General features: G+C 36.1%; 1 protein-coding gene across 1 annotated transcript; it reads left to right on the top strand.

Moving 5' to 3' along the window:
- The first annotated feature begins 69,921 nt into the window (after positions 1-69,921).
- On the top strand, positions 69,922-70,626 carry LOC128984529 (magnetosome-associated protein MamJ-like). The gene has a single exon (XM_054403859.1). The coding sequence runs from the start codon at positions 69,922-69,924 to the stop codon at positions 70,624-70,626; it is 705 nt and encodes a 234-aa protein (XP_054259834.1).
- The last annotated feature ends 1,463 nt before the right edge of the window (positions 70,627-72,089 follow it).

The raw sequence follows: 72,089 nt of genomic DNA, 5'->3' as shown, positions 1-72,089 counted from the left end.
CATTTTTAGACAAATTAAGCCAATACGGAAGTTAATTTAAGATAAAACTAGATTACAGATCGTGAAAACTGAAGTCAAAATATAGAAATAACAATTAATTACCTTTTTGGTTTTTCTTGCCTTGAATTTCTTGTTGGTTTTTGATACCTGATGTACCAAGTCTGATACCTTGGCATACCAAGTCAAAAACTGTCCTATACCACTATACGACATAGAAGCAAGTACAAAGGCCCGACCAATAGAAAAAGACAGAGGAGTATACAAAATAACCTGCAATCCACCATGTAACAAACAATATATTGGCTACACGAATAGATCATTTTCCCAACGCTTCAAAGAACACAACACTAGTCACTACAAAAATCCAACCTCAATAGTAGCAAAACACCTCAAACAAAACCATACTCATTCAATAACATTCCCCGATTCCCTTACTATCCTGAACAGAACCCAGTCAAAAACCACAGCCAAAATACAGGAAAGCTACCAAATCTATAAACAAGTTACCGAATCTGGACCTGACAGCCTACTTAACATAAAAGAAGACTTCAATAACTCCATCATTTTTAAGACCATGTACGAAATAGAAACCAACCGATTTGGCAACCCCGCAGAAACTAGACAACGTCGCAGATACAACAATTCTGAGAATTCCACACCCCAACCCGTCCATCCACCAGGCACTCTTTCTGTCAGTCTAACAACGATCCCGGCACAAGTAAACACCCCGCGCTCGCAACACACGCCCGCCGCGCCGCGAGTGTAAACGCTACCATGTGAACCGGTACAGTGACTCTTGTGTATATAAACTGTGTATATATTAGAATGTAAGTGTATGATAGTGAACTCTGAAGATGCCACAACCTGTGGCGAAATGCGCATCAGGTATCAAAAACCAACAAGAAATTCAAGGCAAGAAAAACCAAAAAGGTAATTAATTGATTAAAACTGTTCTTGTAACTGGGTTATATTATAAATTAAAATAGAAATAACATGATTAAACTAACAGGAGCATATTTACATAGCAATTTTATATACATATTTACATTTAGTGTACATTTTGGTCCACCAATGTCAAAATATGGATAAACAAAATCCTAGACGATGCAATATAGAAACCAAGAGTAAAATTGTCACATGGATTTAAACATCAACCTAATGTAGAGCTAAAAAATACATTTTGCCTATGAAAATACGGGATCTTAAATATCTAATTTAAAATAAGTAATCACTTACTTATTCTAAAATTGCGCATCCAAAATGTTCGTCTTCGGTATTACTGTCACTGTGACTTCCTTAGTCGGTCCAACAGTGCCGAAAGAAGTTTCAAATCGTTTAACAACATCGAACGAATTCGGGATTATTTGGCACTATTGCATTCGGAGCTATAGGACCACACCCAGACAACGCTCCATCCTGCAGTCGTCGCCCAGAATAAAGGCAACGCTCAAGTGCGTACGCTTGATGTGGCCACCGCAACGACATTACCGTTCGGTTAAATGTAATTTTGGGTAGAAGTATTTTAAAGTATAAAAATATTTTCAATGTATTTGAATATTAAAGACGAAGTTATAGCGTATTTTACTACCTGATGATGTCATGGTGCTGACGAAACGCGTAGTAGTCGTCTACAATAATTGGAACGCCAGAAGGTAATATTATCACTAATTGATATTTGACGTTTCAGGAGTACGAAACGAATTCTAATTGCATTGCGAAACAAGAAAAACTATCCTACAACTTCAAAAATATTAAGATGAAGCACATGCACACAATCGAAAACATAAAGTTTAACAAAACATGTGTTAGCAGCCATACCAAGCTGCATGAAGGTTAAAATTAACGCAGACTCCAATAAATGAAAAATACCCCGCCGTAGAAAACCTGCAGACTCAACTTGTGCGAATTTCAACTTGTCTGATCTGATTACATTCTCACTAAAATATTTCCATAAATAAGTCATATTTATTCCCAATTTAAATAACATTAGATTTAACGAGTGCTTAGGTTTGCTGCTACGGGGAAGGTAAAAGGCGTTTTTTGACCATACGTCAATAGTATAGGATGAAATAAATAAATTTGCCAAATTTTATCAATATATATTCATAAACAGGTAAACTACAACAATTTTCATTTTCTCTATAAGAATAACATGGGAATTTTAAATTACACTCTTTTTGAATTTTAATTTAGCAATTTGAATTAGGCCTACCTCACTGCTCGTTCCAGGCCGATGGATGTCGTACTCGATGCGCAAAGGACTGTCATTGTTCATGTTTTCTCTTGAAAACATTGTGGCATTGCTGGAAGTTGGCTCTTCTAACTGTTTACAGCTGGTCCACCTCTTAGACACAGATATTCTGTTCAGTGAAGATCTAATTCTTCTCTTTTCTTTTACTCTTCCCATATTTATATGGCGCGAATGAAAACCACAGTACTAAAGTAAACTCAATAATATAATTCCTTTGCAAACACTTGGATACTGTATTACTAATTGTTTACTTAAACAACAAACATAACCTCAAAGCAATAATAAACAATAACTGCACAACAGCAGATGACAAGACAACAGTGCTGCAAACACAGTGGCAGTAATGTATCAGCTGATTAGCAGAACTAAAATTCCCATTACTGGATTGGTAGAGCTAAATTTCCCTCTATTACTATAGACAATGTACTTGTTTTTTACAAAATAAATGTGATTTATACCTTGCCAGTCCAAAATTATCATTATCATAACAAATAAAAGTGTAAATATCAAGATCTCTTAGTAATAGTCCAAAATTGCTGTAATTCGCTCAGCGCAATGTTTTATTCATTTTTTTTTATTGGAAGGAGTTGTCAGATTGGCAAAAAAATTTAGGAAAATGTTCACAATTAAATGTTCTTTTAGAAAATACAACTTTTGGAAAATGTCAAAAAATTCAAAAATATGGCCCGGAGATAGTGGCGTATCCCTTTAAGACAATATTCTGAATTGAAGGTATGTGAAAAATAAATTATATCGAAAAATATTTCCCTTTACATTTTAAATAAAAAAAAAAATAGCCATGGATAAGCAAACTTTATAATCAACCGTTCGCTTCATCGGTTTCTTGTTGTTTATTGGTTTATTGGTATTAAATATCAAGGTCTTATTCAGAATAAGGGCATTTCCCGTATTACTTTTTTGCAGCTCTCTATGTAACAAAATCCTTTTAAATGAGCTAGTGAACTCTCGGCATGTGGGATTGTTGTTGTGCTTACCGCGAGAGCGGATGTAACCGAAAAGGCGTTCTAGGTGGTCCTGGCTCTTTTTATATAGTGGTAAATACATAAGTGGCCCGTTTTCTTTTTTTGACAAATTCATCATACATCGCTAAAGCACTGTCTATACACGTAATAAATACAAGAAATCCTGTCTTCCGCTTTGAAAATAGTATAGGCATTCCAAGTTTATCCTTAAGCTTCGAAATGTATGTCTTTGTTTTAAGGAGTATATCTGAATGCTGGCTTATATTCCCTAATGTCGAACATTCGCAAAAACTCTATTGTAGCTGAGCAATCTTCAAAACCTGGAACATTGTTTTTTAAAAGGTAGTCAAGTAAGTCAGCGACAGATGAACTCAACACTTGTGCTGCCAGCTTTACTTTCATCTTTTGCTTGGTGTAGTTTACGTGAGCATTTGTAAGTCTGTTGCCCAGATGAAGACCTTCTTGTTTTTGGAGTTCGTGCAATTGTTCAATATTCTATACGATTGTTGGCAGAATCAAGCAATACTTTATAATCTGACAAAGTATTTCTCACAAGTTTTAGCATATGGCAGGGGTCCAAGAAAAAATAAATGCGTTCACCACTGCTGGGATGTGGAAAGCAATGCAATAAGTTTTTGGGATCCATACAACATCCCAGATTATTGGCCATGGCATGATTACACGACGTACCGTCACACGTTAGAGAGGCGACTTTGATAACAGAATCATGGAGAAGTCCTAAACACTGCTTCACCAAGCTACTAAGCTGTTCTCCATTCGTAGAAGCAACAAAGAAATGTCCTTAAGGAATTTTCCATGACGAATTAATCGAGACCAAATGGAAGACCAGTGCTTGCTTCCGTTGCCATTGGATTGGAATCATAGTTGTCAACAGTACCGGCATTGCCTACGTTTACAGTACCGTGAAAAAGTTGCCCGTCCTATTAAAGTCGTTGCCTTATGGACATGCAGTCCAACATTAATGAACAAATAATAGGCTTGTTACAATTACTGGTGTGCTGTGTCAATGCTCTGAAAACTTCTGTTGAAAACCCAGGGTCAGCACGGGGCCAACGTAAACTACGGGCCGGCAGGCTTTTTCTCGCAATAAGCAATAATTGTGACGTCACGAGCGGAGTCTGACTTGTCGCGACCTGAGCCGGAGTAGCCCGGTGCCACGAGCCAGCTGATCGCTGTTTGTACTCGCCACTCTTCAGTTCAGTGACAGTGGTGTTTGTGTTGATGTTTAATGTGTTTACAGTTTTTAAGTGCAGTACATTTACTAGCGGTAGTAGGAAACTGTTTTATGGTGAAGGTAATAAGAATAATGATTTAAAATTATACTTTTCTGTCTGTCATAAATGCCGCGGAGGTGTTGCGTCCCTTTACGCTTTCCTTTACTCAAAAATCTATCAAAACGAGTATTTTTAACCATAATTTTGGAATTAATTCTGAACATCAAAAAAAAGTGCTGCATTCTGTTGATTTAAAAATTAACTAACTCTGTTAATCAATTTCAATATGTTCCAATCAGCTGCATGTTTATTACTTTATTCTTTGGAAGCGGCGAAAGAGTTAGTTAGTTTACGTTGGCCCCGGTCAGCATCAACACTACAATACCAACGTCTCAGAGTCCGTGGGTGCGGTAACGCCGTATTAAATGTTTTTCTGATAAATAAATAGGTTTTCGGTGATAAAAAGTGCAGTGTTATTGCAAAGCACTTTAACCTTTCGTCATACAGTTTTTTTTTCAAATTAGGATTTAATGTTTTCTGCACAGCCCTTTTTATTTAACAGTCAGAATTTTGATAAATTGATGATAGGTAATTACAATCCTCTTTTTTAAAGTTAAGCCTTTTCTTTAGTGCCTCTATTATATCTGATAATTTTGCAACTTTTTTATGAAGCCTTCTTTAATTTTGTTGCAAGAATTTCACCCTTTTTTGTTCTTATGAAGTGCCGTCTTGGTTTTTGCAAGTTCACTCTTTAACCATTTTTTATTAGGCGAAGTAACAATGTTTGGAGTGCTTACCTCGGGTTCAATTTTTCTTTTTAATGTTCTGCGTTGTGGAACATGTGACTCATGCGGGAAAATAAGTGGTACTGCTCCTTCTCTAATCTGCACTCGGCCCAGTGACCGAACAATGTCGTCTTCCCTAAAGTGGGATGATCATATCCGACTGTGATTTTTCGGTTCCCAGTCCTTTCTCTTAACGGCGTTGATCCACTTCTCTCGTAATCCGGCTTGAGTTGGAAACCTAAGAAATATAGGAATCCAATTTTATCAATGAAACTAAATCAGTGTAAGAGAGCTTTGGGAGAGCGGGAGTAATACCGTGCACTCAAGCTTCATTTATTTTTATCTTTTTTGTAACTTAAGCCAATCCACCATCTCATTTAGTAGCAATTTTAATTATCTACAAAAGGCAGGCACCGTAATTTTATCATCCCACAAATTTTAATTGTGAAACCCATTTTAAAATAGTCCTACAGTACATGGTCATTTCCCCATTACGACAGTACGCTATTTTGTTAACCCTAACCTTGAAATATCCAATTTAAGGTGTAAGTGTTAAAATATGCTGGATTAAGAGCTTTTCAAAGCAGTCAGTTAAAATAACTTGTTGGGTACCGTAATAGATAAACACTGCATAAGGAAATCGTAAATAATACAAATATTAAATAAAAAATGTTTAGACAAGAGCACGCACGAATAGTTATTTTTGCCAAAAAGACCCTTTCATTCAAGGGAAATTAAGTTTCCGTAAGTTAAAACTAAGACTACTACAAAGACTACTACTACTACTAAGACTACTTGCAATTAGGCATATTAAAAAAACCCCGTAATAGGTACACTTTCATACCACATAAAATTAACAACAATTAATTTCAACAACTAGATGTAATAGTTCTTACCTGTGGTAAGAAATGCCATCAATCTTTCCGCTGTTGAAACTTCAGTATAAGCTTCAGTGTAAGCAACACACGCAGTAGGCATGCTAAAAATACTAACTTTTAAATAAAACTCATGTATTTTTTAAACCCACTCCAAGATCTAATTATACAACACACCGGTACAGCACGAGATCAACGCAGCGAGCACTACCTGTCTGAAGCTCTCAGCTGAGTGGGGAGAATTAGACCGACGGTAGCGTTGTACAGAACTGATCAATTTTTGGTTCAGGGTGCGCGCGACTACTGTGAGTCATGGTGAGGTGGGTGCTCGGCGTGTTGCCTATGAGCGCCTTCACTGGTAGTGCAAGAATGGCTTCACCTCCAGCCCCGCATGGCCTCTCTATTGGTCTTTAGTTCTCGCTGGTTTTTCCTAAGGCAACTCCTGCTAAGTTTTCTGAAAATATAGCTCTATTTGTACACGACATCGTTGACTAGGTGAAAGTCCAACCTTTTCTAAGATTTGCATACATTTCCCGGATACATTGTTGTTGAAAAGTTGAAATAGATTCTTGTCAAAATCGTGTGGTGCTTTTTTGCGTAGGTTGGTGTTAAGATCGATGTATGACTTAAGCTACGGTGACTGTTAAAATTTCACAACTCTGTGAATTTTTTTAACTTTAAGTCCATGTTTGACTAGTAGTAGACAATACAGTGTGTAAATTAAGTATGAAAACAAATCTGTATTTTTTAAACCAAAATAGATAGAAATATTGGGTTTGTGGCATTGACTGTTAACCAAGGTTCCGCAATTTTTTGCATCAGAAAAAATTTTTCACCCCCTCAGGGGGGGTAGGGGTAGGGGGTAACTTAATTTTTTTAAATAGCAACCCCTATTGAGTGACTTCTCATTTTGAAGGGTTTGTCAAAAGAAATACAATGCCGTAAACCCGAGGTCGATATCTTACCCCTAACCAGAATGGCGGCCATTTTAAATTTCGAGATGGGCAAACGAAATCCAGTGTGGATACCCATAATTTACCTTTTAAATGGGTTACATTGGGTAAGCCGAACTCCAGATACCATTATTAGATTGAAAAGTGGATGTTTTTATCGTATTCAAAATTTTGCCCCAGCCCCCAAAATAGGGGATTTTGGGGGCAGCCCCAAATTTTTAAACGCAAACCCCTATTGAGTGACCCCTCGTTTTGAAGGGTTTGTCAAGACAAAAGCAGTGGCACAAATCTTAGGTCGATATGTCATCCCTAGACGAAATGGCAGGCATTCAAAAACTTGATTGGGTAAAAAAGCGCCCATTTCACCAATTAAAAATGTTGAATGCCTGTTATAGTAGCCCCTATTGAGTGATCAGTCATTTTATAGCTTTTGTACCGCTAAACCTGTCACAAACGAATTGTTTGAAGTACAGATAAGACAGGAAATAAATAATCTAGAGCACAAATAATACACATCATAAATAATAACACATAATAAAACTAATTTAATACTGTAAAACACACACACAGACAAAAGGTATTACTATTAAAGTAATGTTTGCTGCTATTACCTGAATAATTCATAGATGTTGGAATTGATGGCCAAGAGCAACTTGACAAAGTCCTAATTGCCCGTGCTTCCGCCAGAATCCTTTCTGAAAGCTCTTGTAAGTTTTCTGGTCGATTTACATACACTTTACTCTTAAGATATCCCCATAAAAAATAATCCAAAGGGGACAAATCGGGAGATCTTGCAGGCCATTCTATGGAACCCCTTCTACCTATCCACTGATCTGGAAAAGTCTGGTCCAAATAGTCCCTTACATTTACAGCGAAGTGGGGTGGAGCGCCATCTTGCTGAAACCAAATACTTTCATCCACGGCATGCTCTTCATCCTCAGGAGGAAACTCTCTTGAAATAGCGGGTACAATAGACTCGCGCAACAGGTCCAGATAACGATCACCATTTAAATTACCTTCAATTATAAAAGGTCCAATTACCCTAAATCCAACTATTCCTGCCCAAACGTTAATCTTCTGAGGGTTTTGTGTATGGCATTCTTGAGCCCAATGTGGATTTTCATCAGACCAGTACCTCGAGTTTTGTCTATTGACGTGTCCATTGAGGCTGAATGAGGCTTCATCAGAAAATACTATTTTTGTTTTAAATAACGGATCTTGGATACACCGCTGCATCATTTCTTCACAAAATTGAATTCGACGATCAAAATCATCCTCGTTCAATTCATGAATTAGCTGTACCTTATAAGGATGAAATTTTTCGGCTTTCAGAGCTTTATGAACCGAAGTGTGACTTAAGCCTAGATTACTACCGAGCTGACGAGTAGATGTAATGGGATTTTCTTGAATACTCAAAAGCACATTCAGTGTCATGTCTTCTGTTACAACTGATTTACGTCGACCAGTTTTAGCTTTATTTGCTACATCCCCTGTTTCCAAGAACTTAGTACAGATCTTACTTACCGTAGATCGGTTTATTTGATGATCTGGGTACAGTTCATTAAATAACTCACAAGGTTTTTGATATGTACGTGACCTATCCCCATACCCAACAATGCGGAGAATGTCAATTTTTTGCTGTGTACTTAAAAGAACCATTGTTAAACAAAACTACAGAAGCACTTGAATACACCTCTCTCTACAAAATTAACTAAACCAGAATGAGTAGATGAAACGTTATCGAAAGAATATCCTTTAGAAACCCAAACAGCTACTGATAAGAAAGGGTAAATGGGAAATCCCAATTTAGAAACCGTTTTTAAACTACGTTGTGCATCTGCATTTCGAAGGAGCTGAGATAACCAAAGCTACTTAAATTATTTCTAAAATTTCAATTTACTATTTCATAATTTCCTCTCTTACTTAATTACTATAATAATTTTTATAAAATGTCTTTTTATAATTTTATTACATAATTATAAACATAATTAATTGACATTTGGTTCTTGACCACCATTTATTTTAGGATAAACGGATTTTTTATCATTCTGCACGGAGCTGGGGCAAAATTTTGAATACGATAAAAACATCCACTTTTCAATCTAATAATGGTATCTGGAGTTCGGCTTACCCAATGTAACCCATTTAAAAGGTAAATTATGGGTATCCACACTGGATTTCGTTTGCCCATCTCGAAATTTAAAATTGCCGCCATTCTGGTTAGGGGTAAGATATCGACCTCAGGTTTACGGCATTGTATTTCTTTTGACAAACCCTTCAAAATGAGAGGTCACTCAATAGGGGTTGCTATTTAAAAAAATTAAGTTACCCCCTACCCCTACCCCCCCTGAGGGGGTGAAAATTTTTTCTGATGCAAAAAATTGCGGAACCTTGGTTAAGAGGGTTCCCAACCCCCGCCTAAAAACGTTAGAAAACCGCTTCGCGCGGTATCATATAGCGATTCTAGTTTTAACATTTAAAATGTGAACCAAACACCATTTTGTACATAAAGAGTGGTTCTACTAAGTTTGCTTTTTAAAAAATGTCTATGCTTACGCAATCAAGGGCAACGACTTGTCAAAGTTAGTGAATCCGAATTTTTTACTCAGGCATTCTTTTGAGCTTGAATTTACGGCATCGTAATCTACTAGTGAAGACCTTTAATTTGATGTGCATATTGACCTATGCTTCCATTTAAGATTGTCTTCCGACTCCTTGTGGGCCGTCCCCCTGAAGAGTTATTGGATCACTGAATATGTGTTAAAATAGAGTTTTATACCCTGTAACTTTGTACCAATTATTGTAGCTCAATCTGCATTATATTTTAAAATATTGAGCCGTACCCAGACTTTTCAATCACCCTGTATATATATATAGACTCGCCTTTGGCTCGCTGGGGGCTCCGCCCCCAGGCCCCCTTTTTTGGTTGGGGGTAAATGAGCCACGGGGGACAGGGCGCAAGACCTACAATCGGGCCAAATTTCAGACATCCAGTTAATCTACAAATGGGTAAACGTGATTTAGACTTACGCACCTGTAAGAATAACATTAGGGCGGGGGAGGATATAATATTAGGGAGGGGGGGTTGGAAATACGATAGGGGGATTAAACTTTAAGTAAACCAGAGTATATACAAAATATTAATAATGTTTGCAAAAAGAATTTACTTAGATTGGGAAAAGTAGCGAAAATTGGGGGTAAAATTTTTCAGGGGGACAGGGTGCAAATTTCAGGATTTTTAGCTAATCTAGAAATTGGTAAACGTGATTTAGACCGATGAATCTGTGGTGGCTATAGGATAGATATAAGTGGGATTTCGAGAGGGGGGGGGGACTTTTTAAATGGTCCTTATTATATTCATACCTTGGTGTTAGCTCTAATACAGTAAACTTTGTATAGTTTTAATAACCTTGTGCATACAGAAAAGGTAAAGAGTCTATTATTACCTCGTGAAACTGGTGAAACCTTTTAAATTTTGATATTAAACTTAAGTTTTGGGGGTCAAGGAGTAAAGTTACGAAAAAACATGTATGATTAAAACCGAAATTAAGCCAAGGAAAATACAAAGCATTAATAACATTTGCAAAAAGTGATTATTTAAGTATGTAAAAATAGCGAAAACCGGTAAAAATTTGAAAAATACCAATTTCTGAAAGTAGGACGTTTTTTAGGGGTGAAGGGGAGAAATTTTCGGAAAACACGTGTAAGGGTTTTCTAGAAAATTAAATTCCTGAACATGAAAATCCATTCAAATCTTGGCTAGCTCCTATTGCTTTTTAGTTATAGCCGTAAAAAACGTGTTATATCGTCTTTAGATATCCGCCATTTTGGATTTTTGGGGAGTTAAAAATTTTAAAATGTGACTTTTGCAAATTTCACCCTTAACTTAGTATCCCATACTACAATACTGCCAAATTACAAGTCTCTAGCACGATTCTAAACGATTCTGATGACCATAACAAAGTCATTAAATTTCAATGTAATTCTCCATAATAATAACATTGGGCTCGTAGTTTTGGGGGTCAAGGAGTAAAGTTACGAAACAAAAATTTAATGAGTAAAATTTAAAGCAAAGTAAGAGAAAAGCAATAATAATATTTGCAAAAATAAATTATTGAAGTAAAAAAAATTGCGAAAACCGGTAAAAATTTTATAGAAATATACCAAATTTTGAAAGTAGGGCGTTTTTTGAAGCTGAAGGAGTGCGATTTTCGGGTACCGCTTAAAAGGATTTTGTAGAAAATTTAATTCCTGTTCATGAAAAATCTTTCAAATCTTTTCTAGCCCTTACAGTTTTCGAACTGTCTCTAGCACGTTTCTAAGTGGTTCAGATGGGAACACGAAAGTCGGCCATTTTTAATGTTATTCCCCATAAGAATAGCATGGGGGGGAAATTCGAAATTTCGGGGGGGTTAAAATTTGAAAATGCGACTTTTTGGAATTTTATGGGTAGTTTGGGCACTAGACCTACAACCACCGAAAATTTCAAGTCTCTAGCTCATCTAGAAGTGGTCTAGAATTTGTATCCCCAGTCAGTTACACATCGGATTGTATAGTATTTAGATACACATATAATGAGGGGACAACATCAAATTTCCTATCTCAATATTTTTCCATCCGTTAAAACCCCTACCAGTAGCAAGATATAGCGTCATATCATATCCATACCCACTTTTATTTAGGATAAATAAAATATCTTCTGTGGTAGTTACAGTTTCTTTTACAGTCTTTGTGCACTTTTTCACTTTTCTTTTGATTTCCACCTCTTCTGTAACTCTGACCCATCTTTCAAACTTACTGTTCATTACCAGTAACAAACTCTCTTATCGGCTGAATTTGTCTAGTTTTACATACAGCACATTGTCTATTATAGCAAGCCCTGGTACAATAGGTCTATTATGTCTTGGTACAATATAAACTGTTCTTGAGATCTTCTGGTGAACTTTCATTAATCAATTTCAGGTGTTTTAATTTTTTTTTATCAAGTAATTAAACATTGGTTCGAATGATACACGACATGTATCTCTTTTGTCTGCACTCGCTGGCAGTATCCAGAAAGGTCTAATCTTACAAAAAGGTCATAACTGAGTTTAATGTGTGGATGTTCACTTAAAAACTTGACATGAAGGTTCTTTAAACTGTCATTCAAATATCTCTTCTGCTTTTTCACCTTTTTCCTCGTGATACATTCTTTTTGCCAGCAGTTGCACGGCTGTTCTCATCTTTAAACAAAAAATGGTAACAGCATTAGCAATTTTGTCGATTTTTCTTGTGTTTTCTCTGTTTTATTGTACTTCTCTGACCTATGTAGCCTAACTAAAAGAAGTAATTTCAATTATATCCTTTGGTCAATTTGTATTTCTTTATTTTTTCCCCAGATGCAATTGTCCAGAATGTGTTCTTAGATTTTTTATGCTTTCGTTTTTGCAAATTGTCTTTTTAGAGGCGTGTCCTTATATTCTTCTTAAGACGCTAACATCTCATTCTGTACTTGTCTTTCTTTTAATCGCCGTTTTAGTTTTTCTTCAAGCCCAAGAATTCTTTTTTTTTCGGAGCTGTGTGGCGGCTGGTTTTGAGAATACAGGGTCGATGGTCTCCATAGTAATAACAGGAAAGGAGTTTCTGTGGCGATATGTCCTTTTAGTTATAAGCCCCTGCTAGAATTTACACCACGAGTGAACTCTACTGGGACAGAGACAATGTTGCGGTTCTTCATTACTTGATATTTTATGGTAGTACATCTACCATACTGCCTTTTGCATATCTGACAGACTGGTGGTGTTATTTCTGATGGCTTGACCATAGTAATTCTGTATCTGATTAGCAACTCCATAAGTCAGCCTTTACCTCCGAGAGGATATCCTGATGTGATATCCACCAGGATATCCTTTACCTCCGGTTTTTTTTTTCAAAGTACGTAATTGTGACCCCTTTTTTGGACGTGTCCAATGCATTCTAAATTTGAAATTGTAATAACATTAGCTTCTTTGTCTTTATATAACTCAAGTTCTTCAACAGCAGAGAACTCTTTCGAATCCCCGTCACCCAGATATTGTGTATAGCAAACACCTTTCGTTTGTGACCGCTGACAAATTTGTGTCGCTCCAGCTACCTTCATTTCTTTACTATTCCCTTGGTAATTTGCAGAGCAATTAGCAGTATGTGCATATTTGTTAGGGTATTTGCAGAATTAAGAAAATACCGTATAGCAACATCCACTACCTCGTTGGTATCCACACTAGTAGCCGATATGACTACATTCAAAGATGCATGACCCCGTTTCTGCCACGTTCCATCCACAGCTATAGCAATATCTCTTATGCCATAGTTGCAGCTTACAGCCTCTTCTAGTGCATTATCCATAGACTTGAAACATACATCTTCAACTACAGAGCCAATAACTTCAATACATCTATCAAATTTAGGAAGGTTAATTATGCCGCATAAAATGTTCGCGGATTTTGCCCTTTACCTATGGACAGAAGTTTAAAGGCTAGCCTAACATTAGCGTCATATAATGTATTTCGGCCTGTCTGTTCAAAAGGCAGTTTAGGGGAAGTAATAACTTTCACTTAGCGTCCACCAAAATTCCTTCTTTTCTTTAAAATAGACCTGCTTCTTTCGCCTTTCCGCATTTTCACTACACAAAACACAAACTCAAACTTGAAACACAAAACTGTCAACCAAAGCAATTTCTAAGTTTGTAAGGTTATAATAAACAACAGCCAGTGAATCAAACCGATATTCACATAGGCAGGCACGTTAGCCAACCCAACAAAACGAAATAGCTGTGAAATACGAAAACTATACTATATTAGAGTGATCAACGAGCGTGAGCGTTTGGCTTCTCTCAACTAAAGTTGATTTTTTATGCCGCGCATGTATATAAAGGCTTACAATTCGTCGCCTTCCAGGCATATGGTCGTATCTCATTTTCGGTGATTTTTCAGGAGAGCAGAAAAACAAAAACTACACTTACATTTAGTTTCAGAGATTCTAAACGAATGAACTTAGAAACTTTATTTTTAGGCTAGTAATGCACTATATCCTAAACTTTAAAGTGCACACCAAAAGATTTGAAAATGTATATATATATACTTTAAAAATTATATATATAAACAAGATACGACAGTTTGCCTGAAACATTATGCAAGGTTACAATAGAGATACGACTGTTTGACAAAAACCATAATGGCCCAAAAAAGACCTTTAATGTGTTAAAATTATTGATAGGATACAAAATAAGGAAATAAAAAGAATCACTAGCTTATAAAAGTAATTTATTACAAAAATTGTACATGAAATTCAAAATGAAAAACGAAAATTTTTCTTCTTTCTAACCTAAATAAACCTAAAAAATACTCAAAATACTTAAAAACCTTAACCTAAATGTTTAATTGTTTAGAAATAACAAGAAAAATACAGTAAATTACTGATTTAAGTTAATGAGTAAAAAAAATACTGTTCAGTATAACTAAAAATAATAATAATGAGTTTTATAATAAAAAATAATAAAATGGATATTTTTGTTTTTATTGAACAGAGGAAAAGTGTATTTTAATTATAAAATAAATAAAAAATATTCCATGAATGGTCACTTAAGTAAATAAAAAATGTCTTACTTTAACTTTACTAAATAAAACATAGCTATAAAATAAAAATAAATCGTCTTTTGTTTCAGTCTTAAAATAATCTAATCAGACTACCACAAATCACAGCAGCGTTTTTGAAAAAATATGGGAGTGTCTTTGTGATTTCTTGTGTCTTTTTTGTCTTTTTTTGTCACAATGTACACATTTATTTTTTAGTCTGTAGTTTTATGTGGTAATTGTGTGAAGAACATTTTGTGTTCTGCGAATCGAACCACTGGCATTGGTCCTTCACACAAAGACTTCAGGTCCATGTACTTTACTTTTAGAATACTTGGCCGGGTTTTGTTTAATGCCTCCAAAATCATGTCCTTTACGTGTTTCTTTTGTCTTTTTAACGTAATCGTTTTATATTCCTCTTCCAGATGACTTGTTTTGAAATGTATTTTTTGCAGGTTTTCTTTAGAAACTCGAAGTTCAACCATTTTTGTCCAGTCGACTACTGCCTCTGAATCGTCTTCAACTTCTCGCTCTTGGAGGATCCTCAATTCCTTTAAAGTTTAGAAAATCAGTATACTGCAAATCGTAAACTTGATAAGGGTTATCTCTTCTAGAAAGTCTGAAAATTGGATGGAGCTGGGATGGAACGAAAATATCTCCAGCTTGTTTTACAGCAAAAGAAAAAGCTGAGTGGCAAGAATCGCCTTCATTTTGTCCATGATAAGCCTCAAAAAATCTGAGGTCTATCTCTTCAATGTTTGCACTCTTCGAAATAGAATACAACATCATTGCTGGTATTATCGAGTTTTTATTTTGTCCCGGGCAGCCGTCTGAAAAAAGACTAACTTTTTTTGCACCATTTTTGTCAAAAGCTTGGAGAGCTTTAAAGACGGCCGTAGCTATTTCACTCGACCCTCTTTTACTGTGCGTTTCGTCCCATGTAAAACACATCACATCTTTGTTTCCGATATTGTAAACAGTTAGATTGTAGACAGCAAGTCGCCTTTTATAAAAAAGAGCACTCTCTTTAGTGATTGGTAAATGTATTACTTGCTGTAAGTCAAAAGAAGCTGTTACTTTTGTTTTGTCGTTTTCTGATTCTTTTTTGCATTTGTCTTTTATCTTCCGAACGGTTTCTTTTTCTTTTATGTGATTATTATATTGTTCTTCTAAGTTTGCTTTTACTGAATCATTACCTGTTCTATAAGTCATGCAGAGTGAACACTGATCCTTTTTTGGTCTATGGAATGATAGGTTTTTTTGGGAAAATACCCGTCTATAGGTGGAAATACTTGGCAAATCTTCTTTTAGTTTATCTTTATATTCATTCTTAAACATTTCATACATTTTGGGAAGAGATAAGTCTTGATGTAAGTAATCTCTGCTACTGCTGGCCCTGCAATAGTGCGACTCAACATGTGGGAATCTTTCAATATGTGCATCTATGATTTCTCGATTTTTAATTTCTTTTTCCTCAATTGTTTTGGATTGACGGCCTCCTCTTTTATCCTTCTCTATTTGACCGGTTTCTGTAACTTTTCCCAAGACTGTCCTAACTGACCTATCCGAAATCACTATAGTATTTAAAAAAAATTTTTTACAAACATTCCGCCGAACCCCTTTTGATGTGAGGTAATATTTAATAGTTTTTTTTCTGCGTGAGATTTCTTTTCCTGATTTTTTATCAATATACTCAAGATGTCGTGCCAAAAATTCTCTTTGTAATTGAATGTTTCCCAAATCATAATAATCCATCTTATTATTAATCATTATTTGAAGCCTATCTTCTTCATCGATTTTGTAACAGTCCTTGCCCCATTTTCTGCAGGTTTCATCCAACACCGATCTTGAAGCATTTTCGCAGGAACTCTTTTGTTAGTTCGGGGACTCACATATTCTTGCCCTGTATTTTTTAAGGTCTTTGCAATTTTATTTTTATTTTTACGTGGAGATTTTTTAGGTCGATGTCGATCATCTCCACCATCAATGGTAAAGTCTTCTGGACGTTGTTCATTGGCAGTTGAAGTATGCATATCACAGTTAACATTTCCATCAAAATGTTCCCAGCACAATAAAATACAACATGGATTACGATGGCAAGATGCGAAAACCTCCTTTGAACAGCCAAAAACTTCACAATGTTGATTTGGAATGTATACATCACTTTCTTGGCGATTTGGGCGATCCTTTGAAACGGCTGGCTTGATTTTATTCAATTTGTCTTTTTTACCTCGTGTTTTTATTCTTATAATCTTCTCTTTGTTAGATGATTTTTTTTTTACTGGTTTCAAACAGGCGGGGTTATGATTTTCAAAATGGAAAATGCAAAATAATTGTTCACAAACATCACACTTTTTCCAGATTTCTTCTTCGCACTTTTTGTAATCACACTGTCCAATGAAGTCCGGGTCCTTATCACTATCATCACATTCACTGTAAATTGTATCTTCAGTTTCATTTAACAATAAACTGGCTAGTGGTATATCATCTTCTGAGCTTTCATCATTCGCTTTTTTAAATTTTTTTAAAGTGGTTCATCGTCAGAATTTTCTGATGAAGCCATTTTGTTTATTTTCTACACGGACGTACCTACAACACAGAAAGTAGTAACAACATAGCTCTATTTCATGAAAAACTGACATAATAATGTTAACCTTGCTAAAAATATTTTGCACTAGAGCAAGGTTCACATCATTATCATTTTTATCATTTTTTTATCAAATTAAAATTAAGTTTTTATCAAATTAAGTTAAATTATTCGTAAAGAAAAGGGTGGGGAATATATAAAACATAAAAAGTGATTTTTTTCCTTTTTAACCTACCGAGCTCCCGAAAAATATTATTAGCTGTTTGTTTACATTTTTTACTTCATTCAGTAAAAAATAATACCAGGGATTCTATCCAATTATGATTAACAAGTTCTTGTAACATTAACTTTCTTATGTTATTTTATAAAAATAAACAAATAATTCCTTTACTTTAATAGTTTTAATACCAATTTACTTGACTTAAAATCAAAATTGTGGGTACAAAATTGTTGCAATTTTTAAGAACATTTTATAAGGCATGAAAACAGTTTTGTTATTTTCTAAATGAAAAACATACAAAGTTGTTGTTTTTTTTATTTAAACTTGTTTTTTTTTTTAGAAAGTGCGCAATCATTTTAGTTTCTTAACAATTAGTTCATTTAACATGATGTGAGCCAATCATGTATGTATTTATAGTTAATAATAAGCTATTAATATCTTAGCTATGTTTAGTACGACTATATGCCAAGAAACACTCATTAATAATTACAGATGGGACAGTTTCTGGGTGGAAGATGTTTTACTTATAACATTAAAAACATAGTAAATGCAACAAAGAGAATGTGTAATCACAGAAACTTGAGCCTTTTTTTATATTAACGGTTCATTTTAACGGTGTTGCGTGTTCTACAATTTTTTAGTAAAACAAACAAGTTTAAGAAATCTATGTATTTATCAAATATTCATCAATCTTAAAACTTCATATATTCAAAACCATATATTAATAAATTGTTGAAATCTTCTAACATCTTTTTACTTTTTTATACTTCTTCGTCTGTTACTACTTCTGCAGCTTGGTTTTTCCTGAAACTCATGCATTGATATTTAATTTTTTGCTTGGTTTATCCTAAATCTCATGTCTATTGGTTCCAGGTATAGGTGTTACTATGAGAATTTTGATGTGTCCATTAGTGCGATAACCCGAGCAAAAACAATCGGATTGTGATGAAATTTGTTACAAACGTGTAAACCTACATATATTTGAACGAGCTCACAAACCAGCATGCTTGGATTATGGGAATGGGGGTTTATGGAGGGTCTTATGGGTTGAAAATGGATTTGTCTTATTTTTGACCTTAAAAATATAACATTTCCAATTTATTTCCAAGTAGATTGAATAATTATAGTTCTTGCAACAGCAGTGTCATATTCTATCGTTACAGGAACCCTATTTATTGTTAAATTAACAACGTAACAAAATGTCTCTACATTATTAATGTTACTTATGTTTTTAACCAAGCGGTGAGTTTCAATTCCTAGTTCATCAGACATGTTAGGACATCATCCGTTATTATTATTACGGGAAAAGTCTACATTGTCACTCAAATCTCTCATACCAGTACACTTATCAATCTGTTTAATATCATGTCTTGAACGATTTTTCTCAATGACCACAATGTTGGATTTCCGACGAACTCGTTCAAAATGCCCCATTTTCCAACAAGATTTACACTGATTATTCATTGCCTTGCAATACTCACCTGTTTTATGTTTTACTAAACCGTACCTAAAACCCTGTGTCTCAGGATTTAAGCTGATTCTAGTACTGTCCCTTTTGTATAACGGTTTAGTAGTTCGTGTGGCCCCTACCTTATTTATCTGTGCGTCACATGAATATGTCCCAAGTGTTTCCATTTCTTGTTGTTGAGCTTGTGCCATTTCCATGAGGTAGGCGTCTTTAACGATGTCGATAAGTCTTGCTTTTCCTCGATGAGTTTTTATTGCATTTTAGGATAATTTAAACCCAATAAGAATTGATCTCGCAGTCTTTCATCGAGTGTATCTTTAAACTCACATTCCGTCGCATCAGCTCTCAAATTATTCACAAATTAATATGGTTATTGATTGATCGTAGTTCTACAAAAGTTTTCAAAATTTAAGTCTTTCGGCCAAATAGGACGTTTTTGGTTTATAGAGAATGCAAATCATCCATTTTTGGCCTCTAGGGACCTCAAAAGGAAAAGTAAATCGGTCCCGGGTCCAGGTCTTACCATACGACCTACGTAAATAGCTTATTCCCTATATGGGAAATTCGCTACAAGGAAATTATAGAGTTTAGCTAGCGGTACGGTCCTAGCGGTTTGAAACGGTAGAGTACAAGGGCTAGTAGTTTGAAAAGATTAACAAGATCACCATCAAATGCTGATCAAAATTCATGATCGAAACGTTGGTACTTCATCACTATGAATCTGATACTGTTACGTGTGACATTTCTCTACAATATATTCTCTGAAGAAGTTCTATATTAGAACAAAACCTCAGTGATCCTTTATTTGTGTGTCTATTTTTATAGGTAAGCTGGACTCTATGCCTTTTCAAAATAATTTTAAACCCCTTTGTTGTCCTTTATAATAATTTGTATTTTAGTTAATTGCACATTGAAAGATAAATGAGTCTGATCAATTAGTTCTTTCGTTAAATCAAGTACAATGATTATTGATTGCATTATTTAGCTTGCAAACACTATACCACTAAAAAATTTATTACGTTTAAAAGTACAATTTTCTTTAATGTGCACATTAATTTAAATAATTAAATGGGATGTGATTGAAAAATTACCTGTAGTCCATGAGCTTTTCCTCCTGGAAGAATATGGCTAAACAGTCGTTTAGATCCGGTGTGGGGTCCCTGAAGAGACTACGACCAGGACAGCCAAAACTGCATACCATACAAACACATTAGAAACAACTAATGTACATGTTAGATATCTTGAGTCGTATGAAGGTTATCCGGAATGTAACAGACGTTTTAGCCTAGCACGTTATTCAGAATGTCTCTACATTGATATTCAGGTACAACTTGGCGCTGCCACTAGCGCACTTGTGCCTTTGGCATCCACTCTGGCAAACCTTATCCAGGCCCAAATGTTTAAAATTTAGATGATTGAAAAATGATAACAGTAATTTATTTATATATTGAAATGCAAACATAATTTGTAGGTATATTTTAACGGATTTTGAAAGCAGGTACAGGAATTATGAATATCAAATCAAACTATGTATTTAGCAAATTAAATGCAAATGTAACTAGATTGTATAGATTGATAAATACTATTGCCTTTAAAGTTTAAACCAGTTGAAGAATTGTAATAGTATTAACATCATGTATATTTACAAAAAAAATTGTTACTTATTTTTATATTTATAATTTATATTACGCCTAAAATAAAATGATAACTTACCCGGTCGTATGTTTGGCCTTGAGATTGGTGGACTGTGCATGCCCAAGCCAGATCCAAAGGAATTTGCTTTCTTGTGCAAGTTTAATTTCCCTTCTTCACTGATCTTATTTTAGGAGAGAACGGAAATGTATCTCGCTGAATCCTTGGTCCAGAATAATTCGCGAATTTCACCATGACAGCTACTGGTAAATCGTTTGGGGTGGATTTTCCAGAGTCATATACAATTGCCACGACTTCGCCGATGGCGCCGTTGATGAGCCCAGAAGCCGACAAGTTGGCCTTGAGCACAACTAAAGCTCCTTCCGCGAGGTATATCACCTTCTGGAGGCCTCCAGCGTCATCGCTATTTCCCTGACTCGCTGCCAAGTTGTTGTGTTTAGCAGGGATGCGTGCTACTGGGGAATGCAGGCCTAGTAGTTGGTTAAGGTTGAAAGCTTTAGCCGTCATTCTCAGGGAAAAGATATGAATGAAAGTCTAAGTTTGGTCGTTCTTCTCCCGTCAAGTTGGTGTAAAAGCGGTTACTGAAAACTGCATATGCTGCGATCATGCAACGACCCCTGGCAACCTCGTCAAGGGCTTGTCTATAAAAAATATTTATATATTATTTAATGGTTTATTGTTTTTCTCAAAAATATGTTATTTTTTTGTTGTTGTAAAGAGTCACAGTTTACTAATTAATTATATGAAATACATATTGCAAAATTAAGCATTTTCATAGTATACATGAAATGATATACTATTGATATATAATCATCTATATAATATATAGATTATGTGAGTTTTGATCTTAATTTTAGGGTTGATTCCTACTACTACTGTTGATTACCTGTAGGAACATTTAAAATAGCCTAAAATTACCACTCTTAATTTGAAGTAGAGACTTTATTGTAATTACCGACTGAGGTAATAAAAAGGGCTTTATCTAATGACTGTATCAGGGATTGATCAAAAAATTACTCTTTGTAAAAAAAACTGTATTACAACACTTTAAAAATAAGTAGGCCTACTTTGGTAACAAAATATTACTTTGGTAACATCGTTGCAAAATATTCCTTTGGTAAAATACTTTGGTAGGCTAAAATGTTAAAACTGAAAAAACTACTCTTTGAAAGGTTATTAGTTTAGAGATTGTTCTTGAGTTCTTTTGAATCAAATTATAAGAGTAGGTTCCTCCTCTCTCATTTCACACATAATCACATCTTCAGTCTCTGTAGCTTCCATTGAGTTATCGACGATGTGAATATAAAATTGAAGTAGATGAATCATTCTCCATTGGTCGCCAAAATGTTTTTTTAAAAGATTGTCAACATCTTTTTTCTTTGCTTCATTTAGCTTATTACTCTTAAGCATTACATCTGGATTCACATTGACAAATGATCTTCCTTGCTTCATCAAACTTCTGTACTTTTGAAAATCACACCTATAGGAGACTTCTCCACGGACGATACAGCTGTTTTCTTGTTTTCTCTTGATAAAAATCCTTTTTACTTTTGAAATTTGGAAGTGCCAATTTTTTACTTCCTTCACTTGTTCAGCATTTAGCTTTTTGAAGTCCAGGACATTCACATCTTTTCCAACAGTTTTTACAGTAGCGTAATTCTTCACAATATCGTAAACTTCTTCTGGGTTTACAATCACTTCTTTTTTCCTAAGCTCCTTCTCTATGTTTCCAAATACACGGTCGGGGGGGAGAAAGCTGTGACCAGTCACTGGGAACAGAACTTCCACTTGTTTGATGTGCTCGTTACCTAGTGAAGTTAGCCAAAAGCTCACCGCAGTCACAATCGTTGAATTCTTGTTTTGTCCACTGCATCCATCGGACACTAGTCTGATGGATTTAAAATTTGACATATCAGTCGACTTCAAAAAATCATATACACAAGACGAAATAATATTGGAATCTTTCGGAAACTCATTTTCCGTCCAACAGTATGAAGTTACATTTGCTGGCGTCAATTTGGCTTTGCTATTTCCTTTGACAATGGTAAAATTATGCACGTAGAGGGCTTGCCTCAGAGGTTTTTAAGAGGTTCAATGTCAGACTTTTGGAACGACAAGTAAATATAATTTAAGCATATGATTACTTTCACCAACTGCTTAGTAGGTTTGAATAATCGCAACATTCTGCATTAGTCATGATTTGAAATAGTGCCACACTGTTTCCACAGAATGCTTCACAGAAATCTATTTTCTAATATATAAGTCCAAATATAATTTAAATATTATATATGAAATAACTGTGGAAATTGCACTTTAACACTAAGAGCAGAAGAAAGGACAGCTGTCTCAGTCTAACTAAAATGTTTCAAGTATTGTCCATAAAGTAGGGCTTTATATCCCGTTGCAAGGCATGGGGACAGCCGCTAGTATGTAATACTTAGAATTATTAAATTTAGCCATAAGCCAATACTTACACTATGAAATGCCATAATAATAATTGTCAAAAGTTTAAAAAAAATTGAAATGATGGGCTTAAGGTGATATCAGTCCGTCTCATTGACTGAGTCAGGACAACAGCATGTCGGAACTGAGACACAGCAAATCTTCCTTTTACTTCGAGTTCACTCTTCGCTGATGGGAAATAGAGGGGTTTGCTTGTTCATAAGTAATTATAAACAAGGTCAACTAGTTTGGTTAGATTTTATAATAACCAAGGTACAGCATTTTATTTGGGAATACAGTACGCAGGTATGTGACACGGATATTTATAATGGGCGGATTTAGGCCATGTGTTTACCACTATTGATTATCTCGGTAATACGAATTAATTAATTCGGTAATAATTGAAATAGAAAAGTTATTCACACCACTACTAAGTTGATTATTTCCTAAATCAAAATTGAGTGGTTAAAACTATAAAAACCTTTAACTTAAACTTTTAATTATTTTTAAGTGATATTTTTATCAATGTTGTTTTATTAAACGGTCCCTGATGTTAATATTTAATTTTAAATTTAGTATAAATTCATGAATATCTAAAACAATCTTGTGTACAATAATCTACGATATATTGAGTTAATTTAGGCCAATCCATTGAATTTTTTCATCTCACCTCTTCTTGGCAGTTCCCTCGAGAGGTCTGTAACTTGTCGTCCTGACTGGTATGCTCAAAGCAGTGTGAATCGTGTTATCGTTGATGTTTAGGCCAGTAGACCCGTTGGGTTCGAGCAGCAGATAGCTAGCACTACCCAGCCCAGGAGTTTCTTTCAGATGAGATGTCATAGTCTTAATGACTGTACTTTTGCCACACCCGGCTTTCCCTTGTATGATTACCAACTAAATGGCATCATTAGGGGATCCATGCAGCTCTGCACTTATTTGGCTATCAAGAATGGCCAAAACCTAAAAATGTTTTTTATGTGATTAATAATAAATAGAACGTTATGGTGAAAATTTTAGAAAGTTTTACAACACGTTTATAATTAATCATCTACAGTCAGTGGTTACTGGAAACCTTGGGATTTAGTCACGATGGAAACATATGAAGCAGATCGCTTCTGGCGTCTACGGGAATTTACAGCAATTTATATAATTTAGTTTACTTGATCAAAGGTAAGAATATATACCTTTTTAAGCACTTAACTATTATTATATACAAAATTTGTTATTTTAAAGTATTTGTAGAAGACACTGTACAGCATTAGGCCGACTGCACTAAACAAAAGTACAAAATTATCAGCTGTGGCAGAAGAGGGGTACAGCTTTGATTATTTGTTTTAGTCTTGATTTATATTTAGGCTATTTGAGGTGTGCAGCCAGCTTTAATGTTTATTATCATTAATTATTTCAATTTAACATAAAAAAATAATAAAATTACCAACGCAACTTCAGCTATTCCATGTTTTCTTAGTATCGGTTTTTTTGCACCACTCTCGTCTTAATATTATTTACTGTCAAAAATAATGAAGGAATTTTTCAGGGATCCATTTCTCTAAGGATCCTCTCCCAAATATCAATACCTTAAGGATTTTATCATTGATAGTATTTGACCCATGGCACTACGTACAGTATGTTCCAATATTATTAATATTACTGTAATACTAATTAATTGGAACATTTAATTTTTATTGAAAATGAGGTTTTATGAAAATTCAAAGTTGAAATTAATTGATCACTTGGCGCTGCTATGCATTCAATTCTATGGACGTTGACTGTTGTTCCGGAACTTCGATTTCAAGTCGTTTGCAGGATTCCAAATGCTTCCTGAGAAGAGCCAGATCATCAAATATTGCTGAGAAGGCCTTCCAGTTGTACTGAACATCAATGTCGCGCATCCCAGGCTCTACTTGATCAACTCCTCTGTTCGGCATTTTTTTTTTACAGCAATCCATTCGTCTGCAGGAATTGCCTCCTGAGACGCTGGAATTTCTTCGTAGTCGTCATCAGGAATTGGAGTATCCAGAGATGGATTTCCTTGAACACGGAGGATATTGTACGCTTCTTCCCATGACTGAAAAGTACCTATAGCAATGAGATAAAAATGAGATAAACAATTAGTTAGTTACATCTATCACTTTTAGTATAAACGAACTACTGATTAGTTTTTTCTATACCCAGAAATAATATTGGTAATTGAAGTTTTTTTGTAGCTACCGAAATTAAGTAGTTAAACATGCACAGTAGTTTGATATTGCGAGGTATAATCAATATACTTCAATACAAATCTATAATCTATATATTGAAATAAGACCTCTTAAATAGGATTTTTAATGTTTTTCCATTGCCCGTTAATTAACCAGCTACACCGTAACCGTGACTCTCAAAATGAGTCATAATACAATAACACTCTCGATTATCCAATGTCTTTGGGACCGTGGTTACCTCAAATCCCGCGACTCAATAATTAAATTTTATTTTTATTGTATTATATTATTTTTATTGTTATTATTATTGTCGAAAGTGTAAAGAGCAAGTAAGTACATTAATGTAACTTGTTTAATGAATATTCAACATTAAAGGAAATATTATATTACACAATTCATACTCTTGAACGAAAAATAAATTTAACAGTAAAAATTTTATAAATAATATAAGAAAGGCTTACCTCAAGGGTGGGTATATCACCAATATTAAAATATTCGACATCTTCACTTGAACGATTAAGTTCTGTAGCGTCTTCCTGACTCTCATGATCCTCAAGCTCAGAATCTGATGAAGAACTAACTGGGTTTGCAAAATAATCTTCACATACTTCCCTTAAGTCATCGGTTATTTCACCGGTAAAATAACTGTCGTTGATAATTTTAGCAATATTTTCCTCCATAGCTGGACGGTGCGCTTGGAATAACTACAGTGACTCAACTAAACAAACAAATTCCGGAGAGCTTAGTCCTGCTCCAGGTGCACAAGTGATAAGGAGAGGGAGGGAGGGGGAAGAGATAAGATAACATCGCCGTTCGGAGCCAAACAACAGCTGATTTGCCTGGAGTCACCAAACATCTGATTTGCCGAGTATCATTGTGTAATAAGACACAAAAACAAAAGGGACCTTAACTTCCAGCCATTTAAATAACATTAGGGAAGTTAAGGTCCCTTTTCTGCAGCTTGCAAGGGTTTGGAAATTAATTATTTTAGCCATGTTCTAGGTTGAATTCAAGTGTGTAGTTGACTGAATATTGTTTAGAAACATACATAGTGTAAGAAACTATCAAAAACAGAACATGTGATTTTTTGACCTAAACCACTAAAACTGCTCGTACTGTAAAATTTTGTCCTGGAAGATAAGGTCCCTTTTCCCTTGGCGGGTCACCTTTGGATAAAATTGATTATACTTGAATATTGAGGTTAGAAAGTAAGACAACTGTGGACTGTTTTATTAATTAGAATATAAACAAATATAAACGAAGATAAACTCACTTTTAAGATGCAAATAAATTATAATATTTAAAATTAACACAAACCTATATGTTAAAAAATATTGGTTTTTCTTTTCCAAGTTTGTTCGGCCCTTCTAGCCGGCAGGTTTTTATAATTTTGGCCATGAATTGAAAGTATGCACGTACAGATTTGCAATCAAGTATTGGAATTAATTTTTCTGAAAATTTTTTTGGAGTTATGCAAAAAAGCAACTTCCTCCCTGTACAATTCTTATTGGAGATTGGGAATTTATTTTCCTAGTTCATTTGGCTCTTCTAACCAACCGATTTTCATAATATTGAGCTTAAAATAAATCTATGCAAGCACAGATTTGCCATCAAACATAATAATTTATTTATCTTCTATTAAATAAATCATACATTAAAGCTTCCCCTAAAGCTTGATTACTTGATTAATCTTAAGTCATTTAAAGCATTTTGGCGTAGCACTCGTTGCGTTAATTAAAACATCGTTGCGCTCTGGCTTCTTAGTAGTGCTTAAACGGTTGTCGTGTATTTATATATTGATGTGTTTCATTCTGTCATCGACGGATTTATTAATATCTTATAGTCAGACCGTACTCACGTATACAACATTTGTTTATGAACAATTATTCATTAATATTAATATTAAAATATTTTTAATGGAAATAAAAAAAAACTGAAAGTGGACCTAAAATTAATGGTTGAGATTAGGTTTGTTTTAATGAAATATAAAGGTATATCGTATTAATAAGGAAATAAAAGAAATAAGTCAACGCGTGATACGTCTACCATTTGGCTTTAATTGTACAAAAATTTGAATGAATTTATGTTCATAACCCCGTTGGAACAGGAATAAAAATTATAAAAAAATACTGTAAAATAAAACTCGGAAATTTTTTATATTGAACATGTAAAATTGTTTTTAGTGACTACATGTGTATTTAACTTTGTAGTAATTGTTCTGCTAATCATTGAAATAAAACACTCTTAAAGGTGTTACAGCATAAAGGAATGTAATAAGACAAAAACTACAATAAGGAAACTCTAGGCGTTATATAATGTTTTTATCGGGTTTAATAGTTATTTCAGTTAAATTATAAGCCTTTTAATGTCATTTTTTACATGTTATGCTTCCTTGTTAATTGCATTTTACGCCCATGCTTCCAGCAGTTAAACTGTTCTTCCTTTTAATTCTGTGAATTGGCGCAGAGCTATGAAACAGTCAGAAACCGTTGGTACAGTAGCCGACTTTCTTAATAGTTGCGAAGATACTCCGGGCTAAGTGGCGTTCTGGAGTCTTCCAGGTTTGCTGAAAGTTTTTCTTTTTTTTTTGTGTTGAGAACTCTTCTTTGACTTCTTGTGGTGAGACGTCTACGGATCTTTCCTTCTTAATTTCCTTGATCAATACTCTTTTTGGTTTCTGGGTTATGGTTTAGTTTGAATCTATTTGAATTTTGGCTGTTGTTGGTAATGGGGGATCACTTGTTTCCTGGATTTGTGATGGCGTATGTTCGTTGATATAATCCAAATCCTTGGTCGAAGGGTTGATTATTTCATGGGGGTACCATTATCATCCTCGTATCTGTCATCTAGGTTAGCAGTCACTTAATCTTAATCTTAATCTTTTATATTTTCTAATCTCTTCGCGGCATATTTATGATTGTAGTTTCAGTTAGGTTTGTTTTAAAACTTCGTTTTTCATCGCGCAACATTAACTTTTATTCCTAGGTTTCACTTAAAAATTATAACTTACTTGGAAGTTTGTTAGTTTAAATGGTGTAACAACATTCTAAATGCATTTTACAAACTTACCAAATGTTTCTTGAATTCCTTTACATTAAGGTTTTCTTCCAATGTTGAGAACTCTTCGTCAGAATTTATGAGCAAGGAATGTAGTATAGATCCTCAACATTCATCATTGTCTGGTCAAAATCTTGATTACTCAGCTTTTCTTCAATTCGATCCAGTCTGGTTTTTATTTCCTCCTGGTTAGCCAACACTGCAGCAAGTGTAAATTTTAACCCACTCATGACTCTAAAGATTGACTGCATTCCTTCTGATTGTTCTGAAAAATAAGTTTTTTAAATTAAAAATTAATAACAGGGGAAAAATCGTTTTCCATATGAATACAAATTACCAGATGCTTAGGCTTGCCTAGAAGCAAAAGCTTGGAATTGTATATTACTGTTGTATTATTAAAACAAGAATTTGCTCCAAAATTAATCGCATGAGCATCTGCCAATTTTTTAATCAATACAGCTCAATATCCGTATCAAATAAAAATATCCTGCTACAACACCCCCTAATCCTTTTGCCATTATGCCTGTTTGTATTATTATCATTGTCTGGTCAAAATCTAGATTACTCAGCTTTTCTTCAATTCGATCCAGTCTGGTTTTTATTTCCTCCTGGTTAGCCAACACTGCAGCAAGTGTAAATTTTATTCCACTCTCATGACTCTAAAGATTGACTGCATTCCTTCTGATTGTTCTGAAAAATAAGTTGTTTCAATTAAAAATTAATTACAGAGAAAAAATGGTTTTCCATATGAATACAAATTACCAGATGCTTAAGCTTGCCTTGAAGCAAAAGCTTGGAATTGTATATTACAGTGGTATTATTAAAACAAGCATTTGCTCCAAAATGAATCGCATGAGCATCTGCCAATTTTTTTTATCTATACAGCTCAATATCCGTATCAAATAAAAAATTCCAGCTACAACACCCCCTAATCCTTTTGCCATTATGCCTGTTTGTATTATAATATTATTACCATTATAATATTACTATGCCCTCAAGATAAACTTATCAAATGTATAGGAAAAACAAATATGTTACGCAGCGTTTTTTTGCATTTCTAGAAAAAAAAAACTGGATCGTTTAATGATCTAAAATCCTGATATTAACTTATACTTTAATCTCCCTGACAGATAATTATTTTTACATTAAGAAACCAAAATGAAAGAAGAAATTTTTAAAGCCAGTGCTAATTTATAAACAAATGTTGCCGATTTTTACCAGTATTTTAAATACAACTTATGAATGGTTGGTGTTGTCGAAGGAAATGCTCAATGTGAGGAATTTGAAAGGCTAGCTCAGGATTTTGAATGGTAGGATAAAAAGGATATGATGTTTAGCTTATCTCGAAGGCATTAGGCATTACAGAGAATCAAGAATTTTTTATTTCTACAAAATGCAAGGGTTAAATTACTGGAAAACGTCAACTAAAAAAGAAAAAGTACAAGGTTTCTTACCAATATAAAACAATTTCCTGAAACTCTCCATGCATAGAAACAAAACAGCATACATCACTCGGTTTAAAAATTAATAAAACTACTTACATATTCTTTTTTTAGATTAACACGTTCGCTGTGGCACATCAAATAACTTAACAGGTGTATGATCCCCAGTGCGGGGCAGCCTGCAGCGTCGGACAAACCCGATTGCCGTGTGTGATTGGCTTTAAAATTCGGTCTGACGAATAGCAAATAACGTGCGAGGATGTCCTACTTTACGAACGTAGCCGTTCCCGTTGTGATTGTATTGCCAAATGGAAGGAAAAAGACGGGACAACCAGTTGTTTTAAGCTTACCAGACTGGGATTTTACAGGGAAATTTACTACTACCAGCCCACACCACAACAAAAAGCAAATCACACACTACACGCTAACGTGGTATAATAGGTTTGCTTTCGACTGACGCTAGAGCAAAAACAAAGACATAAGATAGGCATTGCCGAGCGTTCCCCATTGGGTTCGGACGCACCCTACGGGCGCCGAGCACCCGTGTCTGATCGGGAACGGCCGCACTCAACGAATTATTACCCCTGTACAAAGGGTTTGCCAAAAGGAGCCCCTCAACCCCTTTCCTAAATTTTGGGTCTGACAGGTTCCGAGCTACAAAAGGAATTTAAAAAATTGCAACTAAGAACATTATTTGACATCTGAACCTTATCTAACCTTAGAACACACAGAATACACAACGTTTCATCCTCTTGTCAGGTGTAGAGAAAGTCCCGTACCTAGGAGATGAAATATTGTGTGTTCTGCGTGCCTGTATGCCTATGGCATACCTGCACTTTTTCAAGGTAAGCTAGCTGCTACCCTCTTTATTCCATCATTCAAAAACGTATTAATGCTAACTTTGACGTAGAAATTAGGTCTTAAGGATAACTGAAGATTTATTTCATAAATTGACTACTTTCTTATTAAAGGGAACACTCATTAACTTATTATCCATGACTTTTTTTTACATAAGCTATTGATTTTATTTTTGATAATCGAAAGGCTACTAACAAACTTTAAATAATATATCAGTGATCGGTACAGTAAAGATAGTGAGAGTTTTTTCTTTAATGTAAGGTGTCTAAGGTGTGCAAGGCATAGGCCAAGGTATTTAATTGTTTTAAAAAAAACATATAGGCTACATTAAAAATCATAACTTTATATTGTAAAAGATATAAGTTAGGTAAACAAACAATAACAGAAAACGCATCCAAATTACAAATCTGATCTTTGACTCTATCTAGGCAAGAATAACATATAGCCTATCGATTATGAAATCAAACTGTTCTAAATTAACCTAACCTAACCAAACTTGCTTTTACATTTCAAAATTTTGTTTGATAACAGAAAAGGCATGTGGAGAATATCAAACAACATTTTGAGATGTTAGGCCTTACAGCAAGTTTGGTTAGGTAAGGTTAGTTTACAATAGTTTCATTTCATACAGTAATTCATTTGTCACTGAAATTACCGGTATAAAATTGTTTGATGATACTGAACAATATTTATTTATCATGGTTTTCAGTTTATATGTTTAAGTTTCAAATCATTAAATTCGATAAATTGTATCAAACAATTAAATGTTAATATAAGTTATATAAAAAATCATCGATAATAAGGAATAGGCCTAATGATAAGTTAATTGGTACAGTAAGTTACTTTCCTAACAGGGTAGCACAAAGTTAAATTTCAACATGAACTAGAGGAAAAGTCACGTAATCCCCATTTTCCAGTGGGAAAATTACACACTTAAATGCAATTTCTTTGATGGAGCAATGAGTAAGTATTGAAGATAAATGACTAACTTTAAAGATATCGACAAGTGAAGATTTGCAAGGTTTATTAAAGTAGTCTTCTTTGACTTGTCATTTTTGTCCTATAACAACAGTTTCCTTTGAGTTAGCAGATGTAATAATACAATTGACCCATCATTGCATTGACAGCAGCTATCAGCAATGGAGCCTATTTTGAGACAGTAGGAAGGCAAAGTAAGGTGTTTATACTGAGGATTTTCAAAATCTTGGACTAAAGGTCCATCATGATGAGTAGAAGTTGTCTTGAAATACTGATTCGATTCTGAACATTTGAAAGAATTCCTTTCAATCTCAGCATAGCGCCTACTAAGCTGTTCAAGCGGCTTATGTGACTTCTGGATAAGTTTTTTCTCCATACAGGACAGTAAAAGACTGGACAAAATGTTTTAACAGATCTTTGACATAGCTTACTAAGTGAAGGTGATTTACACTGCACAGCAATCGAATCACAACTGATAGTGTCATGAAGTTTTGGAAGAATCTTTTGGGCAAAACATCTTTTAAGGCAACCGGCCCAGTATACAAGAGGAACTGCCGAAGGTCTGTGGCTTTCCACTGTCTCACAAAAGTAAGGCTCCTGGGTTTTCGTACAAATTTTAAGGCTATATATTCTTTTAACCCCCCCATGTTTGTTAGATACTTGATTGACTTTACTACTTTGAAGCATAAATTGCAAATCCCCACCAACCCATAAATACAAAAGATTTCTTACAACACCTAAACACACCAAGTGCATGTAGTCTAAGGGAACATAGGTGACAAAACCTACATTAGGGATTTTTTCTAAAATAGTAGAGCCAAGATGATAATCTTCATCTGTTTTATTTAAAAAACCATTATCGGTTCGTTTGGGAGCATCAGTGAAACATATCCTATTATTGAGGTAGTCTCCTTCGACTGTGCACTTTGTGCAACTAGAGTAGCCCCCATGGCCTTTTGTATTTAGAACAAATGATTTCGCTGGAGCATCAAACACAAAGAATTTTATGGATACACTGATTTTTTTTCCCTGTACAATTACTCCATTCTCTATAACTTTAAGCACTTCCGATACAAAATCTTTAAGAAAATCATTGTTGCTTAGGGGTTTGTTTTGTCCATGGTAAGCACCTATCACAAAAACTTCATTAAAAGGCAATCCTATCAATGAGCCCAAAATGGGCCACAAGGAACTAGTAGATGACCTCGACAAAGGCAATCCATCTATATTAATAGCAAGTTCAATTTTCTTGATCGAGCCTAAATCATTCCGAGATTGATTTAAGCAGCTTACTAAACTATTTTCCAAACCAGCATGCCAATAAAATCCTGGCTTGACTTCTCTTATGAGTGTTCTTCTAGGAGTACCTAAGAGAGTACGGCCATCAGAGGGCAATTCAACATGCCCTTGATTCTTAAGAACTTTAAGAAGATCTGAGAGGGCAGACTGGGTTACATTGTGTTGTATGGCCCAAGAAGCTAGATCAACACTCAGGGGCTTTTTATCGTCCGTAGTCTTAATCAATGTTATAGAAAAATCCGGTTGAATAGGCCTAAAGTCTTCATTTGATGTGTGGAGAACTGAACTTGATTCCGAGCTTGAATCTTCAGAACTTGATTCACTGAAAGGAAAGCTTTCGTTGTGATCCGCCGAAACTAGGCCTAGGCTTGTAGGCCTATTTGAAATGGTGATGGGTTTATCATTGAAAAAGGATTGACCAACAGGACTATCAATAATTGCGGAGGATGAAATTTGAGAACTAATCGTAGGCCTACTAGATGATTCAGAAACTATGCCTAAATTATTTGAGTTTTGATTTTGAATGACTGTGTCATTTTGATAGGATGTTGAAGGAGTTTGCCTACTGCAATTTTCCAGATATGCTAACCGCCTAATATGTCTTTGAGAAACGTTATGGATTGGCTTTCACCTCTTCATTTCAGATAGCCGAGGCCCTATCAATGATATAATCAATAAGTTAGGCCAATCAGTTAGTCAGCTAGGCCTAGGCTTTAAAAGTAGGCTACTGTTTAAGTTAGCATAGGCCTCATCACCTAATACACCAAACTTATAGCCTACCAATTCAAAATACAGTGCAAATTTGAGCTAGCTAACAGTAAGTTAAAAGTAACCGACACAAAATAATCTTTAAATTATATTTTTGATTTTAAACTACATAATTTGCTTAGCCGGCCTATGAGCCCAGCGTTAGCTTACACTACTTAGCGGTACGGTACCGGTAAGCTTACTTCACTTCACTTTAAACTCGCTTCAATGTACTACACTTAACTTAACATTCAATAAAATAAAACACGAAATAGGAATATGTATACAATCAATGATGGTCACAAGACAAGCCAAACCACTAAATTTAGGTTTGTAAACAAAAACAATAACAAATAAGTAACAACAAATCGATAGAACTGTCATTCAATATCCATTCACTGACGCTACTCTCCACACCAGAGTCGAGTCCAGGGCAGGCAGACTAACTACAACTACTATCATCATATGTACGTATAAAACAAGTTGTAATTTAAATGTACAATAATAAAACTTTGCCTTACACTAGAAGAATTTATAAAATAAAATTTAACTGGTAAATTTTTATATTAAAACTACAACAAAGCTACCTCTTAACTCGTAATAATGTTTACGGTTAGTTTAAAGCTTGTCTTGAACTGTATTCAAAGCTGTCATAATTCATAAGACACTGATCTCCACCAATCAAATTTGGCCTTCTTTGTATGGTCGCCATTTCAACGAAAAATTATTAGATTTTAGTAAAAATTCTACAAAACAAAACTTAGTGTTATAAAATATTCTAAATAAAAATTTAAAACCGTTTTAGAAAATTTTAATGAACATTTATTTGCTTTCTTGTGAAGAAAACACTTATCCAGCTTTGTTTTTGTACAATATAGGGATTTAGTTCATGTTGATTTCAAGAGTACCTAATTCCGATTCGGCATCCAATGGTCCCGGGGATTTCCCAGGGATCTTCCTAGGATCTTCTCAGCATAAGGAATATTTTTACCATAAGTAATTACGTAATAAACATTATCGTTCGAATAAAAAATAATTATAAACGTTACCTGCAGTATTCTGTAGCATATCTCGAGAAATACTGGAATTCTTGGTGGATTTTTACAAATTATGAAAAAAGGATATCGTGGATATGCTAGGGATATGCCAAAGATATTCCCGTCCATCGAGCAAAAACCCTCAAAAAAGTTAATTAATTATTGTAACGGGCATATCCCAGGAATGTCCCAGGGATATTCCTATATCCCATGGGATATTGGGACGTTTTGGGAACTGTATGGGATATCCTGAGGATATCCTGTGCTGTGTGGGTAAGAGGCTTAACTTTTTTTTTGTGAGGTCCATGGCCTGCGATACAGTTGCCTTTGTTTTCGCAGCTTGTTGCCGGTCAAGAGTTCAGGCTGAGCTGCACCACAATTATGGGCGAACCACCGTAACGCAGGATGTTCACTGTAAAATTTGTTGGACTGAGGAACACCCTCGCCAAAGAGATATAGGTTACTCGTCGAGACATTTGCTTCTTCTCTTAAACTTAAAATCTTCTCTATATGTTCGATTTGCTGTCTGCTAATCATCAAAGACACCAGCTTTCCCAGCTTTCCTCTCATCTACATCCTCATATAATGACCTGATATGATTTTTTCGGTTATTTTGAGTATTTCATAGTTGTCCGTCCTTTTGCAGATCATGTTTTTTTTATCGGAGACCAGCAGCCTCTCTACCTCTCCGATTCTTTTTCTATTAAAAATAATTATTTGAAGCTTTTGCCTCGTATACTTATGGTTATGATGCCTTTGTTTAACTCATAATCTTGTAATAGCCGTCTTGTAGTGTCATTGCTGCATTCTCTACGGATCTTTTTATTTAAGTGTTAAATTTCATTATATCTGATGTGATTGGTACCAGTCTTGGTTTGTACCACTTTTTACCGCCACCTTGCTCAAAGCTGATTTTTCTATCGTATAATAATACTCATTTATGTACAATTTAAGCCAATTTGAGGATTTGAGGAGCAAGTTTTCATTTTCACTCTTAATTGCTCTTGACTGCAACACGTTTGCACATTCTTGGGCCGACTTACCGACGTGAGTCACACGCGATGGTGCCCTATATGTTGCATCTTCTTGGCTGAACCCTGCAACCTTGTCCACTGCTTACACAAAGATATCAAACTTACTGGGAACTAAGGCGCTTTCGAAGGATTTGATTTCAACGTCGAGTTTCTTCATGGCTTTTAAGACCTTCGCCATGTGCCTTAGTTTAGACCTGACCATATTTGTTATATGTCTGTTAGTTTTGTGCCTAACACATAAATAGTTACCATAATGAATTAGCGGTTCGTCCTCAAGATAGATTTTCTTGATGTCATCCTTCGCTGAAAGCCCTGATAGTACCTCATTAGCTAACCATGCCTCCATGTTTGTCCCCAAAGGTGGCCTCGTTAAAGACAGAGATTGTGCCTGTAAAGACTTTGGTGTCTTTGGTTAACCTGTGCAAACTCTATAATGATTGTATAGAGAAGCTTTTTTGTAAAAGTCTTTTGCATTTAGGACATGGAGCATAGCCTTGAGGTATTTTGTTTCTCCTTTTAACGAGCACGCGTCCTCTGTTATTTAACAGAGGCGCCTCTCTTGTTAGGCGCCACGTCCTCTGATTTCATGTAACAATTTCATCCTCTCACTCAAAATTTCATAAAGGGAGCACCTTTAGGAAGTTTTGAAACAGTGAATACTTCTTCTTCATAATTATGGCTAATTATGAGGTGTCTTGCGAAATTCAAAACTAAACGTTTACAAAATATGCAAAAGTTTTTCTTTCCTTTACCTTTGCCTTTAGTACTTAGACAACTTGAATTTAAACTGGGACTGTGATCTGCCCCACACACAGGTATAATAAAATGTTCAGGTACAATCAAATAACATGTTAAGTAGTTTGTACTGTAAACGAAAAGCTATAATAATTTCCAAACCTGTCAATAGTGATTATTTTTTTAATTTAAGGAGATATTTTAGTGAAAATATAATCAGACAAAAGGAAATTCACTTAGTTTGCAGGTTTGCTGCGGTGGAGGTATTTTTTTTATTACCCTTTCCGCAGAAATATATCTAACAAATAATTCTCATAAAACTAAGGATAACAGCCTAGGTTGATACGGCAACTGTTGTAGAATTTAACTTTTTTCATCAATAAATCATATTTTTTATCAATGACTCATTCCATAGGCTTATGCAAATTATTTCAGTATGAAATTTGTTCAAACAACTGTGTGGAATTGTGAAATCGAATGCATTTCCATCATTATGTTTGTCTTCTGAATTTACGGTTGCTGGCAGAGTGACATGGGGTTGCATATCTTAGCAATTAGAACACATACATTGTGCTCCCAGACCTGGACGTTCCTTGCTCAAAATCACCCCATTGTTCCCATTACTGCTGCTTCAGTGATTGCGCGAAATCAGTGCACCGTATTTGTTTGTCTCTATAGGCCTACTCATTGTTGTTTAATGGTCACCACCCAAATGACTTTAATTTAGAAACATTATTAATGTTTTTAATAAGCTATTGAAATAAACATCATGTATGGTATAAGTTTGAACCAATAGTAGAATCACTAAGGCGCAAGTTATGTAGATCCAGGTTTAAACGACAAAAATGGCAAACCACTGTATTACGAAGGATACGAATTTCGTATTATATACGAAAAAGTGTTTTATGCGACATTTTAATTTCGGAGTGCATAGATGTCATAAACATACTTTAGAATTTTTTAGGTGAAAAGTTGTGTATAGTGCATAAATCTAACGTTGCGATATAGCTTTCAATATGTATCATTCTCAACAGTGTCATTTAAGTATGTAGTTCATCTCCATTGTTATTTTCTAGGAAAAAATATTCTCCCTATATTTCACCTTTACGTGTTTGAAAGACTAAATTATTTCTATGCTTTATGGTAACTTTAGGAAAAATCTAATGTGTAACACCAACACGATTGCAAAGTGTCTTTGCTGCACTCGAGAAGCTTTCTACACTCGCCTCCGGCAAAGTGCCACTTCGCACAATAGTCACACAATAAAAAAAACTATATTCACATGTCTTATCCATTGCAGATAAACCTAAACAATGCACTAAAGTTTTAAGAAACATGTTCCGAATGAATCTGTCCGTCTATTACTACGTATTTATAACTTGTTTAGTTTATATATATATATATATATATAAATGTTATACCATAGGTTTTTTTTCTAGGGTAATTCTGAGCCAAGTGTGGGTCAACTTCAAGTTTTCTCATATTACCGTTTATTGTTCTACGGTGACACACACATTGAGAGACTAGCTATGAACACCTGCTGCGAGCAATTCATTCTCCATCACTCATTTTATCCCCACCATATCTTGACTGTGAGTCCCCGTAACATCCAAACCGTTACTCTGCATCTTAGATCAAGACAGTAACCATGCCATACCCATTCGAATTGAGATTCGCCGATGAAAACGACTTTTCAAATTTAAGTATGCTTGAAGAACTCGATTCAACACATGAGTCATCCTGGTTCAGTTTTTTAAATCGTAGAATATCAACATATATGAGGCCGGCCGAAAGGAGGATTGTGGTACTACGGTACGTCATTTCCGAGGCAATCATTAGCGACAGAGGATACTTCATGAGGATCCGCCTGTTTGACGAGATCTTTGAGGACTTGGAGTTTGGAACAACATATGGAAATGAAGATATGCTTAGTTATTAATAAGTTGTAAATAAACATAATATCCCTTAAGTTATATTTTGTAAATTAGTAGATGTTGTACAAATAAATATAAATTTTAAAAACAACTATTTGTTATTATTTAAAACAGGAAAGATTGTTTAATTGTAATTACTAATTACCTCCCTGGAGTGTGGAGGCATGAGTTGAAATGGTAATTAGTCACTACTAAAATGTTCACAGCTGGTTCAATAGGAGTTTGGCTTTTGAAATATAACAGACACATTTATAATATTAGTAAGATTTTTGTCAAATAATAGTGTCTGGCCGCCATGTCAAAGAGTTGTGTCAAACTTCAGTTGGACAATTATAAATGCAGTAATGCAACAGTGGTATAAAATGGATGAAGTACTGTTATGAAGTAACAAATTATAAATGTTATGAAGTAATGATGAAGTGAAGATCAGTAGTAAATAACATAGTAGGTCTACAACAAATACAATAGTAAACAGACCGGGGTTCTGCCATTCTATTAACAGCCGATGCCGTATGCAGAGTTGTTGTCTCATCCATCGGGTATTATCTCATAGAGAACCAAAATACATGGTGGAGATACGTGTGACACGTGGAGCAGGTAGGACACCCTCATCCACTTTCCAAAAGTTAATTGAGAAATAGGGAAGAGGTTCGGCCTTAGCTTAAAAAAGGTTAAAATGCATTGTAAAGCAGGCATGTAATTTGTTGTGGTATGTTTCTTGTGTGCATAATTTGTTTATAGAAATGACTTGTAAATATTTAGTTTTAGTGACATCACGTCAGTTATTCATATTGTATTGAGAAGCGCTCAAAAATATAGGCATTTTGATTTGATTTGATTTGATTTAAAACCAAAAGTAACACTCTATGTTTGTTTTGTCATTTTGTTAAAATTGTTATTAATGACGTGAAATATAAAACCACAAATGCTTGTAAATCAAACAGATTGATGATTAAAATCTGTTCTTGCAGGTAGTTTGCACAATTATTAATTCCCGTAATTATGATATCATCAAGTTAATTGTGACAAACTTGATAACAATATTGTTATGTGAAAAAGGCTGCAGAGTCTTAACATATGCATTGAGTGAACTCTTTATCATTTGTAAGGGTAATTAATTATAGCATTGATGAATTGAGTTTGTTAAGTATGACCTTGACACAGCCCCATTGGCCCTGTTTGACGAATCGACAAATGGAAGTAATTCAATGTACAAAAAAGTGCATTCTATCAATAAAGCACGTAATACTTTTAGCATTTACAAAAACAACTGGTACTTCAACACATGATGAAGACAATATTGGAAAATTTGATAGACTTATATAGAATAATCCTGATTTGATAATAAAAGTTCTATTAGACAAATACATACCATAATTACCATTTTGGTCTGGAATATTGTTAAAGGCTTTTAAGACTTGTACATAAAAAAAGATTAATTAATGGACCTGCTGAAAACTGGTTTCATCAAGTGAAGAACATATTGCTTTGTAACAAAAGAAACCTTCGACCAAATCGGTTCGTCCAGATATTAAAGGATTTAATTAATTTTAGATGCAAGGAATATAACTTTTATGTGAAAGTTATTAAACAGTTAAAAGTTAAGAAACAATATTTGATATCCCTAAAGAAGGTTGTGTACGTGGAAGATAGAGGAAACATGTTTCCAAAACAAAAGTTTTAAAGGCCAATGGTCAAGTTCAAATGAGGAAAAAACTATGTCCCAAAAGGAAAGCAACAAACAACAAAAAGAGAAACTCAACCGTACCCTTAAACTTCTGATAGTGGTTTGATGACACTGAAGAAACATAGAAGAAAATTTTACAAAAGAATGCTCACGCATATTTTAAAATTGATTATTTACAAACTAAGGGTGCAAGAACATCCAAAATGCCTGTTGAATCTGCTGAAATCACAATGAGTAAGGTAATGAACAACTGTCTAATAAAAGATGAAAAGAATTAGTATGTACCACACAATGACATAGGTAATTACCTAGTTTGCCTTATTTCAACACCCTCTGGGGATCATTTTGAGGTTCACATGGATGACATTAACGTACTCCGTAGTGATAAATGGCTCAACTCTGATTTAATATCTGCCATCCGTTATGTACTTCAAAAAGATAATAAAGGAGAAACATGTAAAACGTATTATGACAACATTGAGACATCAGCAATTCAGACTGGAAAACAAATTAATAAAAAAAATTCTACTTTGATACAGTATAATTACCATGGAAACTGAAAAAATTATTTGTATAGTGATCGTTGATAACTATCACTGGGTACTCTTCAATGCAAACGTGGTAGAAAGAACATTTGTCTAAATGGAATCTTTATACAACGTGCAAACCTCGACTATGCACAGATTATACCATAAATTTCTAGCATTCTGGTCACATTTGCCTTGCAAGACGTTGAATGAGCTAACAAAGACTTGAAAGATAGTAAATATATAAAAGGTTTAATTTACCTGTTGCATCAATTGATCCTTAAGTTATGAAATAGCTACGGCCGTTTCGTACTGCTAAGCGAGTTCATCTTCAGTGTTGTTAGCAAACTCAAATGACATGGCTAATTACTGCCTCCATTGTAAAGGTAGATTTGCCTCTTGTACCACATCAGAACGAGGCATGGAGAGTGTAGAATGTACTGCATGTTTGAGTTGGTTATACTTTAAAAAAATATCCCTTTAGATGTTTCTGCTGAGCCAAATGTTCTCAAACGTATTACTTAATTTTTGTTCCCTCACTTTATTCATGAATCAGCCAATATTGTATATTTCAATATTTCTAATTGGAATTGTGTGTGCTATTTCTTAACACTATTGTGGCTAGTTGTGTTAACGTAGACCCCTTACACAAGTTGATTTTGCTCACTAGGATTTTTTTCATTTTACAAGTAAAGGAACTACATGGTCCGGTAAAAAAACCTCCCTGATTTCAATAGGCATTTGCAAAAAGAATAAGAGACATACAGAACAATTACTTATATTTGTGAATAGTCTATACGAAGACATTTTACATTACTTAGTACACTTTACTTGGTTTTGAAAATTATGTCCGACAAAATGATGGCCCCCATTGTAAGACATTCATGAAGTCTTTCCCTGAAGTTGTCCATAGTTCTTCGTGTAACTACCCTTGGAATGGCTGCCACTTCCTGCCTAATGACATCTTTTAGTTCCTGCAGAGTTCTGGGACGATGTTTGTTCACTTCAGCCTTTAGGTAGCCCCACAGAAATAAATCACAAGGTGATAAGTTGGGTGACCTTGGGGATCAGGAAATGTCTCCTCTAAAAGAAACAAGACTTCCAGGGAACAATTATCTTAACATTTCCATGGACCGCTGAGCAGTGTGAGCAGTGGCTCCGTCCTGTTGGAACCAAACTTTTTCTTCCTCATGGTCTAAACCAAACTGGTTGATAATGGGTCGGAGAAATGTCTCTATCATGTGCGATCGGATTTGACCGTTACTGTTTGTCCATCTTCTTCAAAAAAGTACGGTCCCCACACACCCAATTCCGCATCAGCGCACCAAACTGTGACTTTTGGGCTGGTGGTTGATGGTGGAGTTCCCTAGGATTTTCTGAAGCCCAGTAGCGGAAATTCTGTTTGTTAACAGTTCCACACAAGTAGAAGTGGGCTTCATCAGAAGAAATGAACAGTGGCGGCGATAAGAACCCGCGCCCCACCCCCGCGAGTTAGTTCACCGGGCCCCCCCTCCCATCCTAATAATCTTTAAAAACATTATCATACGGGTATTTCGTAGAGATATTTCGTATAGAATATCATATTATTTTGCTTTATTCTAGCGCCTTCACTCATGCCGCGAGGACAGTTGATGCAACCCGCGTGACTGCAGACGATGTTTTTTACCTAGATAGTAGAGAATTTCTATCGATCGTCAAAGTGTCAGTAAACTAGTCCTAGAACTCTTATTGGTTTAACACAGTTTCGTCGTAAAATTCCCATATTAGTTTGTATCCTCTTAAAATGAAGCAGTAATATAGTACTAATTAGATTAGATTATTATTCTAACAAATAAATTAGTATCATAGAAAAATCCAAGTGATAATGTTATTATCTCTTAAGGGGGTTCGGACAGCCTATCTCCGCAATGCCATTTTATTCATCTTTAGGAACACATATCTCAAAAACTAGAAGACATATCTTCATAAAACTTTTTTTAATTGGTTGATCTCTTTGTCCTCTACAAAATAAGCGGAAAGTTTCAAAAAATATTTCTGTTTAAATTTTTTACAGAATTTTGAAATTTTTGAAAATAATTTGCGGTTAAAAATTAATTAAGTTACCCAAAAAATTGTATATATCCATCACAACAAAACCCTCCGTTTATATTGAACACCTAGAAGAGTGGAATAAAACAACAAAAAAAATTATGGAGATATCTCTTGTAGCTTTGGAGATATGTGTTCCTTAAAAAAATATTAGTTTTTGGAAAACGCAACGAAACAGGTGATATAGTGATAGAAGTGAAAGAGCCTACCTTCAGTGCATTCCTGCTCCATAAGCTGGATTGTCTGGGTCCTCCAATTCTTCGTACTGGTCCTCTAACCTCTTTTTTGCCAAAGACAACTGCTTCCGACACTTTTTATAAAGTTCTTCCTCGGCTTTCTCGGCTTTCTTAATACGAAGTTCATCCAGAGACTTCATAACTTTTATGCACTGGGCACCTGGATTCATCCCTAACTTTTCCAGGATTTCACATCTCACTATGTCCCCCTTGTTGTTTCCTTAAGGTGGCCACAGCTTCAAAAACACCAAGCTGAAGGGTACGTAGCATTACGGTGGTTTTAGGAATTCGGGACCAGATGATGTTCACGGATTCGCTAGGGTTTTGTGTCCCTTTATGTAGGCAACGTCGTAGTAGATCAGCACTGCTAAGATCTTTGAATATAGGCTTTAAATGTTCCATGACTGTGGTCGTTGGATCATAACCTACCTTTTGGGCTTTCGCGACTTGATATTTACACCAGCTGTCGTCCCCTACTGGGCACAAGTTGTTTTGGGGGGATTCATTTGTAGACAGCAAATGAAAATATGTGGCCCACACAGCTTTCCTCGTGTTTAGTAGACTATCAGTATTCCTTACAATAGCTAAATAATAATACATTTGGATGTCATCTATGATTAAACGTTAGTCAAGCGGCCTCGACCACCGATGGTTTTTCCATCAGCCAACTCCGTTTTGCCGAGTTTGGCCTTCAAATTCCTAAGCATGGTTCAAATCCTCTTCCGGACATGGCCTAAGCATTAAAGCTTCTCAACTTGGCAACTTAGTCCATAGGTATTGTCCTTTACAACAGCTGGATATGCTGCACTATCGCCGTCGCCAAGATAATACTTATACCTAACATCGCGGGTGGCCAGTGATTTACGGAACATGTCCAATACACCTTCAACCTCCATACCACCACTTGTGCCACTATAATTAGCAGCACATGAGGCTTTCTATTTTTGCATCTACAAAACTTACTGTAGGATCTCACATCAATAACCTTGCCAGTATTAGCCGCAATGCAAGTAACGACGCCATTCAGGGATGTATGGCCTCGGCGTTGCCATGAACCGTCAAATAATGCAGTTATGTCGTTGTCCCCATCATTTTCTTCTATTCATTCTTCAGTGGCCTCCAACATTGACTCCTCACACACCTCTTTAGCAGCTGTGTACAAAACATCATATTACCTTTTAAAAGCGGGAGGTCGTGGAAGGTTCATTACAGAACAAACCGTCTTTGCAGCTTGCCCCCCTTTACCCACGCAACGGAATGCATAGGTGAATCTAGTTTTTATTTCTGATTTCCCATTCACTAACTTATCACTATTTTTTTGAAGAAACCTGGAAACCACACTCATTACAACTAATAACAATATTCACACTTAGTCCAAATCTGTTCTTAGTATCGATCGAGAGCGAACCGCCACATTCTGTACAAACCGCATTTTTTGTTAGTAAAGTTGCAAACTTCTTCAAATTCACAATATCATTGCAATCTTCATGTGCTTCATATTTTTCATATTGCACTAAGTTTGGAGCTACTTTTTTCTTGGAAGAACTAGTCTTATACCTAGGCCGGTTTTCATTCTCATCAGGTCCACTAACACTGGGAACACTAGGCCTACCTTCATTCTCAATAGGTCCATCATTTGAGTTAGGCCTACTCTGAACTGATTTTAACTTTTTTACTTCTTGCTTGGAAACGCCACTAAACTTTTTTTCAGTTTTTTCACTTGAATTCTAGGCATTGTTGTAATGTAACTCACTACAATCACAAACAAAACACAGAAACAAGAAGGAAGAACTTTATATTATAAAATAATTTATTTTTGTAAAAAAATACAACCGACTTCAAACGCTCTAAAAAGAATGAAATAATTTCAATAAAGTAAAAACTTTTGTATTATTCAAGCTCACGTATTTTAAGTCAGCGCGGCTCTATGATGATTTTTGATGCAAAATTGAAAGAGGGTGTCCATATTGCAGGTGACTATCTATAACTAAAGGTGTTAATCTGCATGTCTTTTTCATAGTTATGCGTTAAGTGTTATTTTATTACCGTAATCAGAGATCAGTATTATAGTGGTATTAACGAGTATCTGTAAAAAGATTATAACGCATTTAAATGTTTCTAACTTGGAAAAGTAACGTTTTAATACTAAACTAGCTTCTTTTCCCTATCATAATATCAAACTAAATTATTTTCCTATTCATATAGAACATTTGTGTGTGTTATTTTCATAATGCATTTATTCTGAAGTAAACATAAAATACAAGAAAATATTTCCTTTAATATAGGAAATTCCTTTAATATATTAGGTATAAACAATAAAACAGTTCAGTATGTTTTTTTTATATATTTATGTTATCCAGCTACAATTTATTGATTTTCAAAATACACACACATCAATCATATTTGCAGTTTGAGCCGCGCCGACTTGAAATACGTGAGCTTGCCTAATACAAAAGTTTTTACTTTATTGAAATTATTTCATTCTTTTTAGAGCGTTTGAAGTCGGTTGTATTTTTTTACAAAAATAAATTATTTCATGATTTTTAGTGACTGTATATGTTTTTTATATATTAATTACTTGAGGATTTTCGATAAGCAAAACTGTTTGAAACAATCAAAAGTTCCACAGAACAATCATTATTTTAAAACTGCTTGAGTCACCTGTTCAGGTTACATAATCAATGGGTATGGAAATAAACATCTTTAGATATTCCTTAAGAAAGAAAGAGTTGTCCATTACATTAGGCCTAATGAAAAACTAATTGTCTTTTCTAGATACATTGAAATGTCAGACATCATCGTTTCCTGCAATCGGTGTACTTCTACATTATAAAAAGAAATACAGTAACGTCTCAAGCCTTTTGGAACAATATGAAAGTTATTCCTCAGCTACAAGCACTAAAAAATCTCTCAAAAGTGGAAAATTGGTCGTTAACACTATAGTACCTTTCGTATAGTACCTTTGGAAAATATTATATGAAAGATTGGTTCAACTAAAAGTGGTGTAAGTCATGTAGGGGGTTTTGTTTGCTCAAGATATAGCCTAGTCGAAATTGCAAATCATGTTCCTCTAGGACTTTCCGAGGCAGGCATAATAGTATTGATATGTTATAGTAACTGGGTAGAGAATATTAATAAACATTCCACATCTGCAAATGAAATACGTATATGAAAGATTGGTTCAGCTAAAAGTGGTGCAAGCCATGTAGGTGGTTTTCTTTGAACAAGATATAGCCTAGTCGAAATTGCAAATCATCTTCCTCTAGGACTTCCCGAAGCAGGCATAATAGTATTGATATGATATAGTAACTGGGTAGAGAATATCAATAAACATTCCACATCTGCAAATGCATGTTTAGTAATTAAAATATTTAACACTTTTAAGACAATTGACGATTATGCACTGTCACACTTCTTAGGTCGTGTAAGGAATAATTGCATTTGATTTATATTTAGACCTGTTTTACGAATGCTTTGGTTTTCACAATACACCTTTATTTGTCAACAATATCATACAGCTATTCACTGAAACATATATGTTTTTGTAAGTCAGAATATTCAATACTAAAAACAGAATTACTGTATACACAAATCAGGTAAAACGTTAAAATACATTTTTTATAGTAACCAAAACAAAATGCATTTTTCTCAATTTAATTCATTTAGGCTCCATAGCAAGAAATAGTTTATTGATCAATAAGAAGCAACTTTTTCATGAAAAATTGTCTGTAGCTTCATTTAAATGGTTTCAACTAACAGCTGTAGGAATGTTATTATGATTTATTGCCTTCTCTGCACAAATGTAAACAAAATAAATGTTGAATATTTAAGGTTTTAGAATTTTTCACCGAAACAAATATTATACTTAAACATAATATATAAGGTACCAAATAGAAACTCTCCTGGTTATTTTGGTGGTGGAACCACACTGATCGGTAAAAGAATCACAGAGAAATTGGTGAACATACATAAAAAAAAAAACATCGCCACAAACAAATTGAGAACCTCCTCCTTTTGTTGGTAGTGGGGAAGTCGGTTAATAAAGAGAGAAACAAGTTTGTTTACCAATACAGCTGACTGCAGTACAAACAGCAGCTAGGGAATAAGGAAAGCCAGTGCCAACATGGAAAGTAAAATATTCGTATAAACGAAAATAAGTGACTACTACAACGCCTAGCGCCAAGAGCGTTCTAATTTCGTATTGCATTCATTTGTATATTTAGCTGTATAATATGAAATAGTTGTCAGAATTCAATAAATGAGGTATTAAATTAAAGCTTAAAAGTCATAGAACTCAAAACAGTAAAAAGCTAAAAATCCAAACTTTTGACCAAAATTAAGTCCGACGCCCCATCATAGAAAAATCCAAGTGATAATGTTATTATCTCTTATATAATGTCACGGCTTAAATTATACTATCAATGTATAAGATTGTGAACTAATTCTGCACTGCACTGGCTGCTTCCTTGTACTACATTTTAGGATTATGATTATCTCCAGTCCTTGGTTTATCCAATGCAAATGCCTCGAACTAAGTATTTTGTTGTTTTTTTTTTCACTGTACGGTAATCGTATGTATAAGTTATGTAGGTAATTGCACTACTATTTACAAAATCAATTAGATCACTTAATATTTACAAAATTTGGTTAAATAATTGAAATACTGAAAGATTATCATAGTTTTAAAGTCACGCACACACCGAGTTAGTGTAGTTGTCCTAATCTGCGTTTTTTCAAAATAAGAAACTCTTCCACAATTTTATATACATTAATTTCTCGCGTTTCCTGTTGTTCAATACTGAGGATCGCCAAATCACTTAAGTCTTGCTTGACTCATAGTACTTCTCAAATAATTCTTGATAAGTTTTAATTTTGAAAAGCTTCTTGCTGCCATTGCAGTTGTTACCGGAAGGGTGAGGTACAGTTGCACCGCTGTGGCAAGGTTTGGAAAACTACTTAGGAGCAAATTATTCTCTTCTATTAGAAGTTTTGCTATGTCTCTGACAGTTTTTTTTTCGGAAATCTCATCGGACAACAATGATCTGAACGATAATATTTCTCCTGTTAGCTGTTCATTGATGTCATCAGGATACTTATTTATGAGAACATTTGATTTTTCCGTAATATCGTTTTCAGGAAGTTTTGCCAGGTTTTCCGGCCTCAAAAAAGAAAAGTTTTCCACTATCGTTTGTAAACTTGAGAATCTATTTTTTATCTGATTAATAGCAATATCCAACGAGGCATTTAATATTTTGATCTCAAACTCTCAGAATATTTATGGTCTCTTTCTTCTGTAATTTGATTCTTATGGCACTGGGTTTTCTGATTTGATAGCTGCTGTATTATCAACACCCTGAAAAAAAAATCCTGGAAATTCCACCTGGAAATCCACTGAAATTCATCCTGGAAATTGCACTGAAGAATTCATCTTCAGTAAATAGCATGACTATAGTTTCCGGACAAACAGCCCCATTGTCAAATCTTGACTTGTTAATTATTACTGTTGAAGCATTGGTCGTTGAATTCCAAACGTATACACACACTGACACAAGAAACATTTTAATTTACACGAGGCATTAAAATTAATACTTTTTGGTCGGTCTAAACAAAAATGACTAGCGTTGTGCGGAGCGGTACACTGACAGAGTCTACCGTAAGTGGCAGAATTCTGCCCATATGGCTGTTATCGTAGATTTGACTCCTTGCGCTGCATGTCTTCTGATAGCAATGCCATTAAATATCTGAATTTTATCAATGGCATGCCCTGCCAATATACCCTTACCTCCGATTGTTTTCCAATCGGCGAGGGTTTTGTGAGAATTTTCTTTCTTGAAGTCTCTGAGGCGTTTCTTCATATGCTTTTGGACATGACCCACATATTTTTCAATTTTCAATTCAGGCCATATGGCTGTTGAGCACACACTGTGTCATAGCCTTTGCAGTCACCGTCACCAAGGTAATATTTATACCGAACATCATAGTTCATTTTAGACCTTCAAACATTTTTTTCACGCCCTCTACCTCCATCCCTCCGCTGGTGCCAGAATAATTAGCAATGCATGAGTTGTTTTGTTATTTTCAAGCCTAGTTTTACACTGACAGATCTTAGACATTACTTCCACATCCAAAACTTAACCAGTAGTAATGCTCGTAGCTGTAACTACACCATTTGCTGTATTTATTTATATATTGTAATACTCTGTTAAACTTATTTTTATATGATTAATGCTACAGAGTAATTGGCATGTGCTGTTTTGTAGCATTGGAAAATAAAATAAAATAAATAAATAAAATAAAGCTAGGCCTGTTGTTTTTTCAGTGGCAAGACTAATGGGCTGTGGCAATTATCGCAAACCGCCAAATCCGATATTAGTTTTCCAATCACTGCTAGGTCCAATAAGTCATACTTCAATTTGTTATTGTTGAAGTGGTCATATTCAATGCTATTAGCAAGTTTTACCTTGGATGCACTTCCTTTTGATGTTGTTTAGATCATCCACTTTCTTCGTTTGATTGGGACATAGGCTCAGGTGCTTCTGTAAGCTTAGGCCAATTTCCATAATTAACCACCCGAAGTTTTTTCTTTTTTTTTACACTTTCCCCGGTCTTGGCATTTTAAAACAATATTAAACTGTGACATCTAAATCTACTAAGGAAAATGGCGACATCTAGATACACATCTTGCTAGAAGTGAAGTTCATCTTCACGGAAAAACTCCTTGGCCGATCGGCAACCAATCATAGAGCTCCACGCCGATGTAGGCAGTGCAGCCACCCAGTAACTTAATACGCTTCTGGTTACTAACAATCTAATGTGGTCCTATTGCACTATATTACCCTCGCCACCATTTAGATTAGGCCCACACTACTGCTGTAATACCACAAATAACTAACTCTTCGAAACATACCAACTTTTCTTCATAATCTGTTTTCTAATTTTTTTTTTTATTCAACCTTGATTTCAACTTAAAAATTCTTCTCTTTAAACTAAATAACTCTTCTTACTTCTACCTGAATAGGCTTAAAGTATTAGCCTATCAGGCTTTTGTATTGTCCTTTTGGACCTCTTGAGATTTGGCGGGCCGCACTGCACTACCGCAGGTGGGTCTTCATCTCTTGGCTGAACCACTGTAGTCTCATGGTCCTTCAACGGAGATTGCCGCCTGGGCGAAACTTGCTGCCTCTCCTTATCCTTTGTTTCCCCTAGCTAAGGAAGTACGGGTTTCATAGGAGACCTTGGCTCAAAACTTGGCATTGCTATTCCCTCATCTTCCATGTTAACTCTAGACCTAAGGTGGTCAGCATGGCAACGCCTCACTCCTCACCTTTCCCAATACACACTTACAAAATATAGTACGGGATTTTTTAACTCCAGAATTTTACCAGGTACCCAATCAATCTTCTCCTGCCTGACAGTTTTGGTAAACTTCAACTTTCTCTTTAACTTCAAAGAATCTTGCCCTTCCCCTATGCCTATCCGAACTATCCTTCTGTCTGTCCAGGTTTGTGTCAATACGAGCTTGAAGGTTAGGTTTGAGAATTGCAAGCCTAGTTTTAGGTTTTCAGTTGAGAAACAATTCTGCCGGGGTAAGTCCGGTTACAGTGATAGATGTATTTCTGTATGTCATTAGAAAGTTGTCAAGTTTATCTTGCAACGTCAGAGTACCAGTACAGCCTTCACTCAACACCGGTCTCAACAGGTTCTTCTTCACTTCTTGAACGCACCGCTCGGCAGCACCATTTGACGCAGGATGATAAGAAGGTGATAAGACAAACCTTACTCCATTCTTCTTTGAGAATTCGTTAAACTCAAAAGATGCAAAAGAAGGGCCATTATACGATACTAGAATGTCCGGGAGCCCACGGTCCTTCATGGGCCCACCAAGGTAAAACTTGCTGATATCATTTAATATGACCACTTCAACAATGATAAATTGAAGTATGACTTATTGGACCTAGCTGTGATTGGAAAACTAATATCGGATTTGGCGGTTTGCAAATATTGCCTCAGCCCATTACGTCTTGTCACTGAAATCTAAGCTGCGCTAACCAACAGTGTATAAAACGATCTAGTGAGAGAAACAGCAAGCTAACTAAAGTTAGGTTAGGTTTATGGGTGAGATGACTCCCACCAGACAAAAACTTGTAAATGATGTATTGGATAGGATGCTTGCACTAGGAGTTGTTGAACCATCCCATAGATTCTGTGTTGATTTTCGAAAGGTTAATAGTTTATCAAAAAAGGATGCCTACCCTTTACCCCATGTGACAACTATCTTAGACCGTCTTCGTGATGCAAGATACCTCTCGAATCTGTACATAAAGAGTGCCTATTGGCAGATAGCTCTGAACCCTGCCAGCACCGATAGATAGCCGTTTAAAATCCGATGAAAATCCCGATGATTGAATATTGGATCCAGCTGCCATTGGCTTACCAATTAATAGAAAAACCATTTAGGTCATCTGAATCAGTTTTAGGGGAGTGATATGGTACCAGAATGCACAAGCGAATCAGAAAGAAAGGAGGGAGCTAGTTATAGCTAATTTCATGTACTGTAATTATTAGATGTTATTATAGATGTTATGGACATATTCAAACTCAGGGGGAGCGAGCTGGCGTAGTGGCTAGAGCGCGGGACTTCGGTCCGTGAGGTCCCGGGTTCGATCCCCGCCAAGTCACCAATGGATTTTATCTAGATGATAATGCCGCAACCCCTAGGTCTAGCCTGAAGTAATGTGAAAAACAATCCCAGGCTCGTGCCTAGCGTCCTAGGACAAAAAAAAAAAAAAAAAAAAAAATATTCAAACTCAAAATTAAACCTACCAAATACAGCTGCAAAGCCCTCAGCATCCAAACCTTGACGGTCTGATGAGGTCTTCTTGCCCTGGAGGCAGCAGTTTTGGCGGGCTTCATCGGTGAAAATTGCCTCCATTGCATTTCTAGCAAGCTGGGTATGAGTTTGGCTGAACTGGATAATCCTATGTTTGATGCTCTTAAGAATGTAGATGTTGTAGTCATTATGAAGTTTTGTAACCTGAACAATAAATGCTTGAATTTTCTAGACATATCCTTAAAAATGTATTAGGACAAATTCAAGCTCAAAATTAAACCTACCAAACACAGCTGCAAAGCCCTCAGCATCCAAACCTTGACGGTCTGATGAGGTCTTCTTGCCCTGGAGGCAGCAGTTTTGGCGGGCTTCATAGGTGAAAATTGCCTCCATTGCATTCCTAGCAAGCTGGGTATGAGTTTGGCTGAACTGGATAATCCTATGTTTGATGCTTTTAAGAATGTAGATGTTGTAGTCATTATGAAGTTTTGTAACCTGAACAATAAATGCTTGAATTTTCTAGACATATCCTTAAAAATGTATTAGGACATATTCAAACTCAAAATTAAACCTACCAAACACAGCTGCAAAGCCCTCAGCATCCAAACCTTGACGGTCTGATGAGGTCTTCTTGCCCTGGAGGCAGCAGTTTTGGAGGGCTTCATCGGTGAAAATTGCCTCCATTGCATTCCTAGCAAGCTGGGTATGAGTTTGGCTGAACTGGATAATCCTACGTTTGATGCTCTTAAGAATGTAGATGTTGTAGTCATTATAAAGTTTTGTAACCTGAGCAATAACTGCTTGAATTTCCTAGACATATCCTTAAAAACAACAGACATTTCAAATGTTTTGTGTAGGCCTGCAGAGACGGGTTCAAACTCCGCCCGCAGCAGTTCAACACCAACTGAAATATCTCGGCAAAATATTCACTAAAACACCGTCACCCTCAATATTAACTATAAACCTAAATTCTATACGATAAGTTTATCGGAATTAATCCTTAACGTCAACCCACTCGAGCCCTAGCATACGCTAACACGGACCAAACAGGTTCGAACACCAGACAAAGACCCTGTCGTAGGTTATATAGATAAAATAATTAAGGGTGTTTGGTCGCAAATTTTCATGTCAGATTTTTTGTTATTGTTTAATTGTACTAAAAATTAGAGATACAAATATATAAGAAAAAAAAATTATTTTGAATATTAAGCGAGATATGGAGCTTGAAAGTAGTAAATTTTTCATCTTTGGTACCAATTCACAGGGAGTGATTCAATGGGTAATGCGATTCATCAAAATTTGCATTCAGGTGTGGAAAAATAAGATAATAATCACTAGCTATTTACAATTAAAAATTAAAAAAAAAATTAAAAATAGCTGTTTGTTTTTGGGAAAAAATGTATCTGTATGTTGGAATTAAAAAAAAGTGATATGTTAACTCGTTTGGGCTGTGAATTCGTACCTTTGATGCCTTGCGCTGTCGGAGCACTACTCGTTGAGAGTTTGTACACTAACACCGGGGCTTTAGAATACTTTAACATCACGTAATTATTAACATCCTTTAACATTGGAAGAATACGTTTATCGTTGTATTCTAAAGCCCCGGTGTTAGTGTAAACACTCTCAACGAGTAGTGCTCCGACAGCGCAAGGCATCAAAGGTACGAATTCACAGCCCAAACAAGTTAACATATCACATTTTTTTTTTATTCCGACATACAGATACATTTTTCCCAAAAACAAACAGCTATTTAACAATTTTTTTTAACATTTTAATTTTTTTTTAATTTATAAAAAATAAAAAAAATTTTTTAATTTTTAATTTTAAATAGCTAGTGCTTATTATCTTAATTTTCCACACCTGAATGCAAATTTTGGTGAGAATCGCATTACCCATTCTCCCTGTGAACTGGTACCAAAGATGAAAAATTTTACTACTTTCAAGCTCCATATCTCGCTTGGTATTCAAAATAAATAATTTTGTCTTATATATTTGTATCTCTAATTTTTAGTACAGTTGAACAATAACAAAAAATAAGACATCAAATTTTTGACCAAACACCCTTAAAATGAGGGTTAATCGCTAAGTAAAACTGTGAACAATTGTAAAAACTATTTTAAAAAACGGTGAATTACCTGTATACTCCCAAGGATCTCCACTAAAACACTTATCACGGCGTAAAATCACGCTAATGGCAAAATCACTAATCACTGAAAACGTCTGATCACCAGTAGTAATCGCAGGATTAGAATGTCCCTCGCATCCCTAGCCCACAAGGGATCTCATCTCCTTCTCCCTCCCTAATCCTCTAGGGATGGAGAATCAGCTGATTCAATCCAATTCGTCCAGTAGTTAATGCGTGATTGAACTTCAAACAAACAAACAAACACACAAACTTTCACATTTATAATATTAGTAAGATAATCAATCTACTGGTTTTTATTTATTTGTATACATCCAGAATCCAGAAAACTATTATACACTTATATTTATTATGAGTATGTGTATTAAAAAAGTTAAAATATTTTATTTTTATTTTTAAAATTTTTTTCAAAGTAGCCTATACCATAGGAGCGAGTTACTTTGCACCTTAATAAATGTAATTTATATTTATAGAAAAAATCTTTTGGTGCAAAGTATAACCCATTCAGAAACACTAGAATATAAGTTTGAACTATTGGATCCTGACCAGCCTCTATTTTTGAACCTAAAGAGGGGAAAAATTACAAAAATGTGTCACAAATTTAAAAATGAGTTTAACTTACAATATGAGTTTAATGACACTGTATGTTCTTAAAAAAAATTATTCCATGCCCCCAAAGTTTTCTTGAAGCTCTGAACAGCAAAAATTCCCCTTTTGCTGAGGATTTTGGGGGGATCAATTGCTCCAACAATTTCATCCCACTTGTAAAATAAAACATACTTATTAACAGGCCACTTCCATTTGCTTAGGGACTTTATCATGGCACTTGCGAAAGCTCCATTTTCGTTATAGCTTTCAATTACACCTGGGTTATCTATACTATTATACAGGGTGAATAAAAAGTCAAGACCCCCCCCCTCTAATATTTTTCCAGGTAAATATACAGAGATATCCTTTTGGTGGTCGAGCAATCTTAGCAGGAAGTTTCATTTTATCATTTTGAAATTTTTGAGTGTCCCCCCAAAAGGGGGGATTTGGGGGACAACTCAAATATTTTAAATGTAAACCCCCTTCAAGTGACACCTCATTTTGAAGTGTTTACAAAAACTTAAAGAATACTGAAAACTAGAGGTCGCTATCTCTTCTCTATCCAAAATGGTAGCCTGTCAAATTTTGTGGAAAATCAATGGTAAAATTGTTAATATTGGTTGTCATTTTGGATAGAGAAGAGATAGCGAGCTCTGGTTTTCACCATTCTTTAAATTTGTGTAAGCACTTCAAAATGAGGTGTCACTTGATAGGGGTTTCTATTGAAACATTTTTAGTTGTCACCCGAACGGGGGACACTCAAAAATGTTAAATGTAATTCCCCTTCAAGTGACACCTCATTTTTAAGTGCTTAAACAAACTTAAAGAATGGTGAAAACCAGAGCTCGCTATCTCTTAAAATCTTATCTGTATAAAAATCTAGTGGTGTCTGTATGTATGTGTGTTACTAATAGGTGCAAAAACTACTTAACCAACTGGGCTTAAATTTTACAAAAATATAGTTACCATACCAAGGACCATTATAGGACTATTCACATTTCGATACTGACCGTAGGCTTTGCCCCTTTGGTTTTAAAAGTTCTGAGGTGAACATTTTAAAAGTAAATATTGATTGGTTTCCATGACTGCGATGAGAACACTAACAATGTTTGTTTACATTTGCTTTGACATTAAAATGTAAACAAGAAGAACTGCTAAACTGCATATTTCACAATTTCAGACAGCTGATACAAAGAAATTTAATATAAAATTTTCCATAACTACGTAGGTTTATTTTAATCTAACCTTTTATCATGGATTATTTATTCTAAAACTATGTCAATGATTATAGAAAAAGAAAAGATTCTATAACCGTTGCCGTATCAACTCCGACTCTGCTTTGGATTTTTTAAAGCGTCTAAGTTATGAAAATAATGCTATTGATATGTTTTCATGGAAACAGTATGAAAATTACAATGTATAGATGATTTGCATGAACTTGGAGGCTACTTTAAATAAATTCTAACTGCTTAACATGTGTTAGATTAACTTAACATAACTTGCACATCACATTGTTTTTTATAAGTATATTTAGGTAAATTAAGTTATTGTGTTTTGTTAAACCTGTGCTTAAATTAAACTAAAGAATATCATCAATAACTAAATTGTACGTCGTTGATTTTTGTTTTCTAAAATCTGTTGTATATGTGTAACTATATTTAATTATCAAATGGTAATACAAAATACTCTTATTTTATCTTAACATAGCTTTCAGTTCACATTTACTTTATTATTTGATACATTTATTATTTGTGTTTTGCCACACCACTGATTAAATTAAACCAAGGAAAATATCATAAAACTAAGCAGTTCACAGTGTTCTTTTGTTTCTAAAATCAATGAAATATCCTGTTACTATGCTTACTTAATGGTAATTGTGAAAATATAAAGGCAATGGACGATGGAACTGATTAAAAGAACGAGTTTGTATATTAAGTTGTTTGTTGATATTTTTGTAGAGTAGAATCAGGAGATGCAATGAAACATATACTGTATTTGCTATTACATTTTTTAGTCCTTGTTGCTTTGATAATCATATTAGTTTTGTCTGCTGTATTTAATGAAAATTATTTGTTTAAAATTTCTTATAGTACCTATAGATGTAGTTTCTTTAATATTTCAAAAGACTGTATTGATAAGGCACAGCAATAATTCTAAAGTTTATAACAGCTGACTTAGTTTTGCTAATGATTTATTGTGAGTGAAGAAACTGAAGATGGAAGGATTTGTGATTTAATATAAAGAAGAGTGAAATTAAAAAAATGTTCATTTAAATTTAATAATTTAGCATTTTTGCAGCTTCAAAATTATTATATTGAAATTTAAAATGTCAAAAATAAATTAAAAGATATGTAATTAAGGGAGATGAAGGTAAATCATGTAGGCCTATGTCAAATTTGTATTCGAAGATTTGGTCAGTTTTTCTTATATCAGCATACACAAGATTTAAAATTAATCAAAACCAAAATGGTGGTATCCACTACTTACCAGATTTAAAAGTCATGACGTTTAACGTTTCTATTAAGGCTATAAAAGTTGAATTTTTTTTCTAAAAGCGTTGGCGGATGTGTAACTATTATATGCAACAGATGTAAAGATTAAAATGTTTAAATTTTGTGTCCTCTTCCCGTTGCAAAGCACGAGTACAACAGCTAGTATGTTATATTCTCGTTCGTAGTTAACAACTACAAATGAATCAATTTGTACATCATGCTTGTTAATGGGCTTCAGAGTTGTTTTGATATTTAATAAAGGTTCAAGGTTATCATCATCACTAGTTAAAAGTGGCTGCATTGTAACCATTTCTTCATGACTCAGAATTTTTCCTGCTGGTATATCAATTTTCTTTTTCCTAATTGATTTTGGCTTTGTGCTGCATGCCTCTCGTGTAGCTTGTAGGACATCAAGAAAAGCAGAGCAAACCGCTGAAGGCTCCACTTGTTTGTGAGCAATTCTCTGAAGCAATGGCTCTTCATCATATGGATAGATCCCAGTTTTTTTAAGCCACTTTCCAGATTTTTTTTAGATCCAAGCAGTGAAGGAAACTGATGTTTTGGTACAACAGTATGATTCATTCCCTCAGGAGATATTTTCATGATGCCAAAAAGGCCTACTTTGTGAGGCGTTAAAAAATAAATAGGCCATGGCTGAAGTGTGTTAGATGGTATATGAATTTGCTTTGCAAAGTCAAAGGAATAGTGAATATTTCCATAGGAGAAATTGGGAATAGCCTTACCATTTACCATTTGGATTTCATTTTTATGTTCTTCGAAATATTTCACATTTTCTTTGATTAGGGACTTATAGGCAGCCCTGTGTCAACTCGCCTAAGATGCAATTGACACTTAAAAACAGCTTTTGCTTCATCACTTACGCCCCGAAGTTGGCCGTGTGAAGTGTAGTTTTTTTGACAAAGTCAAATTTTTAGTCCTTGCGCATATGCGATAGAATGATATCATGCGATCTAACAGATCCACATCACCCATTTTGGCATTATACTCTTTTATAATATTTGGTCGCTCCACCTCGATGTATCATTTTTACTTCTTATCCCACCTCCTGCATCCACTTGTAGGGCGAGTCCCATGAATACTTGAGGCGAGGACGACCGGCTAGTTGTCAAACCATTTGACAACTGCAATTTGTCCATCTTCTCTTACAATTATGTATCCCCACCCTCCCCCTCTGACCTCCGTATCAGTATACAGAGGTGTATTATCAGGATTTCGATTTTTTTGTAAGGTTCTTGTGCCCTGAAATCCTCGCAGTTCACCAAGTAATTGTATGGATCCAAAATACCTATCCATGAATACAGTCATTCCCTGAGGTAGGTAGCTGTCAATATGACAATTACTTTTCCCTTATGTCAAGTTCAGGACTAGTTAAATCTAACTAGTCTGGCAAGGACAAAGAAACAGAATTAAATTTAAAATCACTTGACTGGGTAACACAAACTGAACATTTGTATAAGACAAAACAAACACATCTTTTTACGGGAGACAAGAACCAATAGCTACAAAAGGTAGTAGTAGTAGCCTAAGACATTTACATTTATAGAAAATTTTCTAGGCCTAGGCCTAGTATTGAATAGACAAAAGACAAAGGACTGACTTGGCCCCTATGGTACACCCCCTGTGGTACACCTGATGAGACTGGACGTGGTGTCGAAGACGCCCGTCCAACGGTGACCCTGAAGCGGCGCGCTGTCAGATAACTCTTGACGAGCTTGTAGATCGAGCCGGGTAGAGGGGACGACGCTAGCTTGTATAGAAGACCCTCGTGCCAGACCCGGTCGAAGGCTTTACTCACGTCCATCAGGACTGAGGTCGAGTGATGTTTCCGTTCCATCGCTTCAGCGATGGTGTTGAGGACCCACCGCAGCTAGAGAGATGTGGAGTGGCCCCGGTGGAAGCCGTACTGCTCAGTCCTGATCGAAGAGAAGAACGCCTTTAGGGAATCTCGCCAGGATGATGAACCACCCGAGCCGACAGGTTCTTCAATGCCGGAGTCCCGAGGGAGTCCGGTCCAGGGGCCTTCTTCAGACGGAGTTGAACGATGTAGCTCTTCACCTCGCTGACGGTCACGTGGGGGAGATCTTCCTCGTCGGAGTCTTGCTCGTAGGGTTCTACGGAGTCGTCAACAACCTGGCAGAAGTCCTCGTCGTAGACGTGTGGGTGAGGGGAAAACTGGTCTTCCAGCGAGTCGGCAAAGGTTTCTGCACGGTCCTCGGGCGAGTAGACGAGCCCGCGTCCCCCTAGCAGTGGTCTGTTGTGAGTTTTCGTGCCGCGCAGATCTTTGACGACCCTCCAGATGCCCTCGTTAGTGTCAGCTTGGCCCTCGATAAAGTCTTCCCACTCCGACTTCTGGGACCGATGCTCAGTCAGCAGCCGGGAGCACCTCCTAGCCTGCCGGTTAAAATCCGCCTTCGCACGAGGGCAGTGGGCCTGCTGGTACGCTCTCCGCAGGCGACGTCGCAGGGTGATCTCGTCCCACAGCTCCTGGGGAAGTGGTGGCGGGGCCCTCGGGTCGACCTCAGAGCTCGAAGCAACCACAGTGTCTTGCAGCAGGGTCATCAGGACCAGGACTTTCTGGTCGAGCTCCTCCGTGGACACAGCGGGGGAGGCGGTCGAGGGGCGTTGGCCTGGAGGTTGGCGAATTTCACTCAGTTCACCATCTTCCTGCGGACTGGAGAGCGGTCAGGGACTCCTCCCTGCGGCAGATCGACGATCACCGGGACGTGGTCTGAGGAGAGGTCGGTGACGACGAATACTACGACTGTGCCAACGAATGAGCCAGCCAGTCCAATGTCCAGGAGGTCTGGCGGGTGGCCGGCACCGGGGTAGTGAGTTGGGTCGGCAGGGGCTACCACGTTGATTTGAGGGTGGGCGGTGAGGAACCTCCTGAGGGCGGTTCCAGTAGCGTTTCCCCTCCTGCAGCCCCAGTTTATGTGCTTGGCGTTGAGGTCGTCTGCCAGAAGCGCTGGAGTGCTGGGGGGCAGGAACACGTCCAGGAGTCCGGGGTTGAGGCGTCTCGCTGGCGGGTTGTAGGCGGAGGAGATCTTCAGCTCCGCCCCGTCGTGTTGGAGGGCGATGGAAGCCACCTCGATGCCAGGTGGGAAGTTCCTGGGGATCGGCCTGTGGGTGGCCCTGCGATGAACCAGTACCGCAGAACCACCACTGTGGTTTCGTGTCTGCAGGGGCCGGTCCGCCCGGTGGACGAAGTAGTTCCGTGTCCCCACCGCGCAGATGCGTCTCCTGGATGAGGGCCACGTCAACGTCCATGTCGGTCAGAAGCTGGGTCAGCTCGTGGCGTTTGTCGGCAAGCCCGTCGGTATTCCACGTGAGGATGCGGGGTCTACGCATACTGTGTGGTCAACTGATCAACAAGTCGCTTATCGACGGCCAACACGCTCCTCAGCGTGGAGATGAGTTGAGCCAGCTCAGACTGCTGCGACGGGCTCTTGGACGACTGGGCCGGGGTTGAGGCCGGCTCGATAGGCTGGGCACTGCGGCTGGGCCGCGGGGCATGGCTGCTGGGCTGCCGGGCAGGGCCGCTAGGCTGGTGAGGAGGGACCTCCAGACTGCCTCTGCCACAGAGACGGTTGGCTCAACAGGAGGGGTAGCAGATCGAGGCCTTGGGCCGGAAGCTCTGCCGCGGTTGGCCGGATTGCGAGGAGCCTGTTGACGCCTTCTCCGCTGGGTTTGGAAGCCCTCGTCGTCAACTTTGGGAGCTGCTCGTCCTCCACGGGTTCAGGTGCTGGCGGGACGACCCGGCGCGGTTGACGGCCCGACGGTGCCGTATTCGACTTCGCCGCTGCCGCGTAGGAAGATCAATGCTGCGACTTGAAACAGGAGCAGCCCCTGTAGTTTGCTGTGTGGGCCTCCCCACAGTTGCAGCATTTCGCCTGGGCTGCTGGTTCCTTGGGGCATTCGGTAGCTGGATGACTGTCCGCGCAGCGGACACAGCGGACCTGGCGATGGCACTGGCCCGATCCACGGCCGAAGCCCTGGCAACGGTGGCACTGGATGGGGCCACTGGGTCGTTTGTACTGCCGAACCTCCACCTTGCAGTAAAAAAGCTCTCCGAATGTCAGTTGTTCGTTAAACGTTACCCTACTTTTTTGCTGCAGGACACAAAAACTATGCACGTTATGGTATGTTTTACCTAAGAGCAATGGATAAACTGCCGGTTGGTGTGATGAAGAACTTTCTATGGAGATTATTTCATGAGACACATTCCTGGCTACTGGAATGGAATTTGGAGTGATATGTGGATTGAAACAACATTCATGCGTTTTGGCCATGGCCTCAAGAGGATTAAAGGAATAACTTTGAAACCAGAGACTCTGAAGACGTGGGGATTATGTTTACATATATATTTGTCAAGGGAGAAATAAGCAAAAGTCTAAGCAGGAGAAACACAAAGAGGATATACAATCAAGAATTATAACAGATAGTAAAGACCGAAAAGGGCTCTGCAACCACCTGCTAAATTACATAGACCCACTGAAATTTGAATCTCATCCTGAGGAACTGTTAAACATTGCTATGGGGAAACTATGCCCAAATACGGTAAATGTCAATGATGCCGTGGAAATTGGTATAACACAGCATTATTCGACGAGTCTGGTGAAATGAGAATATGTTAAAACAAATCAAAATTGAAGATATTGCTAAAGGAATAATTATCTACCCGACTAACGACATCAGGTCGTATATCCTTTGTAATTGATGGATCGGCTTAACTCTCGGTTATTTCTTGGCCTGATAAAAGTACTATGAGTGACTACATTTCTCGGTTTAAATCTGCGCTTACCAAAACTGCAGTTAGGCGATGTGTAAAGGTACTTAGTTTTTGACTGTTATTGTCCTTTCAGCACTAAAGATGTTGCAAGGAAACAAAGAGAATCAAGGGTTAGTAGGGTTTATCAGCTATCACGGCTGTCCCCACTTCCATCGCAAAAACTCATTCTCACTGTTACTGAAAATAAGAAACAACTAATAAATCTTATCTGTTGTGACCTTGTAGAGGATATGAAAAATCTTGAAAAAAACACAAACTAGTTGTTACAGGACAGGACGAGACTCCAAATGAAATATCAGGTTTGAGTCTTTTAAAACGGCAAGACTTAAAAAAATCTCCATGAAGAAGCAGATGTAATAATAGTGCAACAAGCATGCGTCCTAGAAAAATACAGAGCAAGCAGTCGGTGATAGTGGTTTCTGAGGACACTGATGTGTTTTTATTACTTCTATACCACTATTATATGACGGAAGGTTTTACCACACCAATGTACATGGAATCACCTATTCGAGGAAGGCCACTGATAGGAAAATCTGTCCAAAAAAAAAAAGACATCATACCTGATATCTTGGCTGGACATGCTCTAAGTGGATACCACAGCTAGGCTTTTTGGTTTAGGAAAAGTTAAAGTGGTGAAGGCTTTAAAAGACGGGCATTCTCTTTCAATGGTTGGAGAGAAAACAGCAATATACTGAAATGTGAACACACAAGCTTCCATTTTTATGAATTCTTGCTACGGTTATCCCAAATGTTTGACCACTTCAGAAGCGCAAGTCCACTAAGACGGGCAAGTCACAGTTGTTCGCAACGTACACGATTGTGTTCACTGCCACCTACAATGAAAGCCTTACGAATGAAGCTTTCATTAAAAACGTAAAACGTGCACACCTTCATCTGGAAGAATGCTTTGAGTCCACCTTATTCGATAGACACTGAACAATTTGGCTACTACAAAGACAGTATTAATAAAGTACTTAGGCCCATAGGTGTGCCGAAAAATGTAGCATTAGCTCTAAAAGAAATACTGGGTAGTAAGTGGTTATCGATTTCGATTGGACACACGCATGTCAGCAGACCCTATGAATGAATGAAGCCCTTGTGCACTATTATATAAACCATTAGAGTTTGGTTATCAGTTAGTTCCTTGCTGAATTTTCTTCATCTTTCTCTTCTTCTCTTACATTCGCGCTCTCTCCTCCACTTCGCACTAACTTTCCCTACATCGGCGTCTCACCCCTTCCACTGTCCTAATTAATAAATCCATTCATCGTCAACCCCGACGCAGGCTCGGATAGAGCTGAGAGTGGCAGGTCAGCCAAGCATCAATAATGTTGTCCTCATAATTTCAGATTACTTTAAAAGAGTCAACTCAAAGATTATGGAAATACTGACGATGTACATAACAGTTCGATATAATAATCATTTCTTGTAAATGTCCTATAATTTTTCCAAAGCTATTTTTTTTTACAAAAGTTGACCACTCATAGCTGCATTAGGTTGTACATAATATTAGGTTTAATAATGCATTAAAAAAACATTATTTCTATTTATTCTACCTGGAGGTGTTCTATGGCATTATGGCTATGGTAGATGTGTAATAGGCTACTATAGTATTCATCAAATTTAAAGAAGCAAATGTTATCAAAAAGTGTCCTCCCCCACTGCAAACTCAAAGCTTTAGTAGTAACTGCAATAAACATTTTTTACTTATATGCCAACCTCGTATGAAGGACGGGTACTCTGCTACTGTTTCCATAGTTTGCAAATCGGCTCTTTTAATGATTGCTCAAGAAATGTAGCACGGTATTAATTCAGTTATATTTTTAGTATATCAAATTATCTAGGGTGTTTCGCGTTTTTCCATTGTAATCTTTTTGCCAACAGAAATTCAAATGTGTAGTAAATATTTAATTTTAACCAAGTAACTAAATGTTTGTAGATCTCGTTTCCTTAAATTGTAAATTTAATATGAACAGTGATTTAATTATCCAGCATATCATAATGTAAACAAATATTTTCTTCATAAGGATAACATGGAAACTTGTTGTTGGGCAGAGCCCAAGGGACTTTAAAGAAAATATAAACTCAGTTTGAAAATCTGCATACCTAGACAAACATTTTGGTATATAATATGTGGGGTTGAACTTTAAACAAAAGCCTTATTGTTTATAGAGTTTCATGAAGTTGATTAGTAATATAGATTTACATAAAAGCATGTACATACAGACGAACAATCTTAATTAAAAATGTATTCAGTAAAATTTAACAACAAACTCCTGATAATATTTATATATCAGCCGTTGACCAGCATTGTTGCAACGAGGGCATTGTTTCGTTGAGTGTCACAACAATTGTATCGCCTAATACACTGGTTAAAATATTTACAAAATGTTTCTTACCCTCACAAGGGGAAAATTTGACTTACTTTTATCGGGGTGGAGACTGTGATCTGCTGGACGGGTTTTATTTAGTACAACAGAACTCTCCATTTCAGCCCAAAAGCAAATTTCCTTTTTTTTTGTATAACATTGATAATGGTAGACCTACACAGTAATCTTACAATAGTTTTCAATTCAATTTAACAAAGGTATTTTTAACAGTTCTTTGAACTACATTGAACGTTCAACATCTTCAGTTGTTAATAATTTCTTTAAAACATGCAATAATCTAATACATACTATGTGACATAACGTTCAACATCTTAACAGTTGTTAATAACTACTTTAATCAAGCAATAATTTAACGAATGTCACATGACGCTCAACATCTTAACAGTTGTTAATAATTACTTTAATCAAGCAATAATTTAACGAATGTCACATGACGCTCAACATCTTAACAGTTGTTAATAATGACTTTAAACATGCAATAATCTAATAAATGTAACAAAACGTTCAACATCTTAACAGTTCTCAATAATGACTTTAAAACATGTAATAATTTAATAAATACTATTAGCCCAGTCAATAAAGGGGAAAAATAGTGCTTTGTCGGAAGTAATTAGTGAAAGGCTGATTTTTTCATGGGTGTTAGTAGATCATATAAGGAACATTTTCTAAAAAGTCCCCGCCCCTCCCCCTCTTGCTTCCCCCCCTACACCCTTTTAAGTGTATTTGTGTAAGCTTTTATTATTTTATTAATATCTCAGAAACAAACAGCAATAGGATAAATTTTGTTTCGCCATTTCAATCCTTAATATATTCTCTACAAAAAACGCAATAAGAGTGTAATCGATATATTCAGTAGTTTTCTTGTAATTTAAGTTTGAATGTAATTTTTTTCACTTTTAAATTTCAATCTTAGTGTGTTAAGTTGATTTGTATTGAAATGAGACGAGATAGAAAAACATTTTTTATATAAAAAGTTGGCGTATTTTTTAATCTTCAAAATGATATGGGTTTTACGTATTTTAATTGCAGTCAGTTGACAGAATCAGTCCGAGAACGGGAGGAGGTGTCGGGCGCAAGGGCGCTCGCAGCGCGGATCCGCGAGTATAGTTAGTCCGGTCAACCTGTGTTTTAAGGGGGAAGGGGAATTAGAAGAAAGCTGATTTTTTGGAGTCGCAGTCAGATTGGCACCACAACAGATTGGCACCATAGTGTTTTAGCACCCGGCGTCACATTGGAACCTCGTTGACGTGAGGCCATGAAATATCACCCCACGTCAGCTTGGCACCACGATAGATTGGCACCACCCTTTTCTAGAGGTTCCAATCTGTCATGTACTGTTACGACTGATTGGCACCTCTGCGGCCGCCGTCATCTTGGCACCGCGACAGATTGGCACCACCCCTTTCTTGAATGAGGTTTAAAAATACAACAACGCAGTTTTCTGTGTGCAACATTGAGTGGAGCTGGAATATTAATCCAATCCTTCTCTAAAGTCAATCAATACTATACCTGTTCCTCGTGAATGAGATTTAACTACTTGCAGTATTCAAGTAGAGACGGTAAATGTACAAAAAATATGGTAAGTGGTAACCATTTACCATATTTTTTGTGTATTTACCGTCTTGTAACAGTATAAGCGTAAATATATGTTTTTAATGTTACAAGACGTTTCTTTTATTTACTTTCCATCTAATTAACGTACATTATAAATTAAACGTTTAATTTTAATTTTTAACTAAATCATAATATACAAAAATAAAATAAAACGTTAAAATGTAGTTCTTTAATTAAAGACAATCACTTCACAGTCATTCTATAGATTCTTGTGTAAACCATATTAAAAATACTGCAAAGGGCAAACGTATCAAACTGTTACGACTTCCCGAAAGATTAATCAAATTTTAAGTTGATTCTAAAAATATTTTAAGTTTTGGAACGGTCAGAGTGAGGCAGAGAGTCTGTCAACTATCACTAATCGTCTTGTTTTCCGGGTCCGACTCCTATTGTTGGGGCGTACGCACATCCACGGAAACAAGAGATACTGACTCATAATTAATATGTTCAGTATAAATATGTAGCTTGTGCAACTTTTGATGATCTACAAAAACAAATATCATTACGTTCTTAGTCATGATTTTTTTGACATTTTACATTAAATTTCTAGCAAATCGGTTTACGTCTGCCTTGACAAGTAAATACTACATGTAATGTGTAAATTAAACATATTTTAATAACTAACAAACATACATGTTATTACGTTTTCTACAATGAGATTCTGTGAATTTTGATATGAAATTACAAACAAATCTGTTTACTTTTGCAAGTAACAACTACTGATTGATGTTAACAAATCCGAACAGTTATTATTTCTTGTGAAATTATTATTATAGGTTAAAAATAAGAACAAACAACTTTGTCAATACTAACACCAGATTTTATTTTAAACAATAAATAACTTTTACACATATTTACATTTATACATAATTAAGTAGTTTTTGCAATAATGCCGAACATTAAAACAACGTTTCAAAATAAAAATAATCTAATCATGAAAAATACTATACAAAAAACTGTACAATGATTGATATTTAAAGAAAGAAACTTGAAAAATTGAACCAAGACAAATATTATACAAAATAACGATACATGTAGGCCTACTAGGTTTGGTTATAAACTGTGACTATAAAAAACAACATAAAAATAATAATTATTACAATTACAAATTACTCTAAGTGACCGCGGCCTTTGACAACCTCGGCAAGGCACGGATCGTTGTCACTGCACTTTAATTTACAAGTCCCCGGACACTGTTTATTTACACAAATCATAAAATCCCATCCGTTGTTATAAGTTTTTTTACGCCTATACAAAAACCCGTCCTCATCGGCCCACCAAAAACCACCAAATCGAGATTTAATTTTCCTAGCTGACATCTTGACCACTGTTCGATCTGAACTGGCACATCACAAACTGTACATCCCTTTTATACCTAAGCCGTATCTGTCCGGTCCAAGTGAGTGAGGGATGAACCAGGCATGGATAGCCATTCCATGAGTCACTCACGTATTTTTGAGGGGTTTCACGCAAAGGCTGACGAACTGAATTTCTTTATATGAATATAATCTGTCAATATTACTCCATCGTATTTTGGTCGGTATATTATATCCATTGTAACGAAAATAAAGGGTATATCGAGGTAATTTTTTAAAACTATTGTATTCTTCAAGTAAGTACCCTTTAACGAAACAGCCTTTTCTTATAGTAAGCACTTAACCAACCCTAATTTTTAACAGTTTATTTATTCGTAAAATAAAATAATTCTAATGAAACCCAATAAAGCAAGTAAACAAATATTACTATATAAAACAAATAAATTCGTATTCTTATTATAAGAAGGTTCCAACTGAATAAATGATCCTGTCCGTAGAACCGGTACACAGCTTTTTGTAACATATACCCGTAAGGTAATATACTTAATATACGTAAGCCGATTCTTTGCTTCAAAATTGTGGGCGACTGGGAAGTTGTAGAACGACGGGAGAGGGCTCAAATTAAAGGTCTCGATCTCGGGACGGCGGGAAAAATAGCGAAATTCCCTCAATTTTAACACAAAATTAGATATAACGTAACATGTTTTCCATAAGAATAGCATTATAAACCATTTTATGCTGATTTTTGTTAATTCAATACAGCAATTCAATATCGTGATTAACCAGTAATCAATATTACATTTGGATTACTCATTTGCCAGTCAATTCTACAATGTACTATATAAAACCAGGGATAACGTTACCTATAATAATTAAGACTTTTTAGTTACATCTAAGAATGTTGAAATAAATACGTGTATTTTTAAGTAAATTAGTTAACTGTATAATAAGTATTAGAATATTATGAGATGGTTCAAATCAAAGGAATTTAACTTAGAATATATGAAAAAAATAATAAAGTGTTTTACTTATACTTTGAAGGTTATTGTGTTGAAGGAATATTTAACATGAAATAACCACATTGACTAACTAAAAAACGATTCAAGATTAAATGGAAAACTTCTTCTTCGTTTTGATTTCAAAACATATGTTAAAGATTTATTCTACACTTTTTTTTGTAAAATTACTGACATTTATATTTGAAATTTATTGTAATTTTTATTCAATATTTTGTATGAAGTGGTGGTAAGCACCTAAACCTCAACGGCTACTCTTAGAAAGCATCCTTGGAATAAAGATGAAATAGGTTTGTTCAGGTATTTATTTGTTCATTAAGTAAGCACGATGACAAGTTCCAATGGGTGTAAAAACAATATAGTTGGGCGGAGATTTTAACAAGGTTCTGCCTGTTGCAACTGTCCCGTTGCTCCAAGGAAAAACGGTTAAAATAATATAGCCTAGCATGCATGGGAGTAAAGGAAGCATCCATAAATACCTCAGTTTCTGTTAAAAACTAACCAAAAATATTCTTTTCGAAGACGCTGATAAAAAGTAATTTTGTGATTGGTTTCGATGACTAGATAATTGAACCCTAATCATTCGCAAAATAGTTAGTAATCGATGATTAGGCCCTTTTTTTTATTGAATATGTTAAGTCAACCACACCTTTAGGAGGAATACCACCACGTAATCTTAAACTAGGCTAATATTAGTTTTTAAATGTTGATTAGAATCAAACAAATCCAGCGTTAAGTTTGGTCAATGGGATGTCCTTACACTAATTTTTTTTACCTTTACAAAAGGAGTGGGTTTGACCAAGAACTAATCTTATCTCAACACACCTTTTAAATCCTGTTAAGTTAATAAATGTCTTCTTTTCAGTCCGACGTTAGGTTCGACAGATTCCTGCACATCGTCCAAAATTGCGTCAAACGGTATTTTTTGCAGCTATTTCCCCTGCGATTTGATTTCTGATTAAAGAGGAGAGGGTAAGATGGCCTAATTCTTTTCTGTGTCCATTGTGGGTACTGCAGTATTAAATTTTCACCACACCATCACTGTAGGTAACTACCATAATTCAAAGGACAGTATGCATTTATTTTTTAAGACCCGTTTATTTTAATATCTCTTTTTCTTTTTGGGGAAACAATGGTATCTTCATAATAACCAGAACGATTGCATTGGAAATACTCTACTTTTCTATCAGTATTTGTCTTAGCCCCTCTCTTTTTAACAAATATTACTGTATATTCCTCTTCTACTTGATTTTTCCATTTATTGAATTCATCACTATTATTAAATTCATCACTATTATTAAATTCATCACTATTATTAAATTCAAGTTTTGCAGTTTGCAATGAAATGTTGTGATCGTTCTCTTTGATGGGTTTTGAAGTCATTAAAATTTGCATATACTGAGTTACAGGAGGCACACCTAAGTAAAACTGAACGTAGGCCTACCTTATCAGAAAACGCAATGTCAACGTGCACATTGTTCCAGTGTCTTTTTAAATTAAAAATTTTATTAAAATCCTTATCACATAACTCACACTTAAAAATGTTCTTGGAAGACATTATTTTTTTAGTTTTAAAAGTTAAGGCGTTGGCTTAAAATATGTCTAGACCATGGGCCTAGCCTAGAAAATCATTGCCTCATGCACAAAGCTCACATTTTAAATTTTTTCTTTTGAAATTTGGAATTTGTTTCTTTGAAGAATATTTTTGTCAGTAAATTTATACTTTGTTTATGCAATGAAAGTGAATGCTTTGACTTACCATTCAAATTTCTAGCTCAACCACTTCTATGTCATTATCCAGTGCCGCTAACAGTACCGCTAATGCTGCAGCTAACACTGCCAATGCCGGAGCTGCAGCTAACACTGCCGGTGCCGGAGCTGCAGCTAGCACTGCTGTTGCCGGAGCTGCAGCTAACACTGCCAATGCCGGAGCTGCAGCTAGCACTGCTGGTGCCGGAGCTGCAGCTAACACTGCCAATGCCGGAGCTGCAGCTAACACTGCCAATGCCGGAGCTGCAGCTAACACTGCCGGTGCCGGAGCTGCAGCTAACACTGCTGGTGCCGGGGCTGCAGCTAACACTGCCAATGCCGGAGCTCCAGCTAACACTGCCGGAGCCGGAGATGCAGATTACACTGCCTATGCCGGAGCTGCAGCTAACACTGCCAATGCCGGAGCTGCAGCTAACACTGCCAATGCCGGAGCTCCAGCTAACACTGCCAATTCCGGAGCTGCAGCTAGCACTGCTGGTGCCGGAGCTGCAGCTAACACTGCCAATGCCGGAGCTGCAGCTAGCACTGCCGGCGCCGGAGCTGCAGCTAACACTGCTGGTGCCGGAGCTGCAGCTAACACTGCCAATGCCGGAGCTCCAGCTAACACTGCCGGTGCCGGAGATGCAGATTACACTGCCTATGCCGGAGCTGCAGCTAGCATTGCTGGTGCCGGAGCTGCAGCTAACACTGCCAATGCCGGAGCTCCAGCTAACACTGCCGGTGCCGGAGCTGCAGCTAGCACTGACGTACCAATGAAAGCCCAAACAATCTGATGCGCATGGTTGAATCTTAGTTTCAGCTGGTTATAAAAAGATTCCTGATCGTTATTTGTCCGTCGGGGTTCCCCAAAAACGGACAGGTGGAGACCGCCATCACCTGAACAAAACATTTTCTATGCATATCCCAACTACATTCTCAAGCATCTTCTCCCAATTTCTGGGTTCTTTTATCTCCTTTACATTGTATCCGACTATTGTGTAATTTACATGGGCTACTGCATGTTTCACGCTGGCCAGCATATTGCTGCTTCCTGGGATTATAGGCAAGCACTTTTCACCGGGGTCTAATGCATTCAGAAGCAGCCTGGCCTGCTTGCACAACATCACCTTGGACTCAAGGCTTAGTTCTTTCAATAAGTCCAACTTGGATATTGTGAAACTAGTCAGTATCTTAGAGGGGAGGGTGTAGTCAGGAAATAGTGCTTCAATTACAGCTGGAGTTTTAAGTTCCCTGGGGATCTCTGCAATGGGTGTTCTTGTCCTTACAACTTTCCTCTCCAGGACAGTGGGCCCCCATTTTATCCTAGATTCCTCCCACCTTATAAAATAATATTTGTCCCTCTCTTCTCTTGCTTGTTTACTCAGTATGTCAATTACAGCAATTTGTTTTGTGCTAGGGGTCTCTGCATTTTCTATGAACCAGTCTATTGTTTCTAGCCTGGCTAGCACTCTTCGATCCTTGTAGTAGTCTTCTTTCTGAGATTGGTTCGGGGGGAAGTACCTGCTTAAGATATTAAATGATCGGGCTGAGTCTTTATCAAGGGACAAGGGGTACTTAGTTCCCATTAGAGACATCGCTGTGGAGAGAGGGTTTGGATCCTTGGTGCATCTTGACGCTCTTTCTTTGGTTTTGAGGTTCATCATTTTCTGTGTTCTCAATATGTTTATTGTCTCTTCTTTGCATCTTAGTATTTTTCTAACTGAGTTCATCAACATCTTCTTTGTGTGATCATTCTCTTCTTCGTTTGTTGCCATACTTTTAGATTCAGAAAGGACTGGTTCTTAAATGCCTCATGAAATTGCACATATTCGCCCTAATTACTCATGTAACTGCGATACCAGTACTGTACCTCTCCTTGCAAATACTTTAAGATAGTTTACTTTTTTACTTCCCATGAGTCTATCGACTTTTCATTATACTCTTCAGTAAATTTTAAAAAGTACATAGGATGGATTAACCTTTCCCTACTATTAAAAGGTACTAACAACATTTCCGCCAACTTTTGGTTACTATCAGTGCTACAACTTAGCTTACGTTCTAGGCCTAAGTTTATTTCGGGATTAAACTGACTAAACTTCTTTTCAACCTCTTCAAACTTGGAACTAAAACTTGACTTGAGTTCATTTATTTCTACAACGTTCTGGCCTACTTTACCAACACAATCTTTGACTGACTCTACAACTTAATTTATCTTAATATCTTGTTCATCATCAAATTCT

Source organism: Macrosteles quadrilineatus, unplaced genomic scaffold (assembly GCF_028750875.1).
Source record: "Macrosteles quadrilineatus isolate MER2022 unplaced genomic scaffold, UCM_ALF_1.0 Scaffold_2__2_contigs__length_208266976, whole genome shotgun sequence".
NCBI classification, from domain to species: Eukaryota; Metazoa; Arthropoda; class Insecta; order Hemiptera; family Cicadellidae; genus Macrosteles; species Macrosteles quadrilineatus.
Note: the sequence above shows the minus strand (reverse complement) of the source record. Positions and strands in the feature narration are given on the sequence as shown.

Bases quoted from the DNA above. Each gene is read 5' to 3' on its own strand.
- LOC128984529 (XM_054403859.1), top strand. From the start codon at position 69,922: ATGCTGCAGCTAACACTGCCAATGCCGGAGCTGCAGCTAACACTGCCG.